The sequence below is a fragment of the Phaethon aethereus genome (genome assembly GCF_964289735.1).
Source record: "Phaethon aethereus genome assembly, chromosome: 1".
NCBI lineage: Eukaryota > Metazoa > Chordata > Aves > Phaethontiformes > Phaethontidae > Phaethon > Phaethon aethereus.
Window position 1 is genome coordinate 70,606,882 of NC_138575.1, and position 71,280 is coordinate 70,678,161.

A 71,280-nucleotide genomic window follows, 5' to 3' on the forward strand; every position below is an offset into this window, starting at 1 on the left:
TACAACTTCTAAACCATCAGTAATCTAAACATTTTTTATTTTAGATATGAATAAAATTGAGCACTAATCTCTGTCCAGTTCTAGCCTGTAAGAGCACGTGACTGAAATAAGGCCCAGTATGAGCTGGTATGTATCTGTAGGTCTGGACATTTCTCCTATTTAGTCTTCTTTCCAAGAAAGCTTTGGGCTGTGCTCTAGAAGTGAAGTTAATTGTTGTCTCTGATCTTCAGGCAGTGATTATGTAGTTCATTCTTTCAGGGTCAATCTTTCTTCTGTGTTCACATACCCTTACCCTGGCAGCCTTAAGTAGTGTCAATGCAAGACAGACAAAAATCAATTGCTAGTTCATTCTCTCTGTTTCCTGCTTTGCTATTTCAGCCATGCAGAGGCACTCATCTAATGAGTAGAGAATTATTATAGCCCATATTTTGTTCATTAGAACAATCTTACTATTTCCTTCCACCAAAGAAGAAAAACCCCAAAGTCACAGTACACATATGCTATGCCTTTGCTGGCAGGAGAGAGACAGTGTGCAAGCTACATAGCGGACAACTCTAGGCAACAGTAGAAGCTCATTAAGACCCCAGAGGCCTGCAGGAGGGCAGGATAAAACTATCTTCAGTATTCTGCATTGAAAGGGTACTCCTTGTGATTTTTGCACCTGAAGGAAATGAAACAGGAATGATTACTTTCAAGGCTGAAATAAATGCTGTATAGAACTACACTGGCTGTACAGAGGAGCCTTCAAGGGAGGCTCTGAATTGTGTAGCTGCAGAATGAATTTAAGAGACTTCTTGCGTAGAAATCGCACACATGACCAACAAGATCAAGTATTTTCCTATTATTCAGGCACTGAGTAGTGGTGGGACCAAGTTATTTTCTAGATAAAGAGTTAAAGTTCACAGTGCTTACAGAAAGAACAATAGTTTGTGGCCTTTCAGCCAAGGTTTCCTGTCTGGCTGTAGGCTTCCAAGGCACACATTTGCAAGCAGTTTTTCTTCATATTGCACTTCAGATGGTCATTCCCTCCCCCAACTGCCTATGTAAGAGCCAACATCAGTTTAAACTTACAACGCACAGAAAAAAAATTACCATTATAAAACTGCCTAATGATCATTTCTCCAATATGGACATAGCCAAAGTTATCAACTAGAACCCTCCTTTTGGAATTCCAGGCACACAAAGTTTCCTGGAGAAAGGATTCACAATGAGTATGTAGTATGACTTGTACGCATCCTTTAGTCAATGAAGTGAAAACAACTCCACTAAGATGCTAACTAAGCACTTGTTACTTAACTTCTCAAGCATTTTAGTTAGCAACCCCAAGTTATTTCAGATTTCAAAATATACCCAATTTAAACAGGTAGACTAGTACCTGTGAGATCAGAATAAAGATTATTGAAAAGGTAAGAGTTTGAAAGAAACAAGCTGTCACTTACATGATCATTTCACAGATCCTCCAGTTTCTGTTTAAGCTGATAAGGGTTGCCATCTCCTCTTTAGTCAATTCAAAATCGAACACCTAAAAAGAGAAACAGCTGGAAATCATCTCTTTGAACAAATCAAATCAGAAGCAAGATTCACAAGATTAAAGAACAAGTTCACATCAAAACGGGTGCTGGTTAGACATGATGGCTTCATGAGACAGGGAAAGGAACAGTCTCTTTGGATTTTCAAGACCCTACTGGCAGAGGGAAGAAAACCAAAAAAGATTGCCAGTTGCAGTTACATGGGCCAGCTGTTCCAAGCTGTTTGGTGAGCACTTCGGTGTTGTAGAATGCCTCTATTTGTGGAAGACACATTTCTCCCTAATTCCAGAGAAACACTTGAAAGACTTTCATATTTCAATAAATCCATCTATCTTACTTCTGAAATCTTGATGTCCAACATCAAGAAAAAACCCATGACTTAACAGTCAGAGGAGCAAGGTGGTTTACTGACACCAGGGCTCTTCCCTTAACACTGGTTACTCTGTATTTAGAGGAACGTTACTGCATTTGGGCTCCAAACAAGCCCTCCCAGCCACTTCATCCACAAGTCACAGAAGACACTATGCAAGGTGACTGATAAAGTTATCAGCACACCATTTCCAAGAGCCCTGTCTATCTGTTCTCCAGCTGTAGTTTTCATTGTAGCCCTAGCTTCCAGACAGACAGGAAGAGCCCAGTCCTCTTGCCTGAGGCGGCAAGGCACGCCATCCCTGAAGGGCAGCACCCAGGTCACTTGTACTCACTCACCTTGAAGTTCTCCACAATGCGCTGCGGCGTGACAGACTTGGGAATCGCAATCACATTTCTCTGGATCTGGAAGCGAAGGAGAACCTGCAGGAACAGACCACAGAGTCAGAGAGAGGATGGCTCCTGCTCTGGAGGAAGCAGAGCCTGTTCCAACAGTGTTTCCCCTAAGCTACACCCACTCTGGCAGAGCTGCATTTCTGTCCCTGTAGCCCAGGTAGCACTTCCTGAAGAGCAAAGAGGGAAGGCATGGGGCCTCACATGGAAGACCTCCTTTCTGATTCAGTTTTGGGATGGTCAATTCCTTTTCTTCCCACCTGCACTTTCAGCAGTCTATACAAGGCTTTCATTCTCTGCAGGAGGACTTGAGAGGGGAAGCAGTATCTGAAGATGGGTCAAGAATCTTTTCCTGGCTGAGGGCCAAACAGCTTCAAGTATATATTGCAGGTCACATAATAAACAACCTGCATTGCTCCTTAACACCACAAAAAGAGCACTGCAGTTCAGAGGGAACACTGATAGCAGCTGTACTCTCTCATCAGGCATGGTTTCCTTAATGTTGGTGTTACAGGAATAAGTATCTACTGTACTGCACCTACCTACCTGTGCTGGGGTTTTGTTGTGCTTGGCTGCAATCTCTTTGATCTTGGGGTCATCCAGAAGGGAAGGCTCCTCTGGCTTAGCTCTGCACAGAGACAAAAAGGAAGAAATGGCAAAAAAAAATCTCTGCAGAAAGGTTCTACCTAGTATGAGTGTGTATATAAAAGTGTAAGTGTGCACACACACCTGCACCATTTCTCATTCAATTAGTCTGAATGCTTCACACAAACCACACTAACCCACTTGGAAATTACCTGTCAGGGCGCCCAAGGGGACAATATGCTGTCACAGTGATCCCTTTGGATTGGCAATAGTTGATAAGCTTTTCCTGGGAAAGGTATGGATGACACTCGATCTGCCAACACATGAGTAGAGACTCTGTAGAACTACTATAGTGTTCCCAAGCTCTAGAGATTTTTCCTGAATCTTTATTTTCTAATTACAGGCTGCCATAATCCTACCCTGCATGTGGTCTGTGTGACATTACAAGACTATAATTCTATAGGGCACCAACTTTTATATTGAATTCTTATGAGTTTTTTGGAGAGGCTTTATAAAAGGCATTGATTACAGTCAGAGTGATATCTTGCGTCTGGATTCTTTATTCCTCCAGAGAGAATGCTTCATAGACAAATACTCCAGAACTTGTAAGCAGTGGTTCAACAAGGTGAGACAAAAGGAAATACTATGGTCCTTTTTGTACCAAGATACAGCCACAGAGTGGGATTTAGAATACATGCTGTGTCTACTTTGTTCTCACTTGTTCCATCTCCTCATTCAGCTGTAATCAGATCTTTATAATCTCTGGAAACTATTCACCTGCAGTCACTTAACAGCTTACCTGGTTATTTGCAGGCTTGTGCTTCAGCCCTGGTTTGTTCAGGATTCTTTCAGTCTGCTCACGGTTGAAGTTGGAGATTCCAATGGCTTTTACCAGACCAGCATCAACCAGCTCTTCCATGGCCTAACAGAAAGAGGAGCAAAGTCAGCATCTGGTGTACAGGAAGAATGTAGTCAGGGCCTGTCTTGATGTGGCTTGTTTCCCTTCATGGAAAGCACAAAATAACTGTTTGGACTTGCCAGATTTTTGATTCTCAAGGCAAAAAGTAGGTACTGGTAGTATCTGTGCCATGTCTTCTATCACACCAAAGCCCAAGATCATTGTTGAGACTGTGAAATTCACTGAGTTACACAAGGAAAAGATGACTAACTCTACTATTGTCACAGCACTGGAGGGCTATGCCCTAGGAGGATGGCAGGATCACAGCTTAAGTGTCTATTCCTGCAAAATCTGTTTGAGCAGTTCTAAGAACTGCAGTGAAGAGGAACTGTACAGTCAAGTAAGTAACTTTTTCTAACCTCAGTCTGGTTTGCAGCTCCACTGAAAGTGACTGTGCAGCTCAGTGACTTGAGATGTTAATCCACAGTGAATAGGAGTAACAGCTTGACTAAGCATACATGTTTTTAAAAGCTACCACGTATTTTTGGGAATTCTTCCCAACTAATTCTGCATACATGCATGAGCCATTCTGTGACTGCTGAAGCTAACACCACTGCTGAGGACAGAAGACATGATTCTCCCACTGTGGCTGAACTTACCTCCCATGTATGTAGAATATCTGTGTTACTGGGTATTGACATGCCTTTGTCATCTGTGGGAAACAGCTCCTCTCCTGCCTGTCAGAAACAGAGAAAATGCTTGAGAATTTGTTGAGATGTTTGCTTAATACCATGATAGCTTAAATTTCTAGTGCAGGCAAGAACACTAATTCTTGTCTACATTCAGTCATTCCTTCTTAAAGAGCAAGAGGAACTGAAGGCATTTTTGCCAGTGGTGACCATTCCCATAAAGACAGGTTTTTCTGCTAGACCCCTCGAAGTGATGACTAACCCAAACACCTACAGGGAAACAAACCACTCAAAACTATAGCCTCCAGTCTCATACATGTTCACTTAATGTATTATTCTTTTGTGCTCACTTAGGAAGAACTGTTTTGTTCTTTTTCCACAAGGGCATCAGGGGACCTAGTTAGGTACTGGGAACAGCTTTGGTCTATACAACACCAGATCTGCTGAAAAGCTATATTACATGCAGTGACAGGTCTTCCACAATAAAGCTCAGTATAAAGCTGCTAACATTAGGAAAATTAGAAGAGCCTTTGTGTACAAGTTATGAAAAGACACCAAGACTGAACTGTGTTTAACGGCTGTTTGCTACTGTTGCCATGAGACAGTTTCATTTTCATGGCTTTGTTAACATAAAGCTAAAATAAGAGTATGAAATAAAGGTGACTGTCTCAAAAGCAACAGGTAGGATGGAGTCTGACCAGACTGTAGTAGGAACGGAAGGCTAAGACTAGAAATAGTCAAGCCAAGACATTAGCTCCTTCCCTAATCTGTGAAAAAGTTTAGGCCACCAAGAAGTCTCACCTTTTCAATTCCTGTCTCAGTGGAAAAACACTAAGAACCCTACAGGCAAGGTCATCTCAACCCAGACTGTATTAAGGACTTGGTGATTAGAGAGAGAAATGGAAAACAGAACTATTTTTTTGGTCTGCGATTCTGTAACACAGATGAAAATGTCTGACAGGCAGCAAAGTGCAGTCCTCCTTCCTGAAGTGGGTAATTCAGATCAGCATACAGTGATTTGTAAGAGAAAGGGAGAACAGCCTATCTTATGCTTGCAGCTGGGAGACCTGCCCCTGGTTTTCAGACCATCATTCGCAGGATCAAAGGCATATGTGAGCAGCAGTCTCAGAGGTAGGGATCAACAGTCTGGCCACAGTAAAGCTGAACACCAGAACAGTGCTGGTACATGCAACAGACATGACAGTCTCTCTCAGCCAGAGCAACTGTTGGGCTGCAAAGCCCAACAAAAAAAGCTCCCCAAAAGCCAGTTACAAGAAACAAATCCAATCATAGAATCATTAAGGTTGGAAAAGACCTCTAAGATCAAGTCCAACTGTCAACCCAACACCACCATGCCCACTAAACCATGCCCCGAAGAGCCACATGTACACTTTTTTTTGAACACTTCCAGTGACGGTGACTCCACCACTTCCCCAGGCAGCCTGTTCCAATGCTTGACCACTCTTTCAGTAAAGAGTTTTTTCTTAATAGCCAACTGAAACCTCCCCTGGCGCAACTTGAGGCCATTTCCTCTCGTTCTATCACTAGTTACTTGGGAGAAGAGACCAACACCCACCTCACCACAACCCCCTTTCAGGTAGTTGTAGAGAGCGATAATGTCTCCCCTCAGCCTCCTCTTCTCCAGACTGAACAACCCCAGTTCCCTCAGCCGCTCCTCATAAGACTTGTTCTCCAGACCCTTCACCAGCCAACCCAGGGCATTGCCATTACTTTACCTTCAAACCAAAAGGCCAGTGTATGAGGTAGAGATCCAGATAATCCAGTTTCAGGTCAGCAAGAGTCTTCTGGCAAGCTCCCTTCACCAGAAGCTTGTCATGAAATGTGCACCATAGCTAGAGGAAAAAAAAAAAAGACACACTAGACCTCCTGGGTTAAAGCTCTCAGGTGCTCTCCTGCATGGGTCAGAAATGCTCCATCTTCTATGGAAGGCGATGTGGAATTATGCCATCCTAGTGCTCCTCAGAAGGGGCTTGCTCTCGGAGCGGGACTGGCCTGTGACACTGAAGGCAGTATGTGCAGTAGCAGCACAGGTATTTGAGCAGGATGATAACAAAGTCCTCTGGTTCCATTAGTTAGGACATCATTTGTTCTACCCCTTTTTCCACAGGGTCTGCCTTTCCAATAGGTGGCTTTTAAATGAAGACATATATCTGTCATTCTGAACCATGTATAAAACTCCTGCATTGAATGTAGTAGGGCAGCCAAGAAAATACAAAAAAGCCACAAAGATATGGCTGGCACCAACCTTCACCAGGGTAAGGAGCAACTTCAGAATCCAGCCTAAATATCCTGTTTTCCTTAATAAGTAAGAGAAAGAGAACCCACCAATCACACCTTCCTTGGAACATGTGCTGAGCAGATTACACTGTCCCAAGGTGCCCAGAACCTCAGCTTCCTCACATGGCAGAGACACCTCTTTGGCAGGACTGCGAACCCAGCTGCTGGAATGAGCACCGAGATGTTCCACAGGCACCAGCCACTGCCAGGCTCGCCTCCTCTGCTGTGCTTCAGCAGCCACTGAAGTGCCGTTACCAAACTGGTACTGCCTCTGTATCAGTTCCTGACACCAAGTGATCTGAGACCTCTGCACCATGGGTTTCTACCTTGTCTGGTGCCACCTGGCCCATTTTACTTTTTTCTAGTTCTCTTCTTCTGCACCAGGAGTGCTCTACAGGTGGCCTCTCTGTTCCAGCAGAGGTACAAGATGCAGGGCCAGGTTACTCCTCACCCATCCCCAGCACTTCTGGGTCTCCTCAGAAGAGTGCCAGACCACAGCAGGGCTGTGGTGCTGAAGCTCTCAGTAGATTTTGGGAGGCAAATCAGTGTTTTGTATACCTTCAGTGTTATCAGATTGACTGGGGAAGAAAGCTGCCACCAGACAGTTAAGGGTGATTCTTCTCCTTCCTCAAAGAACTTGCTCTTCCTATCCAATGACTACATCAATAACAATTATCATCAGGGGACAGGAAAGACTCAGTGTGTCACTGTGCTGAAGTGAAACAAGAAAGTAGTATCAGGAGTGACATCATTTACATTACGAGTTTCTCCAGTGCTACAGCATACTACTACTTTAGTTTCCTACTGTAAAAATATCACAGGTAAAGCTGGTCTGTCCATGACCCAAGACCACGTGATCCTTACCTTACTGACAACAAAGAGGTCATCTCGTTTCACAACACCTTCCTTGATTTTCTGCTGGATCCCCTCCCCAACTTCCTTCTCATTCTGGTACACATAAGCACAGTCAAAGTGGCGGTACCCAGCATCGATGGCAGCCATCACTGCCACTTCCACCTTACCTGGAGGGGACTGAAGGGAGAAGGGTATAAAGTGTCTTTAATTTGGGATTCCCACACACTGCTCCTTAGGTAGCTAGAGGGTAAACACACAAAGGGGCTTTAAGAGAAGCTTTTCCTTAAAAGTTTTTCAGGTGTGCCTACATCTTGAATACTGGCTCCTGAGTGTAAAGCCAGCCTCCAGCTGCGCCCCTGCTGCTCCACTCCCAGGCAGGGCTCTACAGAGCCTCTTGCAGAGCTGAAGCCCTAACACCAGGGCCATTCTCCAGAGACGGGCCAAGGCCTCCTCGCCACCCCACGCCGCTTCTCAGAGGAGAAGCCACCGGCAGCTTCAGGGGGGTCTGGCCCAGCCGGAGCCCCTCAGCCCAGACCTGGGCGACCCGCGCCCCTGGGCCGCGCCCGGCAGCGGCGCAGGAACCCGGGCTGCTGCCCGGGGGCAGGGAGGGACCCTCGGCACCAAACACCGCAGCGGCACCGCCGTACCGAGCGGGGAGCCCCGGCGGCGGCCCGGCCGGGATGTCGGCGGCGCCGGCAGCACTGCGCCCCTCCGGGAGAGGGCGGCCGCAGCAGCCCCGCTGCAGGAGAGCGATGCGTGGCCTCCGTTACCTTCCATGTGCCCAACCCCAGGAGGGGCATCTTGGCCGCGGAGCCCAGCCGCACGTAAGTCGCCATGGCCGCACTGGGGAAAGCGCCGCCCGCCGAGCGCTTTAACAGCGGCCGGGCCGGCCCCGGGCCTGCTCGTACGGCCCTTCCCCCGGGCGTGGTGCCCCTCCCCCCCCACCCCGTGGCTGTTGGTAGCGCTCGGCCTTCCCCTCCTGAAGCAGCCAATCACCACTCAAGTCCTGCCCCGATGGCAGCACCGCCCAATCAGCAGCAAAGCAGGGCAACCAATGGGAGTCCCAGCCGCTTGCGATGGTAAGATACGGGGGGGGAAGTACCTGCTCGTAGAGGGGTGTCAGGGGGTGCTCCGCAACGCCCCTAGGCAGCCCCCGGCGCCCCCTCCCTCCCTCCCTCCCGACTCGGCGGGTTTGATACCTCTCCGAAGGTGGCGTTTCCCACCGCATCTGACGCTCCGGTCAGGCGGACCCGGCCACTGAGGCGCGGCGCTGAGCACACGCTGTCCGCGGCGGGCGGCCGCGGCCGGAGTCTGACGTTAACGGCCGTGCCGGGGCCTAACGGGCCTCACACCGATCCCGCTAGGTTCGGCCAGCCCCGCCTCGGGCGGGCCTTCCGCTGAGTCTCGGCCCGTGTGGGCTTACGTGAGAACTGAAGTCAGTTAAAAATCGCGGAGGTGATGATTCCCCCCCGCCCCCGAGGGTGCACCCTGCGGGCTTCTCCTCCCGGTGAAGTTCCTTATCAGAAGATAAGGACTGAGGGCAGCTCTGCCCCGATCCGGCTTGTGTTTGTGCAAGGTTCAGCTCCTGCAGCGCCCTGTCCCCGTGCCGCGGGTTGTTCATACGTATCTCGCTTGTGGTACACGCTGGGGTGTTGCAACACGCTGTTGCAGCTCACCCCGTTGGTTACCAGACGGAGAGCCTGTTTCATTGAGTGACGCTTTGGCCCATGATTTTTCATTAGAGGATCCAGGGCAGTGTTGCAAAATGAGTCAATAAAGAGGAGTCCCGAAGCGAGGTGCGACGCGGAGGTCTGTCTCTCTCCGCTCATGGAGCTGCTGCCTTGCTGCCGGCTGTGTGGTCGTGGGCTGTGAGCCCTGGGCCGAGAAAGGGCTGAGCCCTTTTGGCTGGGGCAGCGTGTCCCCACGGCAGTGATGGTGGCCTGGGCTGGTCCCAGGAGCCTTGTGACCCTGCCTGCTGAGGAAGTGAGATGGCTCAAAAAACCATGGTTTGGCTGGCTGGTGAGAGTTGGGAGCACCCTGTTCCCCTTTCCAGATGGGACAAATGCAGCTCTCACTTTGAGGTAAGTGAGCTTATGAGTAATTTAGAAAATAATGAGTATAAAACACTTCATTTTAAATGCTGAGAGAAAGTATTTTTAGTATGTTTTCAAAGCTGCAGAAGAGCAGTGAGTTTTCAGTAAATGCCACAATGATCATGTTCTCCCTCATGTCTTTAGGGAGGTGCAGACCATATTTCGGAATAAAATACACAACAGCAGAAATAAGTGGTAGGTCACCTTTAATTTCACATTAGAAACTGACTTTGAAATTTTGGAGAGGCAGAGTATATAGTAGTGATGAGGTGGTCACAGTGCAGTGAAAAAACCCTGATTTATCAGCAGGATCCTGTGAGTACTCCGTAATGGTATGTTAGGCTTGCTTGGGAGGCTTTGCTGTTTGCTTAAACTTGGAGAATTGATTCAGGTACAAGCATAACTTGGGAGTATGTGTAATGGTGCATTTTTCTGTGGGTGCCTCTCCCACAGCAGATGCCCAGGCTCTTTTTGCTTCATTTAACTGAAGGCAGACAAGGGAATTAGGTTTTCTTTTTACTCTTCCTCCTGTTTTGTGTCAGTGCCATTGGCTGCCCTCAGCAAGATGTGGTGTTCTAGTTGAATCACATAACAGCTGTACAACTCAGGGCTTATCTTTCATCCTTTTTTGGGGGTTCCTTCTCCATAGATCTGCTCTGAGTGTGCTCAGCTTCATGCGTGCTGGTTCGTTGTTCAGAGAAGTCAGTGAAAAATGCAAAATAACACAATTTGCCTTGGCTGCGATGTATTTTCTCAAGAGAGCCTAGAGACCAGCCGAAGTGCCAGTTTTCTCCTCCTCTCCTTTGTATTCCCAAGGCACTCAAGCTTGTGGTGCTGTGCTGGCTATTTCTTAGTGTTATCAGTGTCAGATTCAGAAACAATCAATGGTGAGTGGGTTTCAAGTCTTGGTGTAGGGACTGCCAGAAATAGTCAGATTTTATCCTGGAGCAGCACCAAGGTGAACTGGTGGCATCAGAGACTTGTGCTCCGCAAGTCTGTGGAAGCTTGCAAAGCCCGTCTGTTTGGCCAATAAGGTGGGATCTCCTAGGAGAAAGGGCGGAAAGCCCTGCGGTGGTTGCTTTGATCCTGTCTTTTTGGGGAGAGGTTTCAAAGCCTTGTGTTCCTGTGGCAAGGGGCTGGGTAGAGTGTGTGATGACAGATAATGAGACTCGGAGAGCACGGCTGAGAAATGCAATTTGTCCTTCCTCTCATTTTCTTCTGAGATTTTTGTGTTGCTTCCTCTGCAGCCTGTTCATGTTCTCCTGCGAAGGTCGGTGCTTGGTTTTCCGTAATGGTGCCTTGAATGAGAGATGTGTTGGTCTTTGAACAGAGGATTTTGGGCAGAAGGTTCACATTTGCTGCTTACACCTGTTGGTGTGAGACTTTCCTCAGATCATGCCAAGACGTGGCAGCTGCCAGTTGTTTCTGTGTCCTGAAGGTTTGGCTGGGGTTGTCAGTTTTTTTGAAGACTTTAATGTTTGCTAATTCTGGTGTTTGACTATTAATCTGATGAGCTGGCAAAAATGTGTACTTAAAATGAAACTCCAGAAACAAAACCATGAGCACATACCCTCAGACTGTGGCAGATCCAGGTTAATTTGCCTGCCCTAAGCAGCCAGCTCCTGTCTGTGCATCCCTGAGACCGAGGCCTAATTCATCAAGTTGGTGTGGCTAAACCCCTCTGATGTCTCTGTTCTTTCAGTAGGTTGTTGTATGTGCCCTGGCTTGAGAGAAGACCCTTCAAATGGGAGCAGGAGAGCCCTTTGGCATGGGTGGGATGGGGCAGTAAGTGCTTGCCCTTAGCCAAGGTTCATCTGGATGAATTTGTGTGACCTTTGTCTTGCCTCTGCTGCCTGGAGGTTGCTGAGGGCTTTATGGGCTGCTTCCTTCGGGCAACTGGGAAACAGGTGGTCTTGGGTTACATCTTTGTGAATTGAAAGTGGAAATTTTGGGGAGAAGATCCTAAGGTGCTTGTGGTTTGGGAGCAGCAACAAGGGGCTGAGCCTGCCCTGACAGGGGGGCAGACATCCAAGTTGCGTGGCATCTGAAACGCCCCCCAGTACCGCTGGGAGCTGTGGCCAGAGCTCGGGGGCTGGTGGCTGGCGGGGAGAGGGCAACTGGGTCTCCTGTGAGGGCTGGCTTCAGGGGAAAGTGCCAAGGGGCTTTGCTGTCCCAGGGAGGATCCGTGACTGCAGCCGACCTCTGTGCATCTCTGGGTAGGAGGGTTTTGGGTTTTTCCTACATTGGATGGAAGACTTTCAGCCAATTATGTTTTTGCATTTTAAAGTTAATTTTATTTTTAAAATACGGGACAATTCTGATGAAATTGTGGATGCATTGGGTTTTTTTTTGTGGCTTGTTACCATTTGGTTTCTTCTGACACAAGACTGAAGGCAATCACTGAATGGTGGTACAAACTACCTCTGTTTTCTGCTTAGCGCCCCTGTTCAGAGTCTTCAGTAGTAATGCTCTCTTCAAATAATCAGAAAATTATTACATCCCACTTTTTGTTCTGTAGAAAATACTCTTTCCTTCTTCCAAAAAAAAAGAACTCAAACAAATTTCATGGGATAAACAACCCGTGTCTTCACTGGCAGCAGCAGGGCAGATGCAGTAAGAAAACCAGATAAATAGACAGCTCAAAGTTAGAGCAGAGGCACATGAGACACCAGAGATCTAGTGAAGGCCATGTTACAAGCATCTTCAGTATTCTGCGTGGAAAGGGTACTCCTTGTGAGTTTTGGACCTGAAAGAAATGAAAGAGGGAATGTTATTTTCATGGGTGACCTAAATGTTATGTAGATCTGCATTGGGTGCATGGCGAAGCCACCAAGGGAAGAACTGCATCATGTAGTTACAGGAAGAATATGTGGAGATATGTGTCCTCATTTCTGTAATGCAGACAAAGATGAAATGAACATCCAGAACCCATTTTTTGGTATTCAAGTTACAGGGAGTTTTCTGGAAGCTGAATTCAAAATGAGAATGTGGTGGATTTTTTTTTTTTTTTTGAGTGTTTTGTTTTGTTTTTAAAATGAAAATATTAAACCCTTTCCGAAAAAGTATTTTTGGGACAAACCAATTGGAATTTGAGTTGGCATGATTTTTAAATAAATCTCATGCTACCTAGTAAATATGACACAAAATTCCTTGTAAAGAATATTCAGAATTTAAGAGTTGGAAGGAAACAAGCAGTATCACTTACATGCTCATTGCACAGATCCTCCAGTTTCTGTTAAAGCTGAGCATAGTTGCCATCTCCTCTTTAGTCAATTCAAAGTCAAACACCTAGCAAGAGAAACAGCTGGAAATCACCTCTTTGAAAAATCAAACAGTGTGAAGAAAGACAAGATTAGAGAGCAGCTCCACACTGGAGGGTCCATTTTCAGTCATGGACCACTGAATTAACAGATAGAGGAACAACTTGTTTTATGGACAGAAGAACTACTATGAACATTGCTTATTCTATATTCTATATTTTCTGGCATGTTACTGTGTGTGAGCTTCAAGCAAACTGTGCCTGCTGGTTCATCCACAAGCCACAGAACAGGAAATAGCATATAAGACCTGTTCATCTGTCCTCTCCAAAAGCAGGTCTGGCTTAACCCTCAGTTGAGTGTAGGTAAGCATAAAGAAAGAAAAGGCCCAGTCCTCTGGCGTGAGGAGGACCTGGGAAAGGTGAGAAAGGATCACTACTTGTTGTGCAGGGGGAGGCGTGCCATCCCTGAAGGGCAGCACCCAGGTCACTTGTACTCACTCACCTTGAAGTTCTCCACAATGCGCTGCGGTGTGACAGACTTGGGAATCGCAATCACATTTCTCTGGATCTGGAAGCGAATGAGAACCTGCAGGAACAGACCACAGAGTCAGAGAGAGGATGACTCCTGCTCTGAAGGAAGCAGAGCCTGTTCCAACAGCTGTTTGCCATCAAGTGTATATTTCAGTAGAACTAAACCCTTTCTGTGGAGCTACAGTTCAAATCATTCCTATCCTTGTGGCCTAGGTAGTACTTCCTGAAGGGCAAAGAGGGAAGTGGTGGAGGCCCACAGGGAAGGCCTCCTTTCCAATTCAGTTTTGGGACAGTCAATTCCTTTTCTTCCCACCTGGACTTTCAGCAGTCTATGCAAGGCTTTCATTCTCTACAAGAGGACTTGAGAGGGGAAGTGGCATCTGAAGATGGGTCAAGAATCTTTTTGAGTCCCAAAGAGATAATAGTAGCATGTCTTGCAGGCTGTATAATAAAAAAATCTGCATTGTTAGGGAAAAATCAAAGGAGTGCCACAATTTATGGGGAATGGATGGAGGTTTTACCCACTCCTCAGCTCTATTTTCCTTAATGAATGTGTTACAGGAAGGAGTACACACTGTACTGCACCCACCTACCTGTGCTGGGGTTTTGTTGTGCTTGGCTGCAATCTCTTTGATCTTGGGGTCATCCAGAAGGGAAGGATCCTCTGGCTTAGCCCTACACAGAGAAAAGAAATCAGCGGCAAGAAACCTCCATAGAAAGATCCAGCCTAGCAACAGAAATCTGTATCTAGATGAATGATTAATAGTGCTCTTGCAGCCTCAATGTTACAGGCATAACCCATGCCAGCTCCCTTGCAAATTCCAAAGCAATCTTACCATGGCCTGTCAGGAGAGCCAAGGGGACAGTATGCTGTCACAGCAATCCCTTTGGATTGACAATACTTGATCAGCTTCTCCTGGGTAAGGTATGGATGACATTCAATCTGCCAACACAAAGGCACAGCGGCTGATAGTGACAGAACTGTTGTAATATTGTTGTGCTCCTTGGATTATCTCCAATGCAATTAGAGGCTCCTTTTTCCCCTAATTTGCCAGTAGCCTGCATAATAATATGTATCCTTAGTATTGAAGACACCTATTTTTATACAAGGTTCTTGTACAGTTTTGGCTATGGGGGTTTCACAAAACTTATCTCTGGGTTTTTTATTCTTCCAGAGAGACTGTTTCCAGGGAAATATTCCAGCATTTGTAAACAGTGGTTCAGCAAGGTGAGACAAAAAAGGAAGTATCTGAGTGCCTTGTGTACTCAAATATCCAGAGAGCGGGATTTCGAGTACATGCTGTGTCTACATTGTTCTCACTTGTTCCATCTCCTCATTCAACTGTGATTAGATCTTTATAATCCCTGAAAATTATTCACCTGCAGTCACTTAGCAGTTTACCTGGTTATTTGCAGGCTTGTGCTTCAGCCCTGGTTTGTTCAGGATTCTTTCAATCTGCTCATGGTTGAAGTTGGAGACTCCAATGGCTTTTACCAGACCAGCATCCACCAGCTCTTCCATGGCCTAACAGAAAGAGGAGCGAAGTCATCATCTAGTATGCAAGACAGGTCGTGAAGAAGATGTTCTTCCTGATGCAGCTTGTTTTCTGTCATGAGCAGCACAAAATAACTATGTAGAGTTGCAAAGTTCTCTGAGGGAAAAGCTGGTACTGGTACACTAGTGCCATCTCACCCAAGACCAAATTCTCATTCCCTGACTTTGTGGAAATTCACACCAAGTTGCATGAGGAAAAAGCCAGCAACACTCAGTAACCCACTATTGTGCAAGCACTGGAGGGCTGTGCCCCACACTGTAGGTAAGATCTTAACCTAAAATACCTTTATTTCTGTAAAATTTATTTGAGCAATTCAAGAAGGGTGCAAGAACTATGGTGAAGATGATTGTATAGTTGTTATGGGCAAGTAAGGAACTTTTTCTAACCTCAGCCTGGTCTGCAGCTCTTCTGAAAGTGATTGTGCAGCCCACTGTGGGTCAGGCAGTCAAGTAAGGCACTCAGGGAATACGAATAACTAGGTAATGACTAAGCATGCACGTTATGAAAAGCTACTTTGTACTGCCTTATGTTCCTTCCAACTAATTTTGCATTACAGAACAACAGTTCTGTGACTGCTGAGGTAATGAAAACACAGAAGAGGCTGATGAGGACAGAGGACATGTCTCTTCTGCTGTGGCTGAACTTACCTCCCATGTCTGTAGAATATCAGCGTTGCTAGGTATACACATGCCTTTGTCATCTTTGGGAAACAGCTCATCTCCTGCCTGTCAATGAGAGAGAAATTGAAATAAAATTCTGTTGGGGTGTTAGCTATGTAAAAGAAGCAAAGAGGAATGTAAGGAGCTAAAGCTAACAGTGCATGAAAAAACCTCAAGTAATTCTCATCATAATTAATTCTTCAGTCATTTCTTATTCTTAGTTCATGCAGGGTCATCGCATTTTTGCCACCTACTATCCCAATAAAGACCGGTATTTCTGCTGAACCCATTGAAGTGATGATCCACAAAATGCATGCAGGGAAGCAATTTTGACAGATTTTCCATGGGGAGGCTCACTGTTTAAGTTGCTGTATTAGGAAAATTAGAACAGCCTGTAACTAGACGGTATGGCTAAAGTGTTTTGAATGATTGGAATTTTCTAGATGCCACAATATTATGCAGTTTCACTTGACAGCTTTGTCCACATAAAGCTAACTAAAACAATATTGAGAGAATGAAATGAAGTTGAGCTCAAAAGCATTAGGTAGAATAGAGATTTTGATCTGAGTGTAGCAGAAAGGCTAAGGGTATATGTGTGTATATATATACACACACACAAACTGACATAAATCCTTTGAAGTACCTGTAGTCTGCAAAAGTTTGGTATTGAAAAGTGTGGAAGCCTGGCTGTCAGAATGAGGACATGATTATATCGACTTGAACAACCCTGGCTTTGTTGCTGAAACCGATGACTGAGCAAAAACCTTGAGCAAGTGAACTGTCTTTGATACATGAACAATAAGGAACTTCATACTGTGATAAACAACTTAGAAGAAACTAGAAACTGCAAGATCCGGGAATGGGTGGTCTATGGGACAACATGTAAAATGACAAATACCAATCAACAATTAGCCTTGAGTGCGTGATCAGCTGCTTGTGGCAAATGGGGAACGATGTCCGGCACGTGGACAGTGTGTTAACCTATAAAAGCTGTGCATTTTGCTATAATAAAGGAGAATGATCATACCCACATTGAGACTCATCATTACTCCGGGTTCGCCTCCCACTCCGACAGCAGAAAAGCCTCATCTTTTGAAATCCAAGGTCTGTGAAACAACACTAAGGCTCCTACAGGCAAGGTCTGCTCAACCTGGACTGTATTAAGGACTCAGTGATTAAAGAGAGAAATGGAAAACAGAAGCATTTTCTTTCGCTCTGCGATTCTGTTACATGCAGAGGAAAGAATTTGTCAGGCAGCAAAGCACAGCCCTCCTTCCTGCAGAGTGTAATTTTCAGATGAGCATGCTTTGGATTTGTAAAAGAAAGGGAAAGTGGCATAGCTTACACTTGCAACTGGAAGGCCTGATCTTAGTGCTAGGTCTGCCTCTCCTGCTGTCAAAAGGGCAGAGGACTCTGTGCAAGCAGCAGTCTTGGGGGCAGAGATCAAGAGCCTGGCTCACGTGGCTACAGTAAGGCTGAATGAGCAGCACCGGAGCGGAGCTGATGCACACAACAAACACATGGTCTTCCTGGACTGGAGCGGCAGTAGCATTGCAAGCATTACTGGAAGAGCCCTCCCAGGAGTGAAAGCCAAGGGCATTGCCGTTACTGTACCTTGAACCCAAAAGGCCAGTGGACGAGGTAGAGATCGAGGTAATCCAGTTTCAGGTCGGCAAGAGTCTTCTGGCAGGCTCCCTTCACCAGAGGTTTTTCATAAAATGTGCACCATAGCTAGAGACAAAAACAAGGCACACTGTGACCTCCTGGGTTAATGTGCAGGAGAGCATCCGAGAGGTAACAAATGCTCCATCTTCTTTGGAAGTTGATGTGGAATTACACCATCCTAGTGCTCTTCAGAGGGGGCTTGCTCTGTGATGGGACTGGCCTGTAACACTGAATTCAGTATGTGCAGTGGCAGCACACATGATCAGTCAGATCTGTAGCAAAAACTCCTATTGCAAGGTCAAATTTGTGTCAAAGAGAATGGCTTAGCTCAAGAAAGCTTTCTGCTAGATTTGACTATTTGTACATTTCCTGTAAAAAATTTAGCAGGCAAAGCCAAGAAAATACAAAAAAGCCACAAAGATATGGCTGGCACCAACCTTCACCAGGATAAGAAGCAACTTCAGAATCCAGCCTAAATATCCTGTTTTCCTTAATAAGTAAGAGAAAGAGAACCCACCAATCACACCTTCCTTGGAACATGTGCTGAGCAGATTACACTGTCCCAAGGTGCCCAGAACCTCAGCTTCCTCACATGGCAGAGACACCTCTTTGGCAGGACTGCGAACCCAGCTGCTGGAATGAGCACCGAGTTGTTCCACAGGCACCAGCCACTGCCAGGCTTGCCTCCTCTGCTGTGCTTTAGCAGCCACTGAAGTGCCGTTACCAAACTGGTACTGCCTCTGTATCAGTTCCTGACACCAAGTGATCTGAGACCTCTGCACCATGGGTTTCTACCTTGTCTGGTGCCACCTGGCCTGTTCTACCTTTTCCTGCTTCCCTTCTGCACCAGTTTGTCTGCAGATGGCCTCTCCTCATCCATCCCCAGCACTTCTGGGTCTCCTCAGCAGCGTGCCAAACCACAGCAGGGTGCAGACACAAAATATCCTTCCTAACTCTCCAAACAGAATGGGGTGAAGCAGTAAGCTTATATCAGGATTGATATGAATGATGTTATGAATTGCTTTATCCTACAGCATAAAATTTGTCTCCAGTACTTAAGCTTCCTACTATGAAAATGCTATAGGTGAAGCATTCCCTCACTCCTTTTCCCGGGTGGAAGATCATCAGATCCTTACCTTACTGACGATGAAGAGGTCTTCTCGTTTCACAACACCTTCCTTGATTTTCTGCCGGATCCCTTCCCCGACTTCATTCTCATTCTGGTACACATAGGCACAATCAAAGTGGTGGTACCCAGCATCGATGGCAGCCATCACTGCAGCTGCTACTTGCCCAGTTGGGGCCTGAAAATAATGCATAAATCTTAATCTCAAATCAGTACATGTTAAATACCTGTATCCTAGCAAAATAAAAATAGGAAACCCACTTTACTGCAAGCAATCCCCCTCTGTCCCAGCTTGTTGTTTTTTTCTTTACAAGAGAAGTAGTTCTTGCAGTCATAAATATGGGCTCTAGGGCTCGAAGCCAGCTTCTAGCCATTTATCCATAGCCCCACACCCATGCAGGTTCAGCCCAACAGCCAGGTAGAGCAGAGCCCCAGACACCAGGACAGTTCTCCAGAGCTGGAGCCAAGTTTGGAGCCGAGCTGGAGCTCCGGGGGAGCCAAGTTTTGTGCCAGGGAGCTCTGCAATACCGGTGCTTTTCTCTGAAGGCATTACCTTCCAGGTGCCCAGCCCCACGAGGGGCATCTTCACCCCAGTTCTCAGCTGCACATAGGTCGCCATGGCCCTGCACGCCGTCTGGGCAGCCCCACTGCAGCCGCCTCTTGCCTGGCTGGTTTAATAGCGACTGGTCGCTGGCCAAGGCAACGGAAGATGGCGGAGCGGCACCGGTGCTCTGGGTCCTCCCATATCTGGCAAACAAGGCTGTGGCTTGTTCTCTGTAGACTCAACTCACGCAGGTTAATGAGAAAGCTGAAATCAATTGAAAATAGTGGAGGTGATCACAGCCCTGGGGTGTGCAGTGCTGTGCCCTGTGGACCTTTCCTCCCGGTGAAGTTCCTTATCAAAAGATAAGGACTGAGGGCAGCTCTGCCCTGATTCGGCTTGTGTTTGCGCAGGGTTCAGCTCCTGCAGTGCCCTGTCCCTGTGCCGCGGGTTGTTCGTGCATATCTCGCTTGTGGTACACGCTGGGGTGTTGCAACACGCTGTTGCAGCTCACCCCGTTGGTTACCAGACGGAGAGCCTGTTTCACTGAGTGACGCTTTGGCCCATGATTTTTCATCAGAGGATCCAGGGCGGTGTTGCAAAATGAGTCAATAAAGAGGAGTCCCGAAGCGGGGTGCGACGCGGAGGTCTGTCTCTCTCCGCTCATGGAGCTGCAGCCTTGCTGCCGGCTGTGTGGTCATGGGCTGTGAGCCCTGGGCTGAGAAAGGGCTGAGCCCTTTTGGCTGGGGCAGCGTGTCCCCACGGCAGTGATGGTGGCCTGGGCTGGTCCCCCCTTGACAGAGCCTGTGTGCTGATGAAGTGAGATGGCTGGAGAAACCTTGGTGTGAGTTTACAGAGGAAGAAGTAGTTCCTTTTCACCCACCCAGCTCCAAAGGTGATGGTATCTATGCTTCACAGGCTGGGAACTGAGGCACATGGAGAACAGGGAAGTTCTCACAGGGCATGCGTGGCAAAGGTGAGAAGTAAAATTAGGTCCCCCTTTTCTTCCTGATCTTAACAGGACCATCCCTCTGGTAACACTCTGCTTGCCTGTTTTTTCTTTTCGCTTTTACTTCTTGTTTTATTAGTAGAGGCAACAGGCATCTCTCTATGGTTTGTTTTTTAGTGGCCAGTGCGTTCATAAAGGAAAGTTTCATAATGCAGAGAGGAAAAACCTAAGTGTAAAGGAGGTATCCTGTAGCTGTGTAATCATCATGGATGTCATATATAATTAGTGTCATAGACTAAGGCATCCTTTTGCACAAAAATAGGGCAGGATCCTGATAATGGATGGGAAGGTGTATTTTAATGTTTGCTCACACGGGGGCAGAGTTAAACTTGTGTGTGACCACTGCTTTTGAATTTTTTCAATAATCTCTCAGCAGTTTGAGTTGCATATTGCATTCCTTAGATTTTCTAATAATGAGAAGGTGGAAATATCTCTTCCTCTGTTTCTTCCTAAAAAGGATAAGAAGAAAAAAAAAAAGAAGGTGTCTTACACTTGTAATAAATAAATAGGCATGAACATTTTCTGGTAGGGAGTCAAAAGATACCATCTGAGTTTTGAAGAGGAAATTAGCAATTATCACTAACAAACGGACTTTCTGAATTGTTAGATACTCAAATTAAAGGCACAGAAAAGATTTTCTTTTGCCTGCTGTCTTTTGCACCAAAATGTATGAGACTGCTTTTCCTGCCTCAATTCACCAGTCTCTCTCAAAGATGTTAATAAACTTACACTTTTAAGCATTGTTATGCTTAGGGGGGAAATCAAGTCTGTTTTCTCCCTCCTGTTAACTGGGCACTTACTTACTACATCTTGTATATCCCTGGGGAAACAGAAGGCTGTCTAAAACTTAGAATGGTTGGATTTACTACGACCGGCAGCACTCTAATGTGCTCAGAGCCTGCAGCTTGTTTTTGACTGCAGCAGTCAGTGGGGATTGTGAGCTGTCTACAGCTCCTAGGAAGCAGTAGGCGCTGTACAGAGTTGGGTTGTGTACACACTTGCAGCCAGTGGCTACTTCCATTGTGAGATTTGCCATTGATTCAACAGCATCGGAGCAAGCCTTTTGTTCAAATATCTGCCAACAGGGTCACTCTTTGTTCAGCCAGTCTAATACCAAACTCTGTCTAACCTATTTTATATGTTGGCCCTGATGTCCTCAGAATGGTGCAATGTCGCAGTTTCAACACTGTGTATGTTTTCCAGTGCTTCATCACCAGAGATCCCCTCTATTCCGCCCCTGCAGCTCACAGTACAGCTGTGGTGGTGGCTTGGGCGCAATGGGGGAGCCGAGATTCCTCAGGGTCTGCATCCCAGCCTTGGCCTGAGCGTGCTGGCATCAGGGAGAAGGAGCTGAGAACAGCAAGGAAATTAAGAACTGACCTTTTCCCAAGCACTTTCCCCACTCTGTAGTATAAACTGCTAGGCTCAAGCTGACTGAACAGGCGCTGGGATATCATGCCAGGCTGAGGAAGCAGAGCTGCTATAAACGGCTTACAGCCCTTTTTATACTTTTGCTCAGTCACTGTGTGTCACCCTCTGGAGAGAGATGGACTTCCCAGAAGGAGTAGTCACATTCTGACATTTCCACAGCATTGGACACAAAAGAAGCCTGAAGCGTCGTATTTTGGTTTCTGAGGAAACCCTGGCCAGTCTGGCTCTGAGGCTGTAGTAACTATTACTGTTACAAATAGAGGAAATAGGGGAAAGTCTGTGAAACATCAGCTTGAAACTACCCTGAAGAGAAACCTTTTAACTTACCAGAACTGCAGGAAAGTACAGTTTTGAGAACTACATTAAATGGGGTGGTTTGGTGATAAAGAGAAGTGTAACTTGCCAACAAGTGGGTACCTGAGGGTAAATAAGACAGGAAGAGATAGTTAATAAAACTGTCAGGCAGTGGGGAGCAGACCCCTGGAGGCAGTGGAGGAGGTGTTGACAGGAGACAAGGGCAAACCAAGGCATGTTCACAGTATTCCTGAAGTACAATATGGTTACATTTTCTTCTGAGTCTTGTCTACATGAAAATCTTGTGCTGTTTCATTATGTTGATGCAAATGCCTTTTTTGGACACGTATCAGTTGAAGTATGTTGTATATTGATTTAACTTAAATCCATTCCTTACCACTTCAGTTAAAACAGCAGAAAGCACTCCAGCAAAATAACATCTATCCTCCCACAGACTTAGCCTTAATTTAACAGCATCAGTTTTTGAACTGGTTTAATTAAACTGCAGCTTCCTTGCACAGGCCAGGACTGGTTGCTGCGGAAGCAGAAGCATGTCTGTGTCTTTTGTGTTTTCTCTTGAACTTATAAAAAGAAACCCTTCTGATCATAGACTTGGAGAGGTGGATTAATGTGGGACTGGCAAATACTTTGCTTGATTTTCTCTAGGTCAAGCCCTGTGAAAAGAGTGGGTACCAAAGCATCAACAAAGACCATTATCTTCTCAGTCGTTTCTGTGGAAGAATGGGCTTTGTAATGAGGGGATAAGCAACTTAAGTTAAATAGGAAGTACACCATGGCCAGCCTCCAAACCCAGCTCATTTAGAAATGGAAAATTTGCCCAGCCCAGACCTAGATTCCTGTCCAGTTCTGCTGGTAGGCATGGTTATCACAGAAACAAGATTTTCCTCTCTCATATATGCAGAGTGTAGGGTTTCCGAAGCTCATCACGTTTGAGAAGAATCTGCTGTTGTTCTTGCCAAGTGGAGACTCTTGTCCTCGTGGAAAAATATTTTCATGTTCCATTTCAAGTTTCAGCAATCAGCCATGTCTAGTTTTGACAAGAAAAGGAGTGCTTCAAATGCCTTAAGAGTGGAGGAAGGGATATGTTTTCCATTTGTGAAAGACTAAAGTGTTGAAAATATTTTCCTTGTGTTTGAAAAACAAAACATAATGAAGCACACAGTAAAACCAATGAGTTCATCTTGATTAGGAACAACTGTGGAATCTGTGCAATTGGAGTTGAATAGAAATTGCTTTATAACCTGAACTCGTACACAACAGGGGAGCCAGATTGTTTTAGCTGACTGAGTTACTCAGGTTTTGTGAATACAAGAGCAGAACCTCATGTGGTCTTTCTCCTGTCACATGGCAGGACCCGTGGGCAATATGAACATTTAGTGGGGATGTGGAAGGTCCAGTGATTCCCACAAAAATTTGGCTCATTGTCCTTCACTAATCCATGGATCTGCAGTTATTTCGCTGCGTACTCCAGGTTTGCTGTAGGGTTGGTCAGATGGGCTTTCGCACTCTCAGCATCTGTCATTTCCAGAAGTAATTCAGGGCATGCGGGGAGGAGGCCATGAGCTGCAAATTGTTCTGGCAGGGTGCTTCCAGCTATTATGTTGTCTGGGGACTCTTGCTTGTCCTGTAACCAGAACATGTCTGTAATCCGAGGGACAGGGAGAAGATGGTGGCCAGGTGTGGGTTGCTGCAGAAGCCAGGAAAATTAATTTGGCCTGTGTGTGCCCAGGTGCCCCTGTAAACTAGATGTAACCCAGAAGACCAGATAAAGTGGCTTCTTCACTTGAAGCCTGTGAGCACCTATATCTTTAGAAGTGCAAGAGACCTTGGTCAGATAGCATGGGCCTCATTTTATGGTATCTTTCTAGAGGTACTTTAACACCCCCCCCCCCCAAAAAAAAAGGAGACATAGTTTGTTACCAGATATATGTTACTTCTGCAAATGCCTTCTTGAGAAGGGCAGGACCATACTACTCGGGTTTCGTTCTCACAGATCCAGTGAATTGATCTTGGCTCAGTTAATTGTTCGGTATTTTGCAAATGCAGACTTCCACAGGGAAGAATGATGACAGCAGTACTTAAACAAGTATTTCACCTATTCAAAATGCTAAATGTTGGATAGTGCCTCATGTCTCTGGGAAGCAGAAAAGTGTATTTTTGTAATATAAAAAGGAGGTGCTGAATTACAGGCAAAATATTTTTTCCAGGCTCTTCTGTGGACAGATAGATCTGATGGCAATAGAGAAAAATAGACTAATTCTGAATCAAAAAAACAATGGAAGTCAAGCACAAAATTATTTAAATGAATGGATTTCTGTGTGAGTAAAACAGGTGTGAGATGAAAATTAGATATGAAAAATTCTGGAAAGTTGGATATCCTGACTTGCCATCCATGCATGATTTATTAGTCCTGTCTGCCTTTCCACTCATGCTCCTTTTTCATTAAAGAAATGAGGGGGAAGCATAAATTAAGTTGTGATACAGAGCTGTGTATTTAGCAACTTAACTCCTAAAGTTTCCTGGGAAACAATCCTGTAAAAGAGAGGCCTGCTTTTGTTGCTTTTTAAGTTGGGAGCAACCCCACTGAATTCTGAGAAGTTACACTAAAGTAGAAGGAGAGTGTAACTCAGTCCTTCTCTTTATGTAATGATGACACATAGGACAGATTTTCTTGTGTAGGAAACTCATTTCTGTGCTCCATTCAAAACAAAGCTAAACATCAGTCAGGCTTGTTTTGTAAACTGTTACAGTGCAACAGAGCCACATACCATGGAAATAAACTTAATAAGCACAAGACAAATCTTTGTGGTTTGTAGAGTGTTTGTGAGAAAACAAACATCATAAATACAGACAGAGATAGCTCTGCACACACACATCAGCAAGTTCTTAGTTAACCCAGTGTTCACTGTAATGTGGAGGCAGCTTTTTTAAGGTGAACCATTAATTTTTCCTAGAAAGACATTAGTACAAGGAAACTTGAATATGTCTTGTGTGTGTGGTGTTCTCCCCATTCTCTGCGATGACACTGGAGTTCCCATTTTACCCTTTTGGTTACATTTGCCCAGATTCTTCTGTGCTGTTACCACCGTGCTCTAGTATCAGCACTATCCAGTCTGTTTTTTAAATAACTTTATCACAGCTTGACTAGACACCACCCTGCTGCTTTCCTTTTTTCAGAGGCCCTTTTAGATTATCTCTTCCCAGACAGTTTCTTACTGACGTCTGATGTCTGCAGCATTTTGTTTATGATGGGGGGAAAAAAGGCAGATTCATCACAGGATTTTCTTTGCTTTTGGTACTACTACAATAAGTTAATTTGTACAGTATTGTGACTAGAAAACAGTGAAATGCCCCAAACCAAAAAACCAAAACCTGCAAAGTAAACCACTCCAAACCTACGAAAGTTAAAAGTGAACCTTGTAGATCTTCAAATTGTGTTGCTTGCTGTAGAAATGGGAAAACTTTTGGTTGTGAGAAATAATTTTGTTTTCCCAGACGTTGGCACCCTGTACAACTTCTTTTAGAGCTATTTTTGGGGGCTTGTACTGTATCCGTGAGGGCTGCTTCAGAACATTGTGTTCCACACACTTTCCTGTAGCATCTAGGCACTTGTTGTGGTAAGGTGTTTATTTGAAGATGTCCATGTAATGGTTTTGAGAGCATAGAGAATGTAAGGTTTTTCCCATGCGTTTGTTTTCAGCTTGGGATATGCAGAAATAAAATAATTTTTTGAGTTAAGATTTCAGATGAACAGACAGAAATCACATGTTTTACTTAAGAATAACATTACCAGTACCTAGCCACGGGGATTACATAAGAAATTCAGTTGCCACTTCAGGTTTGGAATACGATGCCTCACACAGCAGCTTCCCTCCATCTGTTTTGCTTATAATGAAGGCTTTTATGTATTTTCTTCCTCTTTCTCAGACATTTATTTGGTACTTAATAATTCAGAAAAACTTCTGCATTTACTGAAAGACTAAAGCTATAATTCTGGTGACAAATGCAGGGTTAGTTTAAACGCTTACACTCTCACTTCTCTTTTTTTTGATCAGATTTTTCCCCCAAAGCAATGGAGTTAGAGTAAAAAAAAAAAAAAAGTAGACTATTTGCCTCCCACATAGAATCAATCATAGGATTACATAGAATAGTTTGGGTTGGAAAGCACCTTTAACAGTCATATAGTCCACTCCGCCCTGCAATGAGCAGGGACATCTGAAGATGAACCTAACTTGATCAGGTTGCTCAGAGCCCCGTCCAACCTGACCTTGAATGTTTCCAGGGATGGGACATCTACTACCTCTCTGGGCAACCTGTGCCAGTGTTTTACCACCCTCATTGTGAAAAATTTCTTCCTTACATCTAGTTGAAATCTACCCTCTTTTAGTTTAAAACCATTACCCCTTGTCCTGCTAAAAAGTCTTTCCCTCTCTTTCTTATAAGCCCCTTTTAAGTACTGGAAGGCTGCAATAAGGACTTGGCATGGACTTATGCTTCTGGTTTTGACGTAAAGAGAATCCACTTAGATGCATGAAGTTATATATTGTCTCCATACCCAAACAGGATGAAAGCCCTGCTGTGTTTACATATGAAAGCAGAATTGTATTAGGCACTAGTAAAACAAAAGGTGAAAAAGGCCCTTTGGGGAGAAGCTTAAATTGTAATTGGGTGGCTAACTGGTGTGCAGGGTAGGCCTCACTGCTCTGTCAGGTGCACCCCCAAATTTTAGGTAATGATAGGCTTGGTTTAAGATGTGGTGGTGTGATATATTGGCAAATAGGGGTAGGTCTGTGATGAAAAATTACCCATGCATAGGCATGCTTGAGCCAAGAAAATGTTGAGAACCACTTGTCTGGTTAATGCAAGATGTGGTGAGTGGCTCTAACAAAAAGACAGAAGTAGGACTGGTGCGTCTTTGCCTGCTACATGCTCTCTGAGCTCTGATGGAGAAGGCTTTATTTTCCTTGTATTATAGACCAGAATCTGGTGTATAGAGACGTTATGAAGGACTTCAGGCCAACAGGACTGTGCAGCACTTAATGTGAGCTGTGGCTGTGGTCTTAGGGACAAGTAAAACAGCTTTCAGTCCATGAATATACGCAAGTTTACTTGGGATTCAGCTAAACAAGTGGGTTTAGAGACTAGGCTTTGGTGAAAATGTGATACTGATATCTTTGGGACTTGCAGTCTTCCTGTGATAGAAAAAATGAAGCTGATTGAAAAAGCAGTGAATAAAGTGGTCTTTTAAATCAGAAAAACTGGGTAAAGAGAGGTGTAAAAAAGAATAGGTAAGGAGACTGAAGGCATGGATGGGTAAGATGGTTGTGGTGTTATAAGGAAAGGTATCCCTGCTGGGTGGCACTGTCCTGCTAACGGGAAGGTTAATGCACAGTGTGGGCTTCCCAGGCCCCTGTCCACATTGCAGTTGATTTCTTGCAAGAAATAAAGCTTGTGTTCAGTTTACAAGAGAAGAGATAACCACTGTATCGGGGTCTGATGGGCAGGGAGGTGGATGTAGCCAGTGATTTCACGATGTAACAGTTCTGAGTACTCTTGGGGAAATAAGGGTGGGTTTCTCTCTGCATAGGGTGTTGTACTCCCAGACTTTTCTCAATACAAATTTGGCCTCAAATGAAAGTGGACCATCAGAAAAGTTGCAGAGAAATGTGGAATGACAACAGCATGGATAGCAGACAGAGGAAAGACAGGATCTAGGACTTTTCGTAGAGGAAAAACTGTCAAGTGTTGAAAATGGCCAGAATGGGCCCGCATCCAAGAAAAGGGTGAGGATTCCTTGGGCACACATCTGGGTGGCAGAGAGAACGGGCATGCTGCTGGCAGCAACTGAAAGTGGAAAGGGGTAGGGAGAGCCTAGGAGGGAAGGCACAAATTTATGCAGTAGAAAAACACCCAGGAGGAAGTTTTAGAGAGAAGGTTTCACAGTTATTAAAGAACGTGAGGATCTGATTACGGAAGTTTCTTTTGAAAATGAAATTATTAATGAAGACAGATTGCATCTCAGATAGGGGTAAACAAAGAGCTCAGGGTCTTCTGGAAATTACAATGGGTATGTCTGCAGTGCTCTATGGCAAATACTCCATCTAGCTTTGAACAAAGTAACTATTTTATGAAAAAGTACCACGGGCATAATCAGTGAAGAATGCTCCTGTTTGCCACAGTTTTCATGAATCATTAATCAGCCTTTATTCTTTCCAGTTCTGTTTTCTTCTGTTTCTGCCTTGCTGAGCTCCAGGCCATTCTTCTGTGCAGTGCAGTTGCACTGGTGCCCCGGCGGAAGTTTATGTGTTGAGGAAAGGAGTTTCCTGAACTGTGTCTGCCATAAACATTCCAGCTAAATGCTACAGCCTGGAGCCTGGAAGGGCTCCAGAGCAGAGACCCTGAAAAACATAGCCCAGCTGGTCTGAGAGATAATAGCTGCCAAATGAGTGTAGCTGTCCGCAAGAAGTCATGCATGGGGATATGGTTTTGACTCTTCTGTCCTTGTGTGGTTTGAAACATGAATCAAAGTCATTAGGCTGTTTTTGCCATGCTAATGAAAAGATCTTGTTCAAAGACTAATGGAGATAAGAAATCCATATTTAATGGCCATGGAGGTCCTGGCTTGTGGCCCAGGTTGCTGTCTACTCACTTGTAGTTATGACTGCATATTGGCATATAATGTTTCTTTCCGTTAACTGTATTCTTAAAGATTGAAGTACAGCCAATACATATTGCTGATACTCAAGAATAGGTATTTTTCTTTCTAGCTCTAGGACCTTTGGTTCTCCTCCTTGCAAAGCTGATCAACCAGTTTGCCTGTGATGCACCCATATTCAGAGCTGTACCACTAGTATGTTCGTACAAGAGGAGACAGGTTTGATCTGACGGGAGACAGGGTGATTGAAGGTGTGTGATCATGCAGTGTGATGTGGGAGCATTTCTCTTTACCATTTTGAACTGGTGGGTGGCAAATCGAACTCTTCTGGTACAGTGAACAGTACAGAGTACTACTTTGGTTACATAGGCTGGACTGGCTTTATACTGCAGGTTCTGGCTTAGACAAAGTTAATGGAGATGAAAGGTAATTGAAAGGTAATTGTTAACATTAAAGTTAGTGGGTGAGATGAAAAGGATTATACGTGTAACTGTAAGTGCAATTCACATCCAGTAGAAATATTTTGCAGAAGCAGCAGATTTTATTGTGGTTCTGTATTGAGGTCAGGCATAGTTTTTTTATCAGAAAAAGCATTGAAAATGTTCTCCCTGAGATGCAGAATGCTTTCCAGAGCTTCGCAAATAAATGAGGAGTGAAGTCAGTGCAGTAACCACCAAAGAGACGGAGGATACTGCTCACTAATGGCCTGGCCACTCTTGCCACTTAGTATACTTAGTGCTGTGCTGTGCTGAGAGCCTAGTGAAGCAGTCTTTCATCTGGCTGGTCCGTCTTTCCCACTGACAGGTTAGGCTCTAATCCCTGAAAGTGAAAAACAAAACACCCTTTCTCCTCACAGCACTTTAGAGACATTATTTTAACACCTCTACCCCAAATTTTCTTAAATAGAATAGAACAGAACAGAACATTTCAGTTGGAAGTGACCTACAGCAATCATCTAGTCCAACTGTCTGACCACTTCAGGGCTGACCAAAAGTTAAAGCATATTATTAAGGGGGTTGCCCACATGCCTCTTAAACACTGACAGGCTTGTGGCATCGGACCGCCTCTCTAGGAAGCCTGTTCCAGGGTTTGACCACCTTCTCAGTAAAGAAATGCTTCCTAATGTCCAGTCTAAACCTCCTCTGGTGCAGCTTGGAACCATTCCCACATGTCCTATCACTGGATCCCAGGGAGAAGAGACCAGCAGCTCCCTCTCCACATCCCCTCCTCAGGAAACTGCAGAGAGCCATGAGGTCGCCCCTCAGCTTCCTTTTTTCCAAACTAGACAATCCCAGAGTCCTCAGCCGCTCCTCACAGGACGTGCCTTCCAGCCCTTTCACCGGCTTTGTTGCCTTCCTCTGGATGCGTTTGAGTACCGTAACATCCTTCTTAAAGCGTGGGGCCCAGAACTGCAGACAAATCTCCTTGTGTTGCTTTTTCCTATCAGAATCTGAACTCCCCGATCCTTAATTTTCACGCACAATCATTTTAACCTATTAAAAATGAAAGATCACCTCTCTCTCCCTTTAGAGAGGGGTGGTAGAGCACACTCGGTATATGTTGTTTGTGGCCCTTTAAACTTTACATTGTGGCTGTTCAAGGGTAAGCATTTAGAGAAGAAAATTTGAATCTCATTATGTGTAAAAGATGTGCTTGGCTATTTTTGTAAAATAAAAGCAGACCTATAGCGATAGAAGCAGTAAAGGACACCGCCTTCCCACCCACACCTTCTCCATTTCTTGCCAAAGTTGCTCCGTCCGCTTGGTTTTGATTACTTTGAATCAAATCTTTTTAATTACTTTGATTACTGAATCAGGATTACAGGCTGTGGGTATAAGGGTAGCTAGCATGATCGTTAAGTTCCTGGACTCACGTCTAGTTTTTTCCTGCTGATTTCATTATGAGTAATGAGATTTTGGACCCTTGCTTCTCGCCAAAAGCAAAAGGTCCTTAAAGCCAGAAGAAAAAGTGAGCCCTGCCTGGGGAGAAAACCCCATCCGACGGTCCCGAGGGGGTGGTTTCGGGAGAAGACAGAGGCTTGGCCGTCTCCCGTCGCGTTCTGCACACGCTGGCGTGACCCCATTTCTCCTTGTTGGTGGCGCCGACAAAGCGGTAAGCATCGCCCACGCCAATGCCGCCCACGTTTGCGTGTCCGGGGCCGCGGGGGGAACCGACATCTCTGCTGGGATCCTTCGCAGAAACACGACCTGCTCCTTGAGGACGGGACTTTCGCGGGAGGGGGGCGGCACACGGCACCCCCGCAGGCTCCGCAGGACATCGGGCCCCGCGCAGAGCTGCGGGCTGCGAGGGCACCGGGGGGCCCGGCCGCCTCGGCTCGGCTCCTAGCGCGCCCGTAGGCACCACGCCGCTCTCTCGCGTCACCGCCCACAGGCTCGGCCTCATTGGCTGAAGGCGGTGCTCATCCTCTTGGGGCAGCCAATCAGGCTCCCCCAGCTCTCGGGCGCGGAGACGCCAGGGCCTCATTAAGACACGGGGTCCACCTCTCTCCCGGCGCGGCGGTGGAACGGCGGACGGTAGGGTTTTGTTCGGGCCTTGGGGGCCGGCTGCGGAGCACGGCTGCGGCGTGCCTGGCGGGCGTGCCGGCCGCAACCTGCTGCGGTGGTCCCTGTAAGGCAGCGCGGATTTAGTCGGTTAATTCCCTGAAGCTGAGGGACGAGCGTGGGGGGAGGGCGGTTAACAGTTGTACGCGGGGGTGGGGGAGGTCTCCCTGCAGGGGAGGAGGGCGCCGGGGCGCCCTGAGGCGGAGGGTGCCGGGGTGCAGGCCGGCTGCCTTGGCGGGTGTCGAGACCCGGGGCTGGCCGGGTGTGTGTGGGGGTCCCTTGAGGAGAAGGATGGTAACCGTGGGGCGGGTAGGGGATTCCTGCGGCGGCAGAAGCCATGAGGCACCTTGTGTGAGCGTCTGTGTGTAGGGGAGGTGCTGCCCCGCTCCTGGGTGAGCTTCCCCGGTCTTAGGGGAGACTAAGAGACATAGGTGTACCGCACAGGGACGCCTTATCAAAGGGCTAAGCAGGTGAGCTTGTGCTGGTTGGCGTGAGGAGTCCTGGAAATGGCCACCTCTGGCAGTTAGACCTTAAAACAGCTCTTGGCTAAAACCTCTGCTGATGTAAGGTGTTATCCTGAGCACCTTGCTTTCTTCTAAAGTGCTGAGCTGGGGCTCTGTATTCCTGTTTTATGTGAGGTCCACACCTGCTGTCTGTATCTTCTATGGTGTCCCAGAGGCTTTCGTGGATTTCTGTGTGCTAGAGCTATGGTAGTTGCATCTAAACAAGTCTTGCGGAGCAAATGATATCCTGGGGCATCTGGGAGACAAGAAACTTTCCCTTGTTGGAAATGCAGGAGCTGTGCATTTGCATCTTTTTGGGAGAAGGAAATTGGTAGCTTTCCCAGCCCATACAAGGGGTGTGTGCTCTATTTTCTTACAGCTCTCAGAGCGAATGATTTGCACTTGTGGCTTCTTTCTGTGTGAGCACTTGGTGTTTATTCTTCTCCTGCAGGTAACTAGCCAAGAGTGTGTGGTGGCCTCTCTATAAGCAGCTCTTGCTGGGATTTGTGTAGGTTGTTCCTTTGCCATAGGAAAGGTGAGTAGGATTATTTCCATGTGCTGCTCTAAGGCTTTCTATCTTAAATGCTTCCATAAGTGGACTGATATTTAAACAACCCTCTGACTGCCAATCCTTTATAAATTTGTTTGAGAATGGTGCTTCTGCTTAATCTTTTATATAACTGAACTGGATTTTTATGGTCCCCAGATGATCTTAGGTCTTTGTATGAGCCTTTTTTTTGTTTGTTACATTTATTGAGTTTTTTATTGGTTTTGGCCAAAAGTACTCAACTAAGAACATGTGTGAACAGGTGCCTCTCCTGTGTTCTTGGGTCTTGTTTTTTGTATTGGGTCTTAATTTGGTTTTGTAAATTATGTGATCTGTTCCTGTGGGTAATACAATAAATTAATCTGAACGATGCGATATCTGCAGATAGACAGAGCTTTTTATGGGGTTTTTTGTTGTGTAGCAGTTCATGCTGTGAACACACTGAAATTCTTAGCCATATCTATGGGATGTTGGAGAAAGATCACTTTGGCTTTAGGCGGAAATGTTGCCTGATACTCCTTTTTTGTTTTAAACCTCGGATCCTTAGGGGCTAGTTTAGTATTGTATCTGATGTGACATGACACCTGAATCCTGACAATAGGTGATTTCTTTGCTTAATATGCAACTGATTATTGTGAGTGGAGAAAGTAGAACATGCAAGGGACTTTGTCTGAGATGCTTCTTGTCATACATAAACCTTAGGCCTCCTTTGCATGAAATCACAGAAAATTCTCCTTTGTATTTACCAACTGTCTGTTGTGTGCCAGACAATACCTCCTGATATTCTGTAAAAATCTATCAGTCCGCAAAGGCTCTTTAATCCTTCCCAGAGGTCAGAAGCTAGATGCGAGGGTGTGTTGTGTAGTGTCCCAGTGTGATGTAGACTCTGCCTTCTGTGGGACTAAAGGAGAACTAAATTGCTGTTACAGTCAAGATCAAATTACTGAGGCTGTTTAATTCAACTTTTCTATACGCTCTTTGAAAGTCTGGTAAAAATGAATACTGGTATTGTGCTGGGTGCTTTCCAAAACCCAGAGTGCATGGGCCTGACCTAATTCAGGGTCACAGTGGGCCTGAATTTGAGAGATGTGGAGTGTGATTGAAGCAGCTTGAGCTGATTTGAAATGATGCGAGCTCCCATAAGCATGTCTCTTATGGAAATCTAGTGCAAAGTTGTGTGTGCAGAAGTCAGACCTCAGTCTCCCACTGTCCATGGCTTTGAGAGTTCATTTGAATATACAGCAGTCTTCCCAGTTCAGAGTTGTATTTTTATATTTTTAGCCCTGCTCTGTCCATTGCTATCTAGTCTTTGACATGTCATGTCAGAGTGATTGGGTGGGGCTTTCAGAGTTGCAGTACTGTGTTAGATGGACTTTTCAGGTATCACACAATCTGCCAGAAGATCTTTGGCTACATTGCAAAAGCTTGGGTGAGTGGTCAAAATCCATCTCCAGCTGAAGACAATCCAGAGGTGGTGTTCCTTAGTCAACAGGGCCAGAGAAAGGTGCTGTTTGACCTTATGAACATGTAGCTGTCTTATTTAATGAGGACAGCAAATATGCCATTTGTGCCCACTGCAAAAGTAAAAACATTAATGTTGGTGCCTGAGAAGCTGGCATTGTAATTCATAGACACAAGAGGGGAAAATACTCCAAAGTGAGGAGGGGGATGGAATAATCTGTGAGATCACCTCTGGATTCAGTGAAATGAGGCCTCACTAGTTGTGTTGCATCCTGGGGTAGCTGTGTTGTGGCATGTGAGTGTGGAGGAATGATGGAGGAGGTGGCCTGGGGAAAAAATCAAGCAGAGACCGGCATAATTGGCAGGACAGGATGGAGATGTGAGGAAACAAGCTATGCAGAGCATGATTATGGTGGCATCTCCTCTGAGGAAAGCTGATAAGGTTCTGTATATTGCCAGTTCCAGTTCTGTGGTCCTCCTCTCCAGTGGCTGAGGATCACAGCTGATGTCTGTGCCTGCATTCCCTCTGAGCCAGTGTGGGTCAGCGCAGCTCTTAGGAGCTTGAGCTCCGTGTCTCACCTATAAGGTCACCACTGAGAGTGAGATCTGCTTCTCTGGTTGGCCTGATGTTGAGTGAGGCTCTGTTTAAGCACTTGAGACAGGAACAGCTTGTACAGGTCTGCTACTAATCAGTTGGGTAAGTGGGCTGGTTGTGACAAGCTGGGTGGAGGATGGTGCTTTTCCTCCCACATGAGGGTGGGAAGGAATTCAAAGCCAGGAGACCTCAAAGGCAAAAACATACTCAGACACTTGTTTCTTTGGTTGTTTTGATTCTCATGGTTGTTTACTCTTTGCTGTCATATTACTACTTGTAATGCATTATCTGTGAGATGTTTGATGTTTCTGTCTCCTTTCTCTGTCCAGATGCATCATTATTAGATGCCAGACCAGTTGTCATCTGTGCTAAGCTGCAACCAAAATGGCTAAGTACAGGCTTGTTCTCTTAAGACATGGGGAAGGAGCCTGGAACAAGGAGAATCGCTTCTGCAGCTGGGTAGACCAGAAGCTGAGCAGTGATGGGATAAAGGAAGCTCAGAACTGTGGCAAACACCTTAAAGCGCTGGGCTTTGAGTTTGACCTTGTCTTCACCTCTGTACTCAGCCGCTCCATCCAGACTGCATGGCTTATCCTGGAAGAGATGGGCCAAGAATGGGTCCCCATTCAGAGTTCCTGGAGACTGAATGAACGTCACTATGGTGCACTGATAGGTCTCAACAGAGCAGAAATGGCGCTGAATCATGGGGAGGAGCAAGTGAAAATATGGAGGAGAAGCTATGATGTTACCCCACCTCCCATAACTGAATCTCATCCTTATTATGAAGAGATATACAATGATCGCCGGTATAAATGCAGTGATGTCTCTCAGGATAATCTCCCAAAGGCTGAAAGTCTAAAAGATGTGCTTGATAGACTGCTTCCCTATTGGAATGAAAAGATAGTGCCAGAACTGAAAAGTGGCAAAATGATCCTTATATCTGCTCATGGAAACAGCAGCAGGGCACTGCTGAAGCACGTGGAAGGTAAGTGTCTTCCTCTTAGCCTTTCCCTCTTCTCCTTACTCAACTGCTTAGAGCTTTTTATCTTGTTCTGTAGTGTATATTACTTGTCTGTGGCCTTCAAGGAGAAAGTAAAAAGTTTGCTTATTGAAACAGGAATTAAACTGGGGGATCTGGGGTGGGGAGAGAATTAGGTATGTTAATGTAAAGAGCCAGATGCTTTCCCCTTGTTTCTCGCTGCTCATTTTAAACTACTGTATTCAAACTAACTTTGTGGTTGTTCTAGACAGACACAAACTCTTCAGGCTCTAGCTATTTTGGGATTTATTCAGCTGGTTTATCAGTAGGGTTGAGGTCATAATCTGTTCATTAAACAAGCATTGCTCTAACACAGCAGAATAAAGTGCTTGGGTTGTGGAAAACATCCTTGACTGTTACTGTAGTGGGTCACTTTTGAGGCTTCATTCCTGATAATGCTTTTCTTAAAAGCTGCTCTAACAGGGAGTTCTGTAAAGAGTAGGTACTTGCTAAAGCATATACAAATACTGTAGTTCCAAATACAGAAAACGCCTACCAATAAACAGTGAAGTTGGTAGCTTAGTATAAGGTTGCTTACTTATTTGGGACCTGAAAAGGATGTGACTTGACTTTAAGTCATTGCTAGATTCTTTCCCCCCTGCCTCTTCTTTAATGACATGGCTTCTAGTTTAGGTCATCCTAAACTGGAAGACGGACTGTATTCATTTCTCTGTCTATGCGTAGAGTAGAATTTAGTGATTATGTATGTGTGAATGCAGCCTACTAGAGGTATAGTTGCAAGTATGCACAGACTGGATTGTGTCCACTCAATTTTTTTTAGTTATAAAACCGTCTGGTGTGTGCCTGTACAGCTGTGACGGTGCTGAGCACTTTTTGCATTCAGGCATGCTGGAACAGTCAGGATAGCTGATGCTTTAGCAGGAGTCAGAAGCCCAGGTAATAAGCATGTACAAGTGGCTTCTGGAACTATAGAGGCTGTGAATTCTGGGGTACAGGTCACTGCTCAGATGGAGGAGGAAGGCTGGTTCAGCCAGTTCCACTGATGTGGTCAGGGTGGCTGCCTACACCATGTGGAATAATAAAGAATTACAAAGTAAAAAGAGGCAGGGGGATCTGTAACCATGGTGTCTTCCCTGCTTCCCACCAAAGAACTGAACCAGTTTCATGAAACCATGCTGGCCAAGCCCTTTGGGGGTGAAATACTGCAAGCTGACCACAGCTTCAGCAGAAACCCTGGGCCACTTTCTGTGCAGGCATGCAGCAAGGCTAGAGCTATGGCATCAGTGGCTGGTAAAGGTTATGTTGAAGTCAGTGTGACTGGAGTACTTGCTGCATTAAGATCAGGGAGAACAGTGTAAGTTAGAGCAGCTGCAAAGCTCTTCTTTGGGATGATCTGTTAGGGATTGTGGTGGTGTATCCCCTCCCCTCTAAGTGCTGCCCACAATCAACCAAAGTAGAATACAGCTGTGTGTCTTGTCTGTCTTACACTATACCTTGTCCCTCCCAGCATGTGCTTACATGGGGAAATGTGAGGAATCCTTGGCAGAGGACCCAGTTCTGTTGACTGAGGACTGTCCATCAGCTACCGGAGCTCCCATACAGAAGCAACTGCTAGATACATGCTGGCTCTTCTGTTGTCTGTGCAGTGGAGATTTGGATTGCTGCAGAGCTGGCCTGAAGGGTGGCATGAACAGAGCATTAAGACCCTTGATATTGTAACCCGCTCTTTTTTTTTTTCCCCCAGAGATCCAACCTATATCTAGCTGGATCTAAGGGGTTCCTTGTCTGCATTGCTGACTGTCTCTCCCTTTCTCTGAAAGGTGTTGAATTGTGAGCTGCTCTGGAGCCTTGCTGGAGTTAGGACGAATCCTGTCTAAAAAACAGTGGTATAAGTTTGTCAGTCTACTGTATTTATAGCATCCACTGTGAGATGGGCTTTGTTTTTATGGACTTTTTTTGACAAGCTTAGTGTGTCCTGCACTTGAGTAGAAGTTTCTGGGCCCCTCTATCTTAGCTGGAGCCAAGTTTTTTGGCATTTAGAAATTGGACTCCAAATGCCTCAAGCAGCAATCCTACATGACTGCCTGGATGTCTTAGTCATAGTGATAACTTAGTCCTGGAAGCTGTAAAACTTTATTTAAATGGCAGTAAATACAAGTGTTTTAATTCAGTTTGATCTGATGAAACAATTCTAATTGTTTTAGTGTGAAATTTAATGTCTTTCAGAAAGAGCCCTCTTTTTGTCTAATAACTGATTCTTCAGGTCAAGACCCTGTAAGCCGTATCTCATGGTGAAGACAACATTAGTGTAATAGTTGTGACCAGCTTGCCCTGTTGAACTAACTGAAGACCAAGTCTAGTGGATTAATTTACCAGGTGACTGTCAGAAGGATTGATGGTCTGTCTCAACTTCTTTCTTCCCTCCTGACCATTTAATCCTGAGGACTTATATTGAGTACCTTGAAATAGGGTCTTGTGGAAGGCCTGATTCTAGCATTTCCTCCATCTTGAAAGGTTGCAATCTCTTGGGTACAGTGTGGTGGTCACTGAGCCTTGTCATGCTCAGGGTAAAAAATGGAGGGGAGGAGTTACCTGGTCTCTAGAAGAAAGATGCAGATGTTGCACCCATTGGGCTTGTCTGGTTGTGGTCACAGAGCTGGGATAGAGCTCTGGAACTGGGCTCACAGGCAGAATGTGGTGACAGGGAAGGCTTGATGCTAGTCTCACCAGTTGGTGAGCAGTGCCCTCAGGATTTTACTTTTTTTAATTACTACAAGTGTGATACTTAGGCACTTACAGTATTCCAGTAGTTTACATGCTGGAGATACACATTGTGAGTCCTGGTGTGGACTGTGTTGAGGACTACCTAATAATCTTATTTTACTGATTTTGCTGTTTTGACCTTCTTAAGGAAATAGTACTTCTGTGACTGCTGTCTGAGGGCAGTTATAGAAACCAGCTTGAGATCTGCCAGCTCACTGCTGTTGAAATGAGATGGTCATGCACTCCGTCATTCATCCCAGTCTTCACTCTGTGCTTCTATTGCTTATTTCTTGTGAGCTTGTTGGGCCTTTCTGCCAGTTAACTTGGCCTGTAAACTGTCAAGAAATGGCAAGGAGTGGGTAGTTATCTGTCATGTTGGTGGCTTGAATCAGCATTCAAGGGGAAGAGGGTGGCAAGTGACTGATGATAGTGCAAAAGGGCTGTAACAGACTGACCAGGACCTGCAGCTGGGACAGAAAGGTTTCATACATGAGGAGTTAGTGACTGGTTTGCACAAACTTGGGCTTGAGGGACTCTCCATAGTGCTTCAGCCAGAGATGGAAACCTTTTGTCAGAGCTCTGTCCAAGGGCAGTATGTATGCTGGTAGGCTCCAAAGTTGCATGCTCGGAGAAATCAATTTGTCACAGTGTTGCCTTGAGTTCCTGGTGGTGGTAGTGCAGACTGGATGTCTGCTCAAGACTTCTGGGACATTCTTGCCTAATGACATAGTTGACAGCTAGTGATGGTAGTGGTAAATCTTTTCAGCCGATTTAACCTTGGACTGCTTGAGGAGTTTAACGCAGGCTGCATTTCTCTACTGCATGGAAATATGATAGATTAATGTTTGTTTCCTGCACTGTCTCATTGGGATGGCCTTGGTAATGACCACAGTCAAAGTCAGGCTGATCAGGAGCAGTTTATGCGATGACATTGCATTGGGTCTGGCTGAGATTGAGGGCTGCTATGGGGAAAAGTAACTCCTACTGCTCTGCTTTGTATTGGTAGCTAGAAAGGTGTTGATAACACACCAGTGTTCTGGCTGCTGCTGAGCAGTGCTTGCCCAGCATTGAGGCTGTCTCTCGAACATTCCCTCCTCACCCAGTAGGCTGGGGGTGGGCAAGATCTTGGGAGGGGGGCACAGCTAGGACAGCTGACCCAAACTGGCCAAAGGGATATTCCATACCATATGATGTCTGCTCAGCAATAAAAGCTAAGAGAAAGGAGGATGGGGGGTATTTCTTATGATGTTTGTCTTCTGGAGCAACTGCTGTGGGTGCTGAAGCCCTACTTCCCAGGAAGTGGCTGGACATTGCTTGCTGATGGGAAGTTGAGAATAAATCTCTTGTTTTCCTTAACTTCTCTCCTGGCCTTTGTTTGCTTTATTAAACTGCCTTTATCTTGACCTATGAGGTTTTTTCCATCTTATTTTCTCCTGTTCCTGTCCTGCTGAGGAGTGTGGTGGAAGGGTGCGCTCCTGCTGAGATCAGCTTGGTGGGCACCTGGTGTCCAGCCAAGGTCAACCCACTACAGTCCTTTTTGGTACCTCACTGTGATGCCTACCCAGATGGTGAAGGGGTGGGCTCTTGGGTCACAGGTCCTGCCAGGAGCCTGCTCTGGTATAGGTTCTCCATGGGATCACAGCTTTCTTCGAATGTGTATACCTGTTCTGGTGTGGGGTCCTCCACAAGCTGCAAGTGGATACCTTATCCGCTGTGGAGCTCAATGGGCTCCAGGGGGACAGCCTGCCTCACCATGGTCTTCACCATAGGCTGCAGGGGAATCTCTGCTCAGGTGCCTGGAGCACCTCTTCCCCCTCCTTCTGACCTTGGTGTCTGCAGAGTTGTTTCTCTCATTCTCACTCCTCTCTCAGCTGCTGCTGTGCAGCATGTTTTTTTAGGTGCTACTGGCATTGCTGATGGGCTTGGACTTGGCCAGTGGTGGGTCTGTCTTGGAGCCATTTGGCATTTGCTGCTAGCAGCTTCTCACAGAAGCCACCCCTGTAGTGCCCTCCCCCCTGCCCTTGCCTGCAAACCCAGTACAGACATAGAAAATCTTTGTGGACATAAGGGTAAAACAAATGTAGTTAATATGCTGCAGCCATGTTGTAGCCCACCCATCTTCCTTCTTTCCTTAAAATCTGCACAAGGAGCTAACATTGTAAAAATTAATAGCTAGATTCTAACACTACCCATTTCCCTCCTCTACCTTACTGAGGCTAGGTCCTCTGCCAGCCTGCAAGGAAGGCAGAATCTGGCCTTGAATTTTTAACTTAGGCTTAGGCATCAGTATTTTCATTAAGCTTGTGGGAAGGATGCTATGACCTGATTTAGGTCTCAATTACAAAGCACCAGTTCTACAAGAAGCCCATTGTGGCTGAATTTATGCATATGGTCTTGTGTGTTTTGTTGGATGAATCATCTGGCCTCAAGTGTAGTTGACATGAAGGGGAGGAGGGGTGTAGCTATTCTCAATAGCTGTTGTGTTTTTGTGTTGCTGTGACCATAAGAATAGAAGGAAGGAACTTGGTAAGAACAAGTGAGAGGGAGGGAGAAGCTGAGCCAGCCCTTGCAGAAGTTGGCTGTAGGTGCTCAAAATCAAGCCCACTGGGGTTTGCCTCTGTAAGACTTTCCAGGGTGTGAGTACTTGCACTTCTTTGGGCTACAAGGTAAAGGTGAATTTGCAAGCTTGCAGATATTACTGGTCTCTGTGTTTGATTACTCAGTTTAGTTAAAAGGAGTATAAGTAAGCTGGGAAAGAATTCTGAATGGGGTTTTGAAAGATCTTTTTGTAATAAGTGCTGTACCAAATTCTTTCAATGTTCATGCCCCCAACTGCTTCCTGCTGTACAGCTGCTCTTAAGGAACAGTGTTTAACAGGTGCTTACAGGAGAAGGTGGGAGATGCCTACTGGAGGGATGTAGTTGCTCTGTCAGCATTTTGTCTGGGATCCTGAGAAAGACATCCTGAGTACTTCAGTATGGCTGTAAGTAAGACCTTGGTTTTTAACCTTCTTGGGGAAAGGCTGCTTCCAGCAACATGGTACACTTCAGCAGTGTGGAGATCCAGGCTTTACTATTTTACTGGAGGGGGAAAGAGTGTTGCTTCTTCAGTGGTGCTATTTCCCATTGCACCTTGTGGTCAGCAGTTGAGTCCTTGCCCTGATTTCACCCTTCTTCCCTGTGTGGTAGGGTGGGGTTGTAACACAGGCCAGTTCAGATGAAGTGCAAAAAAAGGTCACTTGGCTACAGTTACAGCACATGAAGTAACTGGATAGCAGTTAGCTCGTGCTTGCATTGGCCGGAGTGTGAGATGTGATCTCTCTACTGTCCTCCTAGCTTGCTGAGTGGGGAGTGTCCTGTATGCATTTTGCCTGCAACTGAAGAGCTTGTGTGATAAGCCTGATCAGCTTCTTGCTTCCTGAAGAACAGAAATACTATACAAATACAGTAACAGTGGTGAAATAAAGCAACAGGACACTATTGTTTCTTTAGGATTTTCATCTGACTTCAAACTTGCATTTCCAGCCTTCTTCCAGGCTGTAAGGCAATGCTGCTGTATGAGGGGGGGAAAAAAACCCAGGAGAAAGCCAACATGCTTCCTGCAGCTTGTTTATCCTAGACTGCACTGTTTTGCTTTGTAAATCAATGTTAGTTGACAGTAGTGTGGTCACTTAGTGTTCTGTAAAAACAGTAAAATGCATTTCTGAATCCATGTAGCTACAGCTAGTTTTGTTTAATCTATCTTTAGAGGAAACCTTTAAATATCCTGGCTCCTGGCAACATTATGTGGTTTGCCTAAAATCTCCTGCATGATTTTGTCCGCTTTGCATATATCTGAATAGTTTAGTCTGGAAGACTGATTTTGAGAGGTGGGCAGAACACTTCCTAGGGCCAGATTCTCTGTGGACACAGGGTGATGTGTATGTTCTTAAAATCTTGGACGTTTAAGAATCCTTGAAATAAGAGCTCAGGCAGTTTGGCTGCTTGCTTTGCAAACCAAAGTCCTTGAGAATAGTTCTTGTGCCTGGTAAATGGACTCAGTATTTTTCCCATTGATTTCTGTGCAGTTTTAAAATTTTAGATGCTCCTTGAGTTCTTTTCTGTAGGTCTGATTCTGCTGCCTATGACAGATAATCTGTTGTGTATATGGATTGCTTAAACTGGCAGAGTATGACTTTTTTTAACAGACTGATGGCTCAATATGTAACAAGGTGTAAGCTTCTTGCAAGGGTTTATCTGTTTTCTCTTGCTCCATGCCCTTCTGAAATTTAGGACTAATCTACAGCTGAACTAAGTGCTTAGCCTAATCAAAACAAGAATAGGTCACTGCAAAAGTTGCATGCTTATGTGGTCCCTTTGCAGGGGCATAAGATCATTCTCACCTCATGATTAGTTTTTTTTTTCCAACCTGTTGTCATCCCGCTGTTGCTGAGTGGCATGACTTTGTGGGTTTTCCTGTTAAAATGTTGTCTCTGTTTTTATACTTAATGTGAAAATCACTTGTAAATTTGCACCCATATGTTCTGAGAACCATCTGTTTTGTCAGCTGTGCAAGAGGTTGTTTTCTTCATGCACCTTGGTCTAGTTTATATAGTGTCATCATTTTAGAAGCTTGGTTGTGTGCATTTTCTAAGCATGAATTACTTGAAGCTGTCCTGCTTTATAGCAGCAGGCTGCTGCTGTGACCTCTGCTTCTAAAAAGGGGAGAAAAAAGAAATACTAACATTTGCAATGCCACTAGCTTGCTTTTCCCTGCAATTTTTGAGGAATGGTGTCTTAGCAGTTGCTGCTGCTTAATGCAACTATTTAGACCTCATGTGGAAACTTTACTAGGAGGCTTGGTCTCAAAATTCACTTGGATACTTTGGAGACTTGTGTGTTTGTGAAAATAACCAGCAATTTCATTGAGATTAGAGCCCCAGAATATTTTAAGCACAGCTGGATAAAATAGATTTTTTTCTCTCCAAGTACATATTATTTTAGCAAAGTGGAAAAATACAGGAAAATGCTTCAAGTTGTATAAGTCAACTTTCTCCCTTCTTTTCTTCCCTTCTCCCTCATTTCATGGTGGAAATGAATATCCTGTATCTAATAATTCTGAGAATAATACTGTAGGTAAGGTGTTATAAACTTGCTTTTGAGCAATCAGATGTGGGCAAACAGTGATCCTTACACTAGAAGAATTAAATACTGATTTTTAAGACAGTTTGTGTGAGAAGCTTTGCATAGAAAATTGAAGAGGAAAAATTAACCTTGGTATCCTGCCTTTTTAAAGAGGCTGTTTATATTGGTTGCTTAGCAGAGGTGGTTTCTTGTTGGAGTAGCATGTGTGGTCTCTAATCCTCTTGTGATGCATGAGTTGTGAGGATATGGATGAGAGCCTATTGTCCTCAATGTCCTTGTGCTCCTGTGTATTAAAGGAAAGGTATAGTCTTCAAGGAAATGTCTTCCTGTTTGTTTCACATGTGCAGACTGAAAAATGAAGAAACTGTCTTCACATTGATGGGAATTCCCTCCTTTAGCTGTTCCTAAAGCACTAACCAAGCTGTGGTCTAGCTGGGAATTGACCCTCAGGTAGCTGGTGGTGTTGGTGGAGGCTGAAACATGTCCTTAACTATTAAGACTAGATAATCTTAGAAATAAGGCTGAGCTAGATAATACAGAAGCTGTTCACTAAGTATAACTCTGTTTTGTGTGTTTTTTTTCTTTGACAGGCATCTCTGATGAGGACATCATCAATGTTACTCTCCCCACTGGTGTGCCCATACTTCTTGAACTTGATGAGAATCTGCACCCTCTGGGCCCTCACCAGTTTCTAGGTGATCAAGAAGCTATCCAAGCTGCCATCAAAAAAGTGGAAGATCAAGGAAAAGTAAAATCTGCTGAGAAGTAAAATCCTAACACAGGTGTTCTTAAAGTGTGGCAATAAGTGATTTATGTATGACTGCTAGGTTGCACTCTATGGAAGTCTCTATTTCAAGCACTAAATCATTGGAAAGGACAGTTGAGTCTCTGGTTGGTAGATTAACCCTCTGCCTGTCAAAAACTGGAATTTAGATCTCAGCATGAGGTTATGGATACTGAAAACACAAATGAAGAGATCATTGAGATAATGGAAACTTGCAGGGTAGCCTGCTCCAGTTTTAGGATTGAGGGTGGCCCACTACAAAAATACAGGGATATGTTACTGGTGTCTACCAATAATTGATCTAATTTGTTAAGGTGATAAAGCACCTGCTTACTGGAGTAATCAAGTGCAGGTTGTTACAGGTACTAAAACTTTCTCACTGATAAAATGGCACCAAGTAACAGTCATCCAGTATGATTCTTCTTTGTCAATGGCCATGACAATGGAGCGCCTTCAGCCTTTCAGAACATTTTCAGCTGTACAACTCTTTGTCTTTGTTATTTTGAGTCTTCCAAGGCCAGTTCATGGTCCAGATGAGAATTTTGTAGAGGTGTTTGGAGTGTCATAGTGACCGTAGTTGTCTTTTTGTTACACTATATCCTAGTTTTTAAGGAATCTAGAAGGAATCCCTTTTCCTCCACCATCTTTGCAAATCCTAGCATGACTGCATTTTGCTGGCTTGCAATAACAGGATTTAACTCAGACTTTAGTCCACAAACTAAGCACAAAGGTTTCCTGCTCAATATTTAAATTATCACTTGCTCTTAATGAATGACCTGAATAGCTTTGAAACACTTAAGTAACATGTACTAAAAGTTTGATCTCTTAGTCAAGTTGTTAGAATAATTCATGTTTACCTCAGTAAAACTGAATATAGGAAAATCCCCCTCTAAGCTTTCCTGACTTGCAAAGATCTCTTGATAAATAAGTTCCACAATAATATTACAGTGGTATTTTCTGTATTGATTTCTCTTGAGGGCTGGAAGAGATGCCTAAGGCATGTAAGTGTTACTGGGTACAGCTCATTCATCCATCATGCAGGTAGGGAAGGATATTTTGCCATGCCTGAAAGTGTTCCCCTGTAAAACTCTCCAATCAATTGTAGCTTGATTCCTGCTGAGTGTGGTCTTCAAACACTTAACACTGTGGTTGGGTGTAGTGTAGCATGTATGGCTGTTTGTTCTCTTTATGTACACAAGCATTAGGATAATCCCACTCTTGAAGACTTGCTCTGATGTTACTTGCAAATATGAAACTGTTACTTAAATTTAGATCTGACCCAGTGTTTCAACACCTGAGCATCTGGATTCTGACCTCAGTTACCAACATGGGTGGCACTTGTGTATGTACTGTTTGAGCTGAATGTGTTCTCAGCATGGCTCAGCTACAAATTTGAAGTTGAGAATTCCGTTGGTATGATGATGCTATAAACTTTAAAAATCCTAGAGTAGCTGCTGCTTTGTAGTGAGAAGCTCTGTAGCTCACTTTATAAGTGTGAGAGGATTTTTTTTTTTCCCCTTTGAGGAGAGCAGTGTGGTGTGCCTCTGGTCTGCCTGTGGTATGGAGGTAGACTTTCCGGGTCTGATGCCAGCTCACATTAGTGTAGCACGTACTCCATAAAAGACTTCTTGCTAGATGGTAGTTTCTCTTGCATTAATTATGCTTGGGCTTCTCTTTGGTTTTGTTTCTGTAGCCCTTGCAGTAGGAGCAAAGTTACGTGTTTCTCTTCTAAACATAAAGTAGGTAGGTTTCCCCTTGCTTTGTACAAGCAAGGATATGTCAGTGTTGTTTTTTTCCTCTGAAATACTATTAGAAGCTTCCCTGCTACCCTATTTGATATTGACTTATTCCTTTTTGGGTTTTTAGTTTTCTGTGCATACAGTAACTCAATCTTAGTTGATACTTTACAAGTCAGTGTTATGGAGTTAGATTGTTGATCAGCAGATGTTCACCTGTCAATGCCTTCAGAAGGGCCACTGACACTCAAGTGATTAACTTCTTCCCCAAACTTTCAATAATGTGTGAAGTTCAGTATCAAGTAAAGGTTCCTCTTGACTTGTTAACAAGGCAAGCGGAGCCATCTGTTGTCAGCGGGAACTGCATGCATGCAGATGTGTGGGCTTACAGGCCTTGCCTATTGGTGCCCATATGCCTTTTGGCATTGTGGTTTTGTAATGCAGGACTTGAGATGTAATTGGAATATGCTGGGAAACAAACCCAGCTGAACTGGGAGATATGCTCTCTCTTCCCCTTCTCTTAGAGAATTAATGATCTCTTCTGGGGATGGAGTGGGGAATGGAAAGGTGGATGAGTGAATATAGAGAGCATCAATATTTCTTCTTGCAGCCAAATAGATGAAGCTGGCTGAGAACAGCCTTCCAAAGAATCATGGACAGTAAGAGAAGAGCAGCAGTGTGATGTTTTCAGGTAGTGCTGTTTCTGCAGTGCTGCTTGAGATGTGAATAGTGACAGTTTGACTGGGAAGTTTGACTATGCTTTGGTTGTGATTAGGATTTTACATGCACACTTGTCAGCAATAACACCTCGCAAAAGTTTTAAATGGAACCAACTGGGGATTTCATTGTGCTAGTTAAGATTGTTTTAACACCTTGCAATGCTTGCTTCTGAATAGCCTGCTAATAAAATTCCTGATTCATAAAATGTGTATATTGAAGAATGGAAACCAATATCCATCAACGGTGGCATAAGGATGCCTCGTCTTCAGGCATAGCTACGTTGGAGGTAGAAATGAGAATCTTGCTGGTGGCTTTAGAGATCAGTGGTTGGAAAACGTTTTTCCCCATGCTTGATTGAGTATGCATCAAAGTCCTATAAGATTAACTGGTATTTCTACAGTTGACATTATGGATATAGTTGATTTGGTTTTGCTTACGCTTTCTTAACTTGTGGTTCAGTAGCAGTAACAGCTCTAGAATCCTCTTGAAAACCTTTGTAAATATGGTAGACCTGGCAGGTACTTTATAACTCAATAAATTCACCTGAAATGGAATTTAACTTGGCTTTAGTCTTTCTTCCTTGTACTCCCTTCCCCTTTGTCTCCTTTCCAGGGTTGATAAGTAAATAAAACTGTGACTTTCAGGGTCCCAGAACTCATCAAGCAGTTGTTGATCACATATCATGCAATCAGTTGGGTTAAATTAGTTAGAACAAACACTGCCTCATGTTTACATGTAAAGAAGCTGGGCTGGAGGGGAATACATACCTGTTTGAAACTATGGGGTCATTTGCATAGGAACAACAAATTAGTTTAGCTCCATTGTTCTGGAGCTAAATGTTTAATGTTCACTGTTTCCCATGCTTGCTTTTCCTTTTAAAAAGTTGCATTGCTTTTTGATGGTGTGTTTAAAATTGTAGCTTCTGGAGATAAAGCCAACCCTTCACTCTCCGAAGTACTCTGGTGTCAAGCAGAGTTATGACTCAAAAGTGCAAGGAACTGCAAACCTGCTGAGTGAGGACTGTCTCTTGTTATGGACCTTCACACAGAATGCCTTGGATACCAGGATAATGGGACGCAGTATGAGGGTCCTAAAAGAAGTTGAACGTTCAGGTAGAAATGGATAAGACAAAAATGCATGGCTGAAAACAAAGCATACTGAAGAAACTGACTTTTTTTAAAGTTAGTCTAATGATTGTGTTGAGGGTGAGTGGGGAATGGAGTAGATCTGAGCCATTAAAAAAATCAGTAAACAAACATTTTGCAGTTAATGTGGGAGTGCTGACAGCCAGTTCAAGGTTGAATTGGTGTCTTAAGGGGTATTTCCCCCCCAGTCACCTTTTGCTCTGCCTTAGTGACACCCTAGAGTCTTCCTGACTTGTGTCTACTGTTTCCTGTGTTCAGAAAAGACCATCTAAAGACTGGCTTGGTTGAGTTCTCTTTACTTCTTTGTTTAGGAAAGGTTAGAGTGCAAGGGAGTTTGCTATGGTCCACTTGGTCTGCACAGCCGGAGGAGAGACTGACTGTCTCGAGTCACATTTTCAAAGTTTATGCTTTGCTTTTTTGTGTTTTTTTAGGAAACTTTTTAGTCTATGGTATTGATGGAAAGTGTCTAAGTGCCAGTTGAATACCAAATGAATCCAGCACTGCCTCCACAAGTTTGCAGTCATTCTGTTTCAGAGCTGCCAGTTTTCAAAATTCATAATAATTTTCAATAATTCATAATGGCAATTGTCTGTCTTCCATGCTGGCCATAACCTCTCCTCAGCCTTAACTTCCCATGAGCAGGAAAGAAAGCAGATACAATGACAACACCGTTGCTCAAGAAAGCTCAGAGCTATGGTAGGAGCAGACTCTAGTGATTCAGATGGAGGCTGCAGCAGGCTTTGGGGGGAAGGAACCCCCCACTTTGAGAGCTGTGCCAAACAGCTGTTGCTGCCTCTTCCTTGTGTTATGGTGGCCAAAGGTTCTGGGGGTGGATGAGTACAAAAGGGAACTCTAGTGTCACGCAGAGGGCAGGCTGCCTGTGGCAGGGCACTACTCCCTCCTGCTGCTGCCTTAGCTTGTTAAACAGCTCCCAGGCTGCTGTAGCGCTATTCTAGCAGGATTTAGCAGACATGTTCTGTCCCCACTCTACAGAAGGAATGGGGAGAGTGGGAAAAGGCTCCCTGTTCTTCATATTATGCTGACAGAGCAGGGGAGGGCAGCAGACACCAGACTATGGATGTCGCTGTGCTGTGAAGTCCAGCTCTGTGCGATGAAGCAGCCTGAAGATGACTCCTGGCTGCTGTTTTTGAAAGGAGGGGGGCATTGACCCACAGATCAGTTTGAGATAGTGACATAGATGCTGCAATTACTCTTGTCAGACTCCAGGAAGCAGTTGTGGCCCTAATGGGACCCCTGCCATGAGAATTGCTGTATCTGCATATGCTTCATTAGCATAGTTGTGTTTTTCCTCGGGTCCCTTCCAGCTCCACGCCCAGCATGGCATGTGAGCTTGGGCCATTTCCCTGCCTTCTGTCTGGCACTTGCATGAAAGAAAAGTACATATTAAATATGTAAAAGAAATTTGCTCTTCTAGAAAAGCAGTGTGAGCCCAGTGACAGCAAATGCTTAAGTGTTGGTTGCTGTTGGCCTCCGAGCAGTACTTTTCTGCCATCTTCTAGGTCAGTCATTTCTTGCTGTTGGGAACAAGCAGCACAGCTGAATATGGTGGAGGACCCTGAGGTGCTGCCAGAGCTATTTAGTGGAGGTGTCTGTGTCTTTCCATTAAAGACACCTTTCCTCCTTGTTCCTGCTCACTAACCTAGCAAAAGTGTTGGAAAGGAGGAATGTGCATTTGCTATTAATCCCATAATGTAAATTGGGGGTGCTTCGCCGAGGCGTTAACTACCTAGTGAATCCTACTTCCCTGACAGATGCTTGTCAGGCTCTCCGTAGCTCTGGTGTACTATACTCTGAGCCAGTACTCTAGTTCAGATCCATGGCTCCTCAGCTCCACTTAAACTCTGCTGACTGCTTTCCAGGATCTGTACAGAAGGCAGTGGTACTGGCTAGGCTAGGAGTGAGCAAGCAGGCATAAAGATCCATAACTGTCCCTACAGACAAAGCGATTGCTCTTGTGCAAACTGCAGCTGCAGATGGACTTGCAGAAATGCAAGTGGACAACAGGTGGAGCAAGTGCATCGTGGAAGGTGTGTGCGGGGCAACGGGAAGAGTTTTACACTCCTCTGTTAGCAAGGAGTTAGCAAGGCATAATCAACCCCTCCTGAAAGGCAGCTTGTTTTATCTCTTCCAGTGTTGCCCCATAGCTTAACAAATGGTGCGAAGGTAACTTAGTTCTGGTGTGGAATAACTTGCAGTCATCTTCTCGGTCGCTTCTACAGACTGGCCATTAGTCCTATTTTTGTCTTGCGTCAGCAGCTGCACTAGAGTAGATAAATTCAACAGGAGCAAGATTGGCTATTTTCAGACAGATATTTAGTCTGCAAAAAACCCCCTCAAAAGACCACAATCCTGGTTAGTGATAGCACACTAATAAATTTGTGTCTCAGGAAGAGTCGGGGGGAATCAGTGTTGCATGAGAAAAAGAACTCAGCAATGAGGACAAATGAAATTTAAAAAATAATAAAAACTGGATGGTGCCTTGGGTATCAGAGATCTGTTTTCAGATACTCTTGTACTAATTTTTCCAAAGGACTGTGTATTCTCCCACCCCTCTCAGAAGTTGTGGAAATTTATAAGTATTTTACGTGCTTTGAAATAGAGTTTTAAGGTAGGCAGTCCAGACCCTCCCTTACATATAGCTTGAAAAAAATTGACTGAAGTGACTTATCCAAGTAGAGTGAGTCTGTAGGTGTAGCTGATAGAAAAAGACCCCAGCAAAGCAAATGCCCAGTCTTGTGCTGCAAGCCCCAATATTGCTGCTGTCTTGAACACATTAGTGTGAAAAATGCTTGTTAGTGATACGAAACTCATGAGCTTTGTTTTTGCAGTTGCTGTATACTTCAACCCATGCCTGTAAAGGAATTTTTTTTAAGTACGTGCACGCACACAAATTTCAGTTCTGTGAAATATTGTGGGAACTGATACTCAATTTTTGTCAGGCAATAACAAAGCAGAACAAACTTTCACAGGTCTTATTTTCCCAGATGAAAGCCTTAGGAGACCTACTGAAATTAAAAGTGCTTTCTTTCAGTACTGGAAGTCCAATGTTCTGTGCTTTCTCTTCCCTGTGATTGGCTCAAGTGATTTCTGTAGCCAGCAGCTAGGAATAGCTGCTGTGAAGCCATAAATCCTTCACACAGGCTGCTGGTAAGAGATTTCTGAGAAGATCTGAGAACTATTATTTCATCACCTCATCTCAGTATTGGGGATAACTGAGGTACTTACACAGTGATTATTAGTAATATAAGGTCAAATACTCCTCTTTGTTTTAAAACTGCATGCCTTCTCTTATTTAGAGGTAAAATTTGTTTCTCAGAGCCCCTGCTACATTTCATAATTTTAATTCTACCTGATGCCAGACTGGGCTTCATCTCATCCCAATCATGTGTTGGTTTATATAGTAGATGAACTACATTTTAATGTTAAGTAACATACATTGGCAATATCAGACGCAGAGACATATGCAAATAATGATTACAACTACGCATGGTTATTTTTATGCATATATAAATGGATAAATTGGTTTTTATTTTTCTTTAACTTTTTTAGAAAAAACTGTAACTATTTTCTATTATCAGTCCCATGCTCCGAATGTCCTTGTTCATGTCTCAGTGTTAAGTAGGTCTCATGTTGGTATATAAGTCTGAATTCCCTATTCTAAACTGCATATAAACTGCATATAAACTTTATATAAAGTAGAGTGAGATCACCACATCAACACTTCTGATCTATAAGCTTGGTTCATTTTGCTCAAGTTTAGCATTTTATAGGCAAATTCCAATGTTTTGGTGGCAAAGTTTGTATTTTTAGCTGAAGAAAAGTATACATATATTTTGCACTTGAAGTTGGGTAGAATTTGTATTTAATAGATCTTAGAACTGAAATTTCAGGCACATTTGAGTATTCTCTTCATTCTTTACCTTCCCAAAAGTATCAGAATACATGGTTGTGAGGTTTTGATTTGTTAAGAAAGATGACTGAAAAATAATTTTGAGGCTTCCTTCAGGAAATTAACTAGAACATGTGATTTATCAATGTGATTTTTCTGCTGCACAGGAATGCTGCATTTTGATTTTTCTTAAATTATGGACTCAGTAAGCTATGGCTCTAAGTGTTAACAAGTTAATTAAATTCTGTAAGCAAACTGATACTCATTAGGAGGATAGCCTAGGGGTTTTGGTACTTCATTCAAACTTCCAAGTTGTGGATTCAGTTTTGCCATAGGCACCTCACGACAGGCAGGCCACTTATTTTTCCCGTCTGTGAAATGGGGACCTCAGAATTTCGTGGCTTCATATGGCTCTGCCACTTTCATTTTGAGCTGAGGTGCTCCGATATATGACAAGAGGACTTGGTCAGTGGGACGTGGAAATTCCAGCACAGGGTTTGCTTCAACAATGCAGCTCATGTTTCAGTGTCTAAATATGAGCGAAGCTCCTTTTGAAAATCTTTGTGCACTTTTGAGAGCACTTGCCTACAACTATTTAGTAATGTCAGTGTTAAGATTGGGGAAAAAAAAAAGCGCCTGAGAACCTAACAGTTTGGGGCAGAATTCTCCTGTGTTTTCCATGACTAAATACATGGGCCTGCCAGCATTTCTTTCTTTATGGAGGTTCACAAAGGTGTTGGTAAAACCAAAACTTTGTTAACATTTAATGTAATACAGGGGTTTTTGGGCATATGCTTGAACTCCCAATAGGAACAGGGTTCTCCCTGGTGGGAGGAGTATCGTTGCCCTTCTTTGGGCTTTCAGTTCTCTTGGCAATGCTCTGGCAGTGGTTATTGTTGATGTGGAAGAAATCTCAGGGATTCCCTCCCGCTTCTGCAAAGGACAGCCTTGCGGTTGCATTGAGTCCGCAGTCTGACTCAAGCAGACAACGTACTAAGCAGTGGTTGTATTGCAAATACGTACCAGGGCAGATTCCCCTAGCTGTGTACCATGTTTGTACTGTCTTCACGCCTCAGGCTGGGCTATTACTAAAGATGCTCATGAAAAAATACATATTGGTGGTGTATAAAGAAAATATATTGGGCCTGTATCACTCTGTGGAAAATGTAAATACAGTTATTTCTGAAATGGAAGCAAATGACCTTCAATATCAATGTTTTAATAAAATTATTAACAAGTATAACTATAACAATGTTTAAGATTTTTCTATGTCCAAGTTTTTGATTTAGTACCACTTGAATTTGCAGTATTTCTTACAGTCATGATTTTCATTTGTTGTACATAGGACAAAGTGCTGGTTTTGGCTGGAATAGAGTTAATTTCTTTGTAGTAGCTAGTTTGGGGCTAGGTTTTGGGTTTGTGCTGAAAACAGTGTTGATAATTTAGGGGTGTTTTAGTTACTGCTGAGCAGTGCTTACACAGAGTCGAGGTCTTTTCTGCTCCTCACCCCACCCCACCAGCGAGGAGGCTGGGGGTGCACAAGGAGTTGGGAGGGGACACAGCTGGGACAGCTGGCCCCAGCTGACCACAGGGATATCCCATACCATATGATGTCATGCTCAGCATATAAAGCTGGGGGAAGAAGAAGGAAGGAGGTGATGTTCAGAGTTATGGTGTTTGTCTTCCCAAGTAACCATTACACGTGATGGAGCCCTGCTTTCCTGGGGATGGCTGAACACCTGCCTGCCCATGGGAAGTGGTGAATGAATTCCTTGTTTTGCTTTGCTTGCATGCCTGGGTTTTGCTTTCCCTGTTAAACTGTCTTTATCTCAACTCAGAAGTTTTCTCACTTTTACTCTTCTGATTCTCTGCCCTGTTCCATGGGACGGGAGAATGAGCAAGCGACTGTGTGGGGCTTAGTTTCCAGCTGGGGTTAAACCATGACAGACGGTAAGAAACTGATGCCTGCAGTTGTTCTTTTCACTCTTCCCAATTCCAAATTAACAGGGGGAAAAAAAAAGTTCAGCTAAGCATAATACTTAATTGTCTTCTGAAATACTGATAATTCAATCTGACCTCAAGAGCCATAAGATCATAGAATTGTAGAACAGCCTAGGTTGGAAGGGACCTCAAAAGATCATCTCGTCCAACCTTTCATGGGAAAGGGAGCCTGGGTGAGATTATCTAGCATCCTGTCCAATTGCATCTTGAAAACCTCTAGTAATAGGGACTCTGCATTTCCCTGGGGATACTGTTCCAGTGATTGATTGTTCTTTCTGTAAAATATTTTTTTCTTGTATTGACATGAAACCTCTCGTTGTGCAACTTGCACCCATTGCCCTTTGTCCTCTCTACATGTCTCCTCATGAAGCTGAAGCCTCAGTCTTCTTTGTAGCTGCCCTTTAAGTACTGTGGAATACTGTGATGAAGTTCCCCCTGTGAGTCTTCTCTTCTCCAGGGAGAAAAGACCCAGCTCTTTTAGTGTTTCCTCATAGGGCAGGTTCTACAGCCCTTTGATCATCTCTGTGGCCCCCCTTTGGGACCCTCTCCAGTTTGTCTGCATCTTTCTTGAATTGTGAGGATCATCACTTTGTGCTTGGTAGTGCGTGTCAATTGCCTTATTCAATAAATCAGCAGTATAGTGAAGTTGTTAGGGTTTTCCAGGTGGGCAGGTACCCCCAAAGTACTTTCCTCTATCATCTTCTAGTTCCTTATTTAGCTTCTCCACCCTTCCCTTCTGCTACCTTGGAACTCAATTCCAGAGGACCTTGGATTTTGGTGCTGGTTTCTCAGCTTGGAAAGCATTAATCAGATTTGGATCAGGGGAGGAAGGAAGGGCAGAGGCATTGCCCTTTACATCAATAAATGGATAGAGTGTGAAGAGCTGTTGCTGAAGAATAGCTACGAGCAGGTTGAAAGCTTATGGGTAAGAATCAGGGACCAAGGCAACGAAGGGAACCTTGTGGCTGGTGTCTACTGTGGGCTGCCCAATCGAGGGGAGTCCATTGATGAAAGCTTTTCACTCCAGCTACAGGAGGCTTCATGCTTGCAGCCTCTAATCCTGCTGGGGGACTTCAACCACCCTGACATCTGCTGGAAAAGTAGCATGGCAAGCTGTAGGCAATCCAGGAGACTCCTGGAATGTATGGAGGACAATTTCCTAAGCCAGGTAATAGACAGACCTACCAGAAGGGATGCCATACTGGACTTGTTGGTCACCAGTGCAAGAGCTAATTGGTGATGTCAAGCTTGGAGGCAGCCTGGGCTGCAGTGATCATGCACTGGTGGAGTTCACAGTCCTGAGGGATGTGGGGCAGGCGAAGAGTAAAGTCAGCACCCTGAATTTTAGGAAAACAACCTTCCAGCTCTTCAGAGAGTTAGTCAATAGGACCCCCTGGGAAACTGCCCTCGGGGACAAGGAAGCAGAGCAGAGCTGGCAGATCTTTAAGGATGCTTTCCATGGAGCGCAAGAGCTGTTGATCCCCCAGTGTAAGAAACCAGGAAAGGAAGGCAAGAGACCAGCATGGCTGAGTCGAGACCTGCTGGTCAAACTAAAGGGCAAGAAGGAAATGCGCAGGCAGTGGAAGCAGGGACAGGGATCCTGGGAAGAGTACAGGGATGCTGCCTCGTTGTGTAGGGATGGGGTCAGGAAGGCCAAGGCGTGGCTGGAGCTGAACTTGGCAAGGGATGCAAAGAATAATAATAATGGCTTCTACAGGTGTGTCAGCCAGAAAAGGAAGGCCAAAGAAAGCGTACCCTTCTTGATGAGCAAGACTGGCAAACTGGTAAGAACAAATGAGGAGAAGGTCGAGGTACTCGACAACTTCTTTGCCTCAGTCTTCACTGCAATCTCTCTTCCCACATCTCTCAAAGGGATGGACTGCAAGATGGGGACTGGAGGAGTAAAATCCCTCCCAATGGAAGAGAAGATCAGTTTGAGAACCTGAACGCACATAAGTCTATGGGACCTGAGGAGATGCATCCCAGAGTCCTGAGGGAACTGGTGGATGTAGATGCCAAGCCGCTCTTCATGATAATTGAAAAGTCTTGGCAGTCAGGTAAAGTCCCTGGAGACTGGAAAAAGGGAAACATTGCACCCATTTTTAAAAAGGGTCAAAAGGAGGACCCTGGGAACTACCAACCTGTCAGCCTCACCTCTGTGCCCAGGAAGATCATGGAACAGATCCTCCTAGAATCTATGCTAAAGCACATAGATGACAGGGATGTGATTTGAGACAGCCAGCATGGCTTCACCAAGGGCAAGTCCTGCCTGACCAACCAAGTGGCCATCTATGATGGAGTGACTATATCAATGGACAAGGGAAGAACTATGGATGTTGTCTCTCTGGACTTCTGTAAGGCCTTTGACACTGTCCCCCACAACATCCTTCTCTCTAAATGGGAAAGAGATGGATTTGATGGGTGGACTGTTGGGTGGAAGTGGAATTGGCTGGATGGTTGCATCCAGAGGGTAGTGGTCAATGGCTCAATGTCCAGATGGATATTGGTGACAATTGGTGTCCCTCATGTGTCATAGGTATTGGAACCAGTGCTGCTTAATATGTTCATCAATGACATAGACAGTGGGGTTGAGGCACCCTCAGCAAGTTTGCAGATGACCCCAAGCTGAGTGATGTGGTTGACATGCCTGAGGGACAGGATGCCGTCCAGAGGGACCTGGACAAGCTCAAGGATCGAGCCCCTGTGAACCTCAGGAGATTCAACAAGGCCAAGTGCAGGGTCCTGCACCTGGCTTGGGGCAATCCCCAGTATCAATACAGTCTGGGGGATGAAGGGCTTGAGAGCAGCCCTGCCGAGAAGGACTTGGGGGTACTGGTGGATGGAAAGCTGGACATGCACTGGTAGTGTGCACTGGTAGCCCAGAAGGCCAACAGTATCCTGGGCTGCATCCAAAGCAGCATGGCCACTAGGTCAAGGGAGGTGATTCTGCCCTTCTACTCCACTCTGCTGAGACCCCACCTGGAGCACTGCATCCAGCTCTGGAGCCCTCAGCACAGGAAAGACACAGACATGTTGGAGAGGGTCCAGAGGAGGGCCACCAAAATGATCAGAGGGATGGAACATGTCTCCTATGAGGACAGGCTGAGCGAGTTGGGGTTGTTCAGCCTGGAGAAGAGAAGGCTCTGGGGAGACCTTATTGCAGCCTTTCAGTACTTAAAGGGTCTAAAAGAAAGGTGGGGGAGACTTTTTAGCAGGACCTGTTGTGATGGGACAATGGGTAATGGTTTTAAACTAAATGAGGGTGGCTTTAGACTAGATGTAAGGAAGAAATTTTTCATAACGAGGGTGGTGAAACCCTGGCACTCGTTGCCCAAAGAGGTGGTAGATGCCCCATCCCTGGCAACATTCTAGGTCAGGTTGGATGGGGCTCTGAGCAACCTAATCTAGTGGAAGATGTCCCTGCTCATTGCAGGGGGGTTGGACTAGCTGACCTTTAAGGGTGCCTTCCAACCCAAAATATTCTGTGATCCTATGATTGGTCAGAATCCACCTGAAATACTGACCTCTTTGTTCAGAACGGGTCAAAAAACCAAACACCAGCAGGTGCCAAAACTGTTTTCATAGAAAGCTGCTGTCTATGCAATAAAGAAATGAATGCCAGTTGGCTGAAAATTCACATGATCCTTCATGTTTGTTTGAGAAGAGTCACCACCTGGCTCTTGTTGATCTCTTTGGCTATTGTGTTTCTCGCGTCTTCGCAGGCTTGCGGTTCTTCCCCATCCCTTGATGTGGCCTGCCCTAAGTTTCTACATTCAACCACATAGAATCTTTTCCACCAGCTCCCATGCAGCATACCTCCATGACACCTTCCTCAACAGTGTGCCTTACTCGTTTCAGGGCTGCTTATAAGACGTGCTTAGATGGGAGGAGACAGGGTGGAGTGTGGAATAGGTCTGAGAAGGAGATGTATCCAAAAAAGTCTGAGAAATGCTGTGTTGAGGTATGGATTTCCAGCTGGATCACATTTTATATTTTACAGCCCTGTCTGCATTCCTGTGATGCACAGGGGAAAATAAGGATTTTTATATTTTAACTGGAAAAAGCCACCCACATGAGAGAAACATTGTGACCCATTTTCCTCTTAATAATTTTTCTCTGCTTGTTTTGCTCTTTCTGTTACTCCAGTGGAACTCTCTCTCCCACAAGCAGCTGCACAGCAGTTTTTCATCGCTGACAGTAGAACTACTTGCATAGCAGGACCAACTGGATGTAGTTGGAAGGTGCTGTGACCTGACGGGCAGTTGCAGTGCGTTTCTGCTGTTGTGCGTGGGCTCAGCAGTGCTACATGACAAATGATTTTTTACTGCTGCAGCTTGCCAAAGGCTTCAGTTTGTGCCTCCACCACTGCTGGTGAGATTTGTGGTTGTTCATCACCTCATGGATCAGGTCTTTTTTTAATGATGTCCCTAAAAAAAGCTTCATACTTACAGGCAGCACTTGATGTTAATTCCTTCAGGGTCCAAGGGTAGCATGCCAGAAATGAAGAAGAACTGTTTGAGTTAATAAAGGGAAAAATCAATTACAGAAATATTAAGGGTGCTGTATTAGATATACCTGTACTCCCAAAAGGGTAAGCTAAGGGCTGTCAAAACACTGTGCAATCTATTTTCCAGTTTTATGTAGCTTTGCATTTGGTTTTCATGGAGATGTGAAAAAAGGCTTCACAAAGCCTGGTTGTTTGGTCTTGGTTCAAAAGGTGGTTTGCCTCCAATGTCCCTGTTTCTAAGAGTTGCACACAACACAATTTCCACCATACTCAGCATTTCTGAAAAAAAGGATCACTTGAAGAGTTGTCTAACTGGATGCAGAGAGTGTGAATACGTGATCTTGTGCAGGTCTCCAAGACAGCGTGGGGAGGAAGGATGAGGCCAAGAAGTGCATTTGGTATGCAGGTCCAGTTGCCAGAGAAGTGCTTAGCCCTCATGTGCTTCATGTGTCCACTAATGACAACAGAACTGCTGACTGAAAACACAGTAGTGGATCTAGCTCTTTACACTCATGTTTTGCTGTGTTCACCTTGGTTATTATAACCTGGGATACTGACCCTTGTTTTCCTTGCAGTAAATGGTGGAAGTCCTGCTGAATGCAGAGGGAGAGGACCAGGCTCTTCACAGACTTTTCCTCCTGGGTGCAGAAATAAAGCAGCAGACTTTGAAATGCAGCCTTCATATCTTGTCAGCATGTTTCTTTATGGATTCCTGGGAGGGCACTTAAAGACAGCAGCCTCCGTGGACAGACAGGAAGAGGGCTAGACATTGCAAAGCATGAATAATCCTGAATTCTAGCCTGCTTGTTCACCTAATGGAGCTCTGAGTAATAAAACGAGGTTTCCGAGAAAGCTTGAGATTTCTACTCCAAAAAGGAGTTCCCCAGTTGCCACCGCAGCCTTTGCTCGCTTTGTGAGAGCACGTGCCGCCCCGGGATCGTGTCACCAGCTGCCCAGCCTGCAGGCGTGCTGCTACTCAGAGCGGGCAAGAAGCGCTTTTGTACAGGCCCCTGCGAACGGGAGGACAGCACGAGAAACAGCTTTGTGGAGTACTGAGCAGGCCAGGAGAGTGCGGAGAGCGGATTGTCCGCACTTCCCGCTTCTGCTCCCCAAGTCACAGTCTTCCCCGTCGCAACAGCGTGTGCCACAGTTCTGGCAGTAGAGACCCCTCCGGACAGCCCCCTCCCATTGCTTGCAGCGCTCTGGCAGGGAGCACTGCCGGTTTGTGTGGTTAAAACCCGCGGGCAGCAATCCTTTCCGGGAAGGGCTTCTTCCGAGGCAGGATTTGCAGGGGGCAACACAAACTGCCCCAGGAGTCGGGGAAACCGGGAGCCACGATGAAGAAATCCATATATATTTGCTGTATTTGTGCCCCCTCTTGCCCTTACTACAGGAACTGCTATAAGCATTTACAAGGTAAAAATTGTAGAGACAGTAAAGCTCGGAGGTCTTCAGTGGTGATGTATGTTGCATTGGTAGAATCACACTGGAGGTGCCAGCTAGTATCTCTTCAAGATTTCGTTCATGCAAGTAAATGAGTGTCCGAAAACAGCCTGCAACAGCCACTTCCAGCTCCGCAACAGGCATGAGGATCATTCTCACAAGTCTTCATGATGCTGTTGCAAATAGCCATGGGCTTTTTCAAGTTAGATTTAAATAACCACAATACAAAGTTAGATCTGGAGGAAGAGTTCCTGCCTGTCGTGATGCAGTGCTTCAGGGCATGTTCCTGATAACACTTTTTTTTCCCAAAGGGGACTAATAGGACAGGCTTTACCTCACCTCCTTGTACATGTCTGCAGTATAAATATCCCCACTTGAGCAAGGATCTCCCTTGGCTCCTTCTATGGACAAGAGATAGTAACAGGCCTTTTCAGGATGTGAGTCGTTGGACCTATTTTAGACATTTCGTTTAAGTGAGATTAATGGTGGCTTCCCAATATTTGCTTCTCTCCAGTGACTCGGGGAGCTCCAGTGTGACTAGATCTGATTTGGCATGTGTTTTACAGAAGCCTGTATCTGCACAGAGGCATCACCCTGACTGATCAGACCTGGTTTCTTAGCTGCAGAGTTATTTTGATAGGTGATACACATAACATGCAAACAAAACCATGGGCGGGTATGTCTATGCTCTAATTTGTCATCTGCCCCAAACCTGGATTTTGCTGTCCATAAAGATGATGACCCAGCAAGCTTGGTCTCACGTAGACTACAGCTTCTCTTCCACCCCATCCAGGGCCATGGGGCCAGCTTCCAGCACACCTCGCAGGTTCATCCGCTGGCCAAAAACATCTTGAGGGGATGTCTGCAGGCTGATGTTCTGTGCTTGCTCCTCAGCTGCAGCGCAGGCAAACCCACGGTGTCAAAAGATGTCTTGGGGACATGGTAGTCCTCCCGGTTTCAGGCTGTGATTGCACAAGTCAGAAGAATTACATTTGGGTAATATATTTGGGAAATACAGTGTGACTCAGGAGAGAAAGAGATCCACATTTTTTCTTAGAAAGTCAAATGCTTTACAGGACTTTGGTTTTCCTCTGCTATACTCGCCAGCAGTTCCTGGTGGGGAGATGGGTCAAGGCGGAGGGAACGGGGCTCTTTTCTCTCATTATCAGAGTGTTAAATATTTTACAGAACTCTGGTGTTGAAAGCTGCAATCTGAACAGTTGAGAAAAAATTCAGACCTCCATACTTAGCTTCCAGAAAATGCCCACATGAATTTCTCTGATTAAAGTGGAGCAACCACAAGGGAAATTCTCAGGACAGACAATTTCAAATTCTAAATGGAAATGTAACAGGAAATTAAAGTAAAAAGCAAAGACCTATGACCAATACCCATAAAGAATCATTTGACCAGTGTCTAGATTTCAGCTGCATAACAAATCTAGGCAAACGACCAAGAAATATGTATTTGTTATGCTTTTTCAGTTATGTTTCTCAAGCTCAAACCACTTGATGTAAATAAAACTGACTCAGGAAATTAGTGTATTAAGGTTTTCATTGATGTAACTGTAAAACATATTTTAGAGTATTAATGTCAGCATCCAATCTTTACTTTGCAGTCAGTGTAATCGGATGCATCTGATAATTAAAGGCTCAATCCTGATCCCATTGACCCTTTTAGAACTGCTTCTTTTACGCTGCTGAGCCTGTCAGCGGCTGCTTGTGTTTGGTGTGTATGTATAAAGAGATTTCTATCATGATAAATAAAAGAGAGATTTCAGATGATGAAAGCTCCAGTCTTCCTGAGCAATGTCTCAATCGTCTTCAGTGATTTTGGTTTTGGGAGACAGTGGATACCTACCTGACATTAACGAGCAAACATTCACAAACTGTCATCTTTCAATCCCTGACATGACTTTACAAGTAACTTCTTACAAGTTGGAGGTGAGTCTTCAGCGTTGGGCCACTAGTACTCTGGATCTTTTGAGTTCACAAAACCTGTATGGCAAAGCTTGCCACATGCACAGCACTGCTAAATGGGACATCCACTGACCTAAAAATATGATGGGAAGAAAAAATTATGCTTAGCTCTATTTGTAAGCCTGACTGAAAAAATAATACAAGCTTACAGTGTACGAGGCTTTCTTCTGAGATTAATATTTCAGACATTCAGGGCTAGAAAATTTTTGAAACGAAAACTCTAGTCTGTAGTATGTGAGTGCATACGTACATAGAAATATACACTGTCTTATATATGACAGTATAACAGTAATTGTAATGGAAAATCATATATCCTGACCACACTATTGTTACTCCATTAAAATTGCCTGTTTTGGTTTGTTTGCACATAGTGGCTTGATGTTCTTTCAAGTGAAAAAGACTTAACTTTCTTTAAAAATAACCAAACCAAAGCTTTTTAACACTTTCCATCTCCCTACCCCAACAACCAGAGACGAATTGTATTTCTTAAAACTCAGAGGATTCTTTCTTTTTTTTCTCCCTCTAGCTAAGAACAAGCATGAAAAATGTCAAAGGAGGTAACACATCATTATCTATATATATGCGTGTATGTAACAGCATGCATATAGGGTTTCTAAGGGGCTGTACCATGCCAGCTGTAGCAGTAATACCAGTTGCTTCCCCTCCTTGAGCATTATCCCATCATTTCTGGGGTGGAGAAGCAGGGAGCCGGGCTGGAGCTCCGCTGTTGTGAGAAACAGCTGGCAGAAGCCCCTTGAGCATTAGCACTTGCTTGCTTTGCCCTTGAGCTTAAATAATTGTTTTATTGGTCTTCCAGGCAAGCTGTGAGTCCCATTTGTTTCTCCAACGTGGAGGGAATGAGAAGACCTTTAAAAAGTCTTGCACATGTTTTTTGCTGCTGCTGATTACGGAGCTTTTGCTGTGTCGGGGATGCTTCCAGGAGTGGTGGGTTCCTGCACGTACATGGGAACAAGCTGAAGAGCGCCTGCAACAAGGTGGGAGCATTTATTTCTTGTAGTTTTTCAGTGTAGCTAGATAAATACAAATGAAAAGCAACTGAGCAAGTTATTGTCTAAGTATCTCCTGGCCAGGAGGAGTGAGCTAAATAACACAAATGCTGCTTTGAGTGGCAGAATGGAAGAGAGTCTGTTCTACAGGGAGTCAATCTGATCTTGCTTGCTTGCAATCTTTTGCTAAAATCTACTAAGATTTTCTCTGTTTTCTAAATATGTTATAAGAATTCCCCTCCTGGGTTGGTCTCTTTTCTGTTCTCCTCCCATGGAGTATCTATGATGGGGCTTGGGGGCTGCTTCATGCAAAGTTAGAGGTTAAGATCACAGGTAACAGGCCCAAGTTGTAAATCCTCCACCCTTGCAGAACTTAAGGGTGTTCAAAATATGTCAGAGACACAGGCATGGTGCATGACTGGCAATCCTGTTTTCCACGTAAACAAGGCAAAAAATTAGTACATGGACATAAAAAGCATTTCCTCAAAGACCGTAAGATACTGAATATATGTGCCTCTTCCCCATGTGTGACCCTAAAGGCAGTATAAAGTTTGCCAGTGAGAATCCAAGCAAACATGAGTCGGAAACCTCATCTCATTATGTGTACAGATACTTATGGAGATAAAAGAGATCATAAAGCAGTTTGAGGTCTGCAAGCTGCCTGCTGCTGCAGAAAGAGCAATCCTACCATCACTACCGTGTGACTTGGAAGTCTCCCATCTAACCCCACAACAGGCCTAGCCGTGCTCAGCTCTATAAAAAGCAGGCAGGAGCAAGCCTATTAAAAAAACCCAGCATGTGCTACTATTGTGAAGAGTTGGTTAAGTTTTTTCCGCCTTAGAGCATTTCAGAAGACAAAAGTTTTTTTTCATGGATGAAAAATGAAATGAGAAACCACAACTTTGGGGTACAAATATTTTGTTTATAAAAACTGGAAATGATTTTGGGAAGTGGGTTTTGAAGATTCTTTTTTAATAGAAAATGGTTTTAAGAACACAGGAGAAAACACAGTTTTAAGTCCAGGCTTCTTTGTCCGAAGGAAAATATTTTGTGAGGGGGAAAAAAGTGGTGAAAAAAACCCTTTTGTAATCGCCTGCAAAAATATTTAGAACTTTTTGAACATTTCTACGTCTTTGTTTGCACCTCACTCTGCCTCTTAATTGTCATTATTTAGCCTTCCCAAGATGCAGTATTATTTATCAAGGAATTTTGTTAAATACGTCATACTCTCAAAGGACGGTGGCAAAGAGCTGGGGTTCCCGTTGCAAGACAGCATTCTTGGGGGCAAGTCACTCTGCTAAAGCTCCCTGCAAGGCAGATAAATATGTTATAGGAAGAGTTTAATCCCACAAAGAATGTTTGCAGTGAGTTGTCTTTTCCTTTCTTAAAAGTACAGCATATACATCATCTTGCCAAATCATTGTTCTCACGTCAACCGCTTTCCATGTTGAGAAACTGCGTATCTCCATGTAGAATTGCAGCTCCTCAAAGACAACTGGAAGTTCAGGATGGCACTGGGTTATTGGGGGGAGAAAGTTGCTGCTTCTACACATGGGTATGGTTGGGAAGGAAGGTGACTTTTTCTCCTTGTGTTTCACCGAAGACTCAGTCTGATTTTGGGCTGTCGGATACTGGGGAGAAGTGATTCTCAGTGGTTGATTTATTTTTAACATGAGACAGTCTCTGTAGGCATTTATAGCTTTCTGTGCTAGTAGATTTGATTACTATTTGTCCTATTATTTTTTTTAGTGGCAGACACAGGCAGCAGCCGTTGACAACAGGGATAATAATTAAGGTTGCCTAACATTTAAAAAAAATCATTAGGCTTGTCTAGATCCTATTTTAACTTTATTAATATTTTTGTTAAACTTCAGCCCTGCAGAATGCTATTTTCCTCACCAGAAGTTTTCCTCAGAATGGAGTGTCAAAAGCCAAATCACAAAGGGCTTGCTTACTTATTTCTTACTGTTCAGAAATAAACTATTTTTGCCATTGAAGTCTCAGGAAGAAGGAGCAGAGGATGCAGTTAGCCCTGAAAGTGGTGGGGCTGGGAGGGAGGTGGCAGCAGGGTCAGCAGACTGGTGACAGTCAGGTGAGATGGGAGACTCATCAGAGCTGAACTGCAGCGAGGCAGAGCAAGCGGGGCTAGAGGAGCTGATGCAGATCCTGAGACTTGGCATTTCTTTTCTGTTGGCCAACAAATGGCTCTAAAGTGGGTTTTGTCCTTCCCTTGGACATGGCCCGTGTTGTCTGGCTCCTGTTGGCGCAGAGCCTCTGAGTCCTAGGTCCACCACAACACTGAGGGCTTTTGCAAGATGTGGCCTGTGATGTCTGTGTCAGTCTTACGGGCAGCTTGAATGGAGACACTTGTAAATCCCATGCGTCCTTGTGACAGGTGATATTTAGGCCTGCATCAGTCCTTTATCAGCTCTCCACATGGGCATAGGAAGCTGATAAGGGAGGTACGTGATTATGAGCGAGCTCTGAAGCCCAGGGTCTTCTTACAGATATCTGTGGGTGTAGAAGACAGGGCACATGCCTCCCCATGCAGAGCAGACAGGTTGCTTCAGAGCCAGCGCTCTGACGGTGTCTTTGACAGTAGGTGACATGGGCAAGCAATGAGTTTGTTCTTGGATGTGGCCTTGGGAGTGCTCTCATGCAGCAGTGTAGATGTGTCTTCAGAGGATAAGGGGCAGCTTGTATGGTGTGTGTCTTTGTGTGCTGGTTTTGGCTGGGATGGAGTTAATTTTCTTCACAGCTGGTGGTATGGGGCTACGTTTGGATCTGTGCTGGAAAGTGTTGATAATTCAGGGATATTTTAGTTACTGCTGAGCAGTGCTTACACAGAGTCAAGAACTTTTCTGCTTCTCATACCACCCACCGGTGAGGAGGCTGGAGGTGCACAAGGAGTTGGTAGGGGACACAGCTGGGACAGCTGACCCCAGCTGACCACAGGGATATTCCATACCATATGACATCATGCTCAGCAATAAAACTAGGGGGAGTTTGGCAGGGGGGATGCTGCTCGGGGACTGGCTGGGCATTGGTCGGTTGGTGGTGAGCAATTGTTTTAATCTGCATCGCTTGTCTTTCTTGTGTCTTACTTGTTTCTGTTATCTTTTTAGTATTATTTTTACTATTTTGCTTTTAATTACTACTACTACTACTACTACTACTACTACTATTTTTCAATTATTAAACTTTTTATCTCAACCCATGAGTGTTCTCACTTTTACCCTTCCGATACTCTCCCCCCATCCTGCTGAGGGGGTAGTGAGTGAGTGGCTGTGTGGTGTTTAGTTGCCGGCTGGGGTTAAACCATGACACTGCCATAGACCTAATGCTGTGGGAAGAAAAAGAAATAAGCCCCAGTAGTGGCTTCAATAGCCTACGCTGACCTACAGCTGCCAGGCAACGTGCAGAAAATTTCACTCCAGCACCAGTAGCTCCTACCCCTCGAGACACTGCAGTCGTCCAGCTTTCTTGCCTAGCTCTGCCTGAAGTGATGTTACTCTTTGCTAGACACTCTGTGCTGGCAATATCCAGGAGTACTTCTATTAATGACTGAAAATGGCATTTATTCCTGCAAGGGAGAGCCAACAATGGCTGCACCTTGCCTTTCATGCCTTCAAGCCAAAAAACAAGGCAGCTCCCTGCCATGGGGTTGCTGTGCATGAGGTGTCCTTGTACCATCAATAACTTAAAGGGAGGTAAGCAGCGGGGCTGCTATGAAGAAAAGTGCTTTCACCACTGAAAATTATTGTTCCTCGGGAAGCAAAGCTGGTAGGAGTGTGGTTTGTAAAGGTCACTTGAAGCTCCCAGTAACAGCATTCTTGAGAGTGGCAACTAAGAAAGCAATGGGTGGCAGGAGCTCCTCTCAATCTGAAGAGCTTCACTATATCCGTACTACCCAGGGAATTCCCCTTAATTTTCAAGTACTGCTCAGCTACTTAAGCGTGACACTGACAGTGCTGGAATAAGCCTAAGAGACAAGAACACTGTGGTCTCTGAGGCTTGCAAATGAAGTTGTGCCGTCCCATTTCTGAGACTCACATTGTAGTACTTTGGTATACCTTGTACTATCTAGATACTCTTGCTCCATCTAGCGAGTAAATTTATTGCCCATCCTGCCTAGTTTTGACTGTGGAGAGGGCCTGGGGAAAAGTAACATAATTTATGAATTTGACCTATGCAAAGATGGGAATTACCCAGGAAGATTCTAGGTTTGATTTTGTTGGAAGAGTAAGAATGACAGTGATTTTAGCTTACAGCTGCTCATTGACATCTTTTAAATTCTTTTTAAAAGACTTGAGTTTTTTTTTAATGAACTTTCCCATAAAATTCTATTTGTGTTTATTTCAGTGGGTGGATTTACTTGTTATGTGAATCAAATTGGGGGAAGAGATAAAAAGTTGGTTTAAGTACTTTAACTGTATCTGTTACAACCCATCTTTACTGTTCTTGTTCAGCAGCCAGAACGCATTCCTCTTTTATAAAAGAAGGAACACAAGGGCACCAGCTCACAGATCTTTAATGCAATAAAGCCGCCTCTGAGGCCTGTGAGAGGGGCCGCATCCTGCTGGGCACTGATGAGAGAAGAGCAGAGACAGGGCATGCCAGCCCAGGGATGCTCAGGACCGTCTCTGGTGCCAGCTGAACCCCTGTTAAGCTCAGAGAGGTCAGGATTTGTGCCTTCCTTTTTCTGTCCTGCCTTGTCTTTCTACTTCTGAGACCATCTTGCCTAACCCTCTCCAGACACATCTCATGCCATATTCCCCCTTTTATTTTTCCCTTTCTCTTTCCAAAAGACATTCATTAAAACTGCGAGTGGAAAGCAGAAAGACAGGGGGAAAAAAAAGACCGTGGAATTTTTTTCTGAGCATTTTTTTTTGAGGTCCCGTTTGAGAGTCATGGAAGAAAAATGCTCTTTCCAGCTGGCTCTGGGTGAGACCCAGGGGTCTGGCAGGCCCCCTTGGTGCACCCCACAGCCTGACCTGCACCAGCCACCATCCTCATATTGCTGCTTTCTCTACAGCCCGGCTTGTGCCTCACAGTCCTACCAGGCATCTCTCTCATCTCCCTTATCATGGCTGTGTCTGGTGGCCACGGCCAGTGGAGTGACCCTGCTGCCAGGGTGCCCAAAACTGCTGCTGGGCTCACCCTCCACCACTTCTTGCCTGAGCCCCTTGGCCATGCATGACCAGCCTGGAAGCAGCACGACTGAGGCCCGTTTTCTCTGTCTGAGCATGCATGTGGTTTATGGAGTGGTGACAACGTGATGTGCATATTTCAACCAGATGTGATGGCTATGTAGCATGGTAGCAGCAGGGACACTTGACTGCACAGTAAGTGCCATTTTCTTTGGGTAGAAGTTTCCTAATTTTATTTGAAAACTCCTGTTATTACTTCTGAGTTTGGTTAAGCTCATGTAATAGATATATGTACACCATATATTAAAATATATATATATTTTGAAAATGTACAAACTGAAGACATGGGGATTCCATGGCTAACAGGATTTTCTGCTTTTAAGTGAAAACAGTTTTTTATTTTGGAAAAAAAATTTAATAAAGGAAGTTCCCTTCCCCCACCAAAAACCCCATAAAAAGATGTCAGTGTTATTTTGTGCCTGCTAAGGCCAAAGTTACACAGGGCTTATAGAGATTACCTCTGCTTTTGCATGGCCTTGGCTGCCTTGTTTATTGGTCCAGCATTAAATGCCAGAGTAACAGTAAGCAACTCATATAGTTATCTACAGAGGGCATGATCCAGCTGTTCCCTCTATACAGTGCTCTGTGCTATTAAATATCCTCAGTACAATTCTTTTGCACAGTACCATTTTCATGTTTTCTTGAACAATAAGATTTTATTTTTATAAATCCTGGCATGTAAGTGTTTGAAGCAATGGTAAAGGAAGTCTGTTCCCATATATATCTTCCCCCTTCCCCAACACACAATGTGGCACTGGGAACCTGCCTGGTGTAAGTCTGATGGTCTTAAGGTCCACTGGTCCACTCTTGGCCTGAAGGACTCTCAGGACCATGCTGAAGGAAATATATCAGTCCAGTACATTTTGCTGTGTGTCTGTCAATCATGTCTATCATTATCGAGACAGCCAGCATGGCTTCACCAAGGGCAAGTCCGGCCTGACCAACCAAGTGGCCATCTATGATGGAGTGACTATATCAATGGACAAGGGAAGAACTATGGATGTTGTCTATCTGGACTTCTGTAAGGCCTTTGACATGGTCCCCCACAACATCCTTCCCTTTAAGTGGGAAAGAGATGGATTTGATGGGTGGACTGTTGGGTGGAAGTGGAATTGGCTGGATGGCTGCATCCAGAGGGTAGTGGTCAATGGCTCAATGTCGAGAGAGAGATCAGTGACAAGTGCCTCAGGGATCCATATTGGGACTGTTTAATATCTTCATCAATGACATAGACAGTGGGGTTGAGGCACCCTCAGCAAATTTGCAGATGACCCCAAGCTGAGTGATGTGGTTGACATGCCTGAGGGACAGGATGCCGTCCAGAGGGACCTGGACAAGCTCAAGGATCGAGCCCCTGTGAACCTCAGGAGATTCAACAAGGCCAAGTGCAGGGTCCTGCACCTGGCTTGGGGCAATCCCCAGTATCAATACAGTCTGGGGGATGAAGGGCTTGAGAGCAGCCCTGCCGAGAAGGACTTGGGGGTACTGGTGGATGGAAAGCTGGACATGCACTGGTAGTGTGCACTGGTAGCCCAGAAGGCCAACAGTATCCTGGGCTGCATCCAAAGCAGCATGGCCACTAGGTCAAGGGAGGTGATTCTGCCCTTCTACTCCACTCTGCTGAGACCCCACCTGGAGCACTGCATCCAGCTCTGGAGCCCTCAGCACAGGAAAGACACAGACATGTTGGAGAGGGTCCAGAGGAGGGCCACCAAAATGATCAAAGGGATGGAACATGTCTCCTATGAGGACAGGCTGAGCGAGTTGGGGTTGTTCAGCCTGGAGAAGAGAAGGCTCTGGGGAGACCTTATTGCAGCCTCCCAGTCCTTAAAGGGGGTTTATAAGAAAGATGGGGACAGACTTTTTAGCAGGGCCTGTTGTGATAGGACAATGGGTAATGGTTTTAAACTAAAAGAGGGTGGCTTTAGACTAGATGTAAGGAAGAAATTTTTCATAACGAGGGTGGTGAAACCCTGGCACTCGTTGCCCAGAGAGGTGGTAGATGCCCCATCCCTGGCAACATTCTAGGTCAGGTTGGATGGGGCTCTGAGCAACCTAATCTAGTGGAAGATGTCCCTGCTCATTGCAGGGGGGTTGGACTAGCTGACCTTTAAGGGTGCCTTCCAACCCAAAATATTCTGTGATTCTATAACTGTAACTGGGTGCTAAAATCCTGCTCTTCTGGAGAGATAAACAACAAAGATCTTGACAGTGAATGCTGAGTAATGCCCAAGTGACATTTGTTGCAGTGTTTGTCCTGGAGTCCTGTCTCAGGTCAGGCAGTTGCTTTGTCTTACCATTCAGCTTTTCACTGATAATTCTTCTTGGCTTCTTCGTTTTAAATAGCCATTTTTATTATTACTAGTGACTGGATTGCTTCTCTGCTCTACCTATGAGGTTGCATAGTTCATTTGTGAGTGATACAGTCCTTATGGACATCACAGTGGAGGTAAAGGCGGTCATTACTTATTATTTCTAAGAATCATAGCTTTTTCACTTACTTCTGGGGTTTGATGGCCTTGCATGACCTTCACAGCTCACAGTGAAAATGTCACGTTCTCATGCTGTGTGTTCTTGGGTTATATGAACCTGATTCAGGGTTTTCCATATTCTTACCTATGGACTGTCAGGAATTCTGTCGTCTTTAATGCTGTCATCAAAAACTTCAGAATCACACATCTGACCTAGTGAGCAGAATGTCACTTGCAAGTAAAAAGATAACAAAAATCAGAAATCTGGCTAAGGGAAATCAGAAAATCTGCTCAGGATCTGCCTTCCTGAGCTAAGGAATTGATACAGAAAGGCAGAGGGAGGGAATACAGATGGGGAAAACTTTTGGATTAATTAGAAATTGTGGAAATCTGACAATCGAGTATTATTTTTTCCTATGGGGCAATGCTAAATGCACTCAGAGGCAAAAGACAGGCAGTGTAAAACAAAGTGACTGCTGATTTTTTCACCCCATGGAAGAAGAATGGATATATTTTGGTGGAAAAAAAGCAAGGAGAAGCCTTCAAAATACTGACTGCCAGAGCCTTCTGCTGAAGTACAGGCGTTGGTGGGAACCCTGTGAAATATCTGTGCCATTTGTGACCACTGTTGCTCCCAGTAGGGTCTTTAATCGTTGCCATGGGGTTCAGTCAAAGGTCAAAGATGTTCTGATTATATTAAGGAAATGGGACAATAGGACTGGACTGAGAACTGCTTTTAAAAGACTGAAAACTGTCCTGGAAGATTTTGGTATTTAATTCATCAGTTTACCTAACAGATAACCCGGCATTTCCTGTTGTGAACACAACTGAAGGCTTTGAGCTGTGCCTGGGAAAATGTGGGTGAATTAAAGAAGCTCAAGTGGTTCCTTGACAGAAATAATGAGAAAGATGGATTACAAGAAAAGGACAGTGAATTTACAGAGTTCCTGTGGAGAAGAAAGAAGATGTTACAGTGGGGTGGCAGCTATTGAGCAGAAGTTTGGGATGCCTAATGTACAAGAGAGCAAGTAATTTATCAGAGGCAAAAGAGACTGTCTGCTGAGGTTTTTAAAACATACCATAGTTTCCTGAGTAAAAAAGAACCAGTCATCTGATTAGTTTTTTGAATCTCTGGTCTTTTGAAGGTTTTATGTTGGAGGACATTCACTTCCCTTGAACTATTTTGTATGTGAACATGGTCAGATGAACCTGGAATCAAACTGACCCTGTGGACCACTCAAGGCCATTTTAGCTGATATTTTGACCTGGAAATGGAAGTGCCAAGACAACGTCTGAGGAGACTGTTCATATGGTGTCTTCAGCATGGGCTAAGATGGATGTACCATATATATATAAGGCA

The 71,280-nt window shown here is 44.8% G+C and overlaps 2 protein-coding genes across 4 annotated transcripts; one reads left to right on the forward strand and one right to left on the reverse strand.

Annotated features, from left to right (window-relative positions):
- Positions 1-618: 618 nt before the first annotated feature.
- On the reverse strand, positions 619-19,124 carry LOC309405855 (aldo-keto reductase family 1 member B1-like; the record flags this gene model as incomplete). Of its 3 annotated transcripts, none has more annotated exons than XM_082000776.1 (10): positions 619-661; positions 12,915-12,997; positions 13,471-13,554; positions 14,093-14,174; positions 14,336-14,442; positions 14,902-15,024; positions 15,703-15,780; positions 17,329-17,445; positions 18,516-18,683; positions 19,059-19,124. In XM_082000776.1, 10 exons carry the CDS (start codon positions 19,122-19,124, stop codon positions 619-621), a joined length of 951 nt encoding a protein of 316 aa, XP_081856902.1. The 3 variants fall into 3 exon arrangements, with proteins under 3 accessions (XP_081856902.1, XP_081856903.1, XP_081856901.1); XM_082000777.1 differs by lacking the exons at positions 12,915-12,997; positions 13,471-13,554; positions 14,093-14,174; ... (4 more) ...; positions 18,516-18,683; positions 19,059-19,124 and adding exons at positions 1,440-1,522; positions 2,238-2,321; positions 2,838-2,919; ... (4 more) ...; positions 7,626-7,793; positions 8,387-8,452; XM_082000775.1 differs by lacking the exon at positions 619-661 and adding an exon at positions 12,413-12,455.
- Positions 19,125-34,492: 15,368 nt separating this feature from the next.
- Positions 34,493-43,778, forward strand: BPGM (bisphosphoglycerate mutase; the record flags this gene model as incomplete). Its single annotated transcript, XM_082000803.1, has 2 exons — positions 34,493-35,108; positions 43,600-43,778. Exons 1-2 carry the CDS (start codon positions 34,508-34,510, stop codon positions 43,776-43,778), a joined length of 780 nt encoding a protein of 259 aa, XP_081856929.1. The 5' UTR covers positions 34,493-34,507.
- Between the last annotated feature and the right edge of the window lie 27,502 nt (positions 43,779-71,280).